The following is a 72,089-nucleotide window of genomic DNA, read 5'->3' as shown; positions in this document are numbered from 1 at the left end:
CAGGAGACACTCCCAGACGCCCAGAAAAGCTGTCACCATATGAAATTTTGTTTGGGTCTAGTCCCAGGTTAGGGGTATTCTTTCTCTCAGCAGCTCAGCAGCTGACTATGCAATATGATACTTTGTCTGCATATGACAGACACCATGACAGAAGATCAGCTCTCCACCCTCCTGTCAAGATCACACCTCACCACCTGCACGCTTGACCCGCTCCCATCCCACCTCATCCCTAACCTTTCCACGGTCTTCATCCCAACCCTAAAGCACCTCTTCAACCTCTCACTCACAACAGGTGTCTTTCCCTCATCCTTCAAGCATGCCAAGATCACACCCATCCTCAAAAAGCCCTCCCTCGACCCATCCTCTGTGTCTAGCTATCGCCCAATATCTCTTCTCCCTTATGCCTCCAAATTGCTGGAGCAACACGTCCATCTTGAACTGTCCTCCCACTTCTCCTCCTGCTCCCTCTTTGATCGGTTACAATCAGGCTTCCGTTCCCATCACTCAACTGAAACTGCCCTAACTAAAGTCACCAATGACCTACTAACTGCCAGGAGCAAGCGACACTACTCTGTCCTCCTTCTCCTGGACTTGTCTTCTGCCTTTGACACTGTAGATCACTCCCTTTTGCTACAAATCCTCCCATCCCTTGGCATCACAGACTTGGCCCTTTCCTGGATCTCGTCATATCTGACAGACCGAACATTCAGTGTCTCCCTCCCCCACACCACCTCCTCACTTCGCCCCTTGTCAGTCGGTGTTCCTCAAGGCTCTGTTCTAGGACCCCTACTCTTCTCCATCTACACTTTCGGCCTGGGACAGCTCATAGAATCCCACGGTATGCAGTACCATCTCTACGCTGACGACACGCAGATCTACCTCTCCGGACCTGACCTCTCCTCCTTGCTTACCAAAATCCCGCACTGTCTGTCTGCCATTTCAGCCTTCTTTTCTGCTCGCTTTCTACAACTGAACATGGACAAAACAGAATTCATCATCTTTCCCCCATCTCACTCTACCCCTCCACCAGACCTATCCATCAATGTCAATGGCTGCTCACTATCCCCAGTCCCACACGCCCGGTGCCTCGGGGTGATCCTCGACTCTGCCCTCTCTTTCAAGCCACATATCCAAGCCCTTGCCTCCTCCTGTCGTCTCAAACTCAAAAATATTTCCCGGATCCGTGCTTTCCTTGACCGCAACACTGCAAAAACGCTAGTGCATGCCCTTATCATCTCCCGCCTCGACTACTGCAACCTCCTACTCTCTGGACTCCCCTCTAGCACTCTGGCACCGCTCCAATCCATCCTACACTCTGCTGCCCGACTAATCCACCTGTCCCCCCGCTATTCCCCAGCCTCTCCCCTGTGTCAAGCCCTTCACTGGCTTCCTATCGCCCAGAGACTCCAGTTCAAAACCCTCACACTGACATACAAAGCCATCCACAACCTGTCTCCTCCATACATCTGTGACATGGTCTCCCGGTACCTACCTACACGCGACCTCCGATCCTCCCAAGACCTCCTTCTCTACTCCCCTCTCATCTCTTCTTCCCATAACCGCATCCAAGACTTCTCCCGTGCTTCCCCCATACTCTGGAACTCTCTACCCCAACACATCAGACTTGCGCCTACCATAGAAACATTCAAAAAGAACCTGAAGACTCATCTCTTCCGACAAGCCTACAGCCTGCAGTGATCCTCAACCTACTGAACAGCCGTACAGCCAGCTCTTCCCTCTCCTAGTGTATCCTCACCCACCCCCTGCAGACTGTGAGCCCTCGCGGGCAGGGTCCTCCCTCCTTATGTACTCGTGTGCCTTGTTATCTGCTCATGTTTAATGTATTTGTCTATATTTGCCCCGTATTCACATGTAAAGCGCCATGGAATAAATGGCGCTATAAAAATGTATAATAATAATAATAATAATAAATATGTAATTGAACTCACCAAGAAACTTGCTAATATCCATTCTCGAGTTTTTTCTTCATTGCCAGATCCAGATTCAGTGTCCGGTACGCTGTTGTGAATTCTGTTGTCGGGCTCCCTCCTGTGGTCATGAATGGTACTTTGGCTGGTTCTGTCCATGGACTTCCTCTGGTGGGTGTTTCTAAGTTTCACAGGTGACGAGGTTAATTCGTTAGCTGCTGCTCTATTTAACTCCACTTAGATCTTTGCTCCATGCCACCTGTCAATGTTCCAGTATTGGTCTGTTCACTCCTGGATCATTCTTGTGACCTGTCTTCCCATCAGAAGCTAAGTTCCAGCTTGTATTTCTTTGGTTTGCTATTTTTCTGTCCAGCTTGCTATTTAATTTGTTGTCTTGCTTGCTGGAAGCTCTGGGACGCAGAGGGAGCGCCTCCGCACCGTGAGTCGGTGCGGAGGGTCTTTGTGCACCCTCTGCGTGGTCTTTTTGTAGGTTTTTGTGCTGACCGCAAAGTAACCTTTCCTATGCTCGGTCTGTTCAGTAAGTCGGGCCTCACTTTGCTAAATCTATTTCATCTCTGTGTTTGTATTTTCATCTTTACTCACAGTCATTATATGTGGGGGGCTGCCTTTTCCTTTGGGGAATTTCTCTGAGGCAAGGTAGGCTTTATTTTTCTATCTTCAGGGCTAGCTAGTTTCTTAGGCTGTGCCGAGTTGCATAGGGAGCGTTAGGCGCAATCCACGGCTATTTCTAGTGTGTTTGATAGGTTTAGGGATTGCGGTCAGCAGAGTTCCCACGTCCCAGAGCTCGTCCTTATTATCAGTAACTATCAAGTCATTCCGTGTGCTCTTAACCACCAGGTCCATTATTGTCCTGACCACCAGGTCATAACAGTACGTACTCCTTGAAGCCAGGAGACTGGTTGTTGATGAAAAAAGTTTGTAAGGAGAACACCACTCGATCCCAGATTTGATGGTCCTTTCCAAGTGCCGCTGATGACACCAACCTCTGTGAAGTTGGAGGGAAGACCCACTTGGATCCACTCATCGCATTGCAAGAAAGCTACCCTACCAGAGGATGACACCCAAGCCAGAATGATGTTGTGGATGCTCTGCCTGACCAAATAGATGACCTACCTGATAAGGAATACCCACCACTCACTACACATGCTGTTGACTAAGAGACTGATTGCAACGAACCCCCGTTAAGGACAGATCTCCTGACCGTACATTTGCTAAAATTCTATACGGAGTGGGGTGTATGCGCTAGGCATGCGTCAGTTCACCGGCAGCACAAAAGAGTTGTAGCGCTTTGGGACAGGAGGCTAGGATTAGGGCAAGTGATATCTAAGGGGGGATTGTGATGGAAATATATATATATATCATGTAGATCTCACTTGCATGCATACTCCTTTATAATCATATATACTCATATAAATGCAAATATATCTATATACTCAGCTAGTTTATAATCAATTGCTCAACTTGACCAAATGAGCTAGGCCAGATGGTTCCTGGGTACTTTCCAGACACCCGAAAAGCGGAACAGCACCAGATGTATTAAGTGATGATCAGATGTCTCAACTTTGTCCTAGATGCAGATAACTACATTTTAGTTGCCTAATCAGCATTCATATGTGCATTAATAACAATATTCCATATATATTTAGGTAACCAATAACAGAGGAGCTAGACAATATGGTAATTAACTAACCACCTCCTTTCTTTATGCAATTATAAATCCATGTATGTACAATAAATCATCAGTATTGGTGGAATGTTATTGTCACAATGGTGTGCAGTCTCATTCCTTGAGGGCTCAAAATACTCAGTCTAAATGGGAACGGCCGCAGCACACACATTTATCCAAACCAAATTTCCATAACATCTGTACATTACTAGATGGTGTCCCGATTCTAACGCATTGGGCATTCTAGAATATGTATGTAGTTTATTTATGAAGTTTTCAGAATAATGCAATTGATACACATGATTCGGCTGGCCAGCCGCGACCAATTAGCAAAATGTGGTTCAAATTCCACGCCAATTCGCAGGCGGACTGTGCCTGTCGCTGATTGGTCATGCCTGGCCACGAACAATCAGTGAAGCCAGGGCCGGCTCCAGGTTTTTGAGGGGCTCGGGCGAAAGAGTCTCAGTGGGCCCCCCTCTTTAACACATACCACGATTCATGATGCACAGATACAGCAGAGAAATATAGCACAGCCAAGTAGCGTATAACACAGCCCACATAGTATACAACACAGCCCACATAGTATATAACACTGCCACGTAGTATATAGCATAGCCACGTAGTATATAGCACAGCCCACGAAGAAAATAGCACAGCAACGTAGTATATAACACAGCCCACATAGTATATAACACAACCCATGTAGTATATAGCACAACCACGTAGTATATAGCAGAGCCATGTAGTATATAGCACAGCCCACATAGTAAATAGCACAGCCACGTAGTATATAACACAGCCCATGTAGTAAATAGCACCGACACGTAGTATATAGCACAGCCCACGTAGTAAATAACACAGCCTACGTAGTATATAGCACAGACACGTAGTATATTGCCCAGCCACGTAGTATATTGCCCAGTCACGTAGTATATAGCACAGACACGTAGTATATAGCACAGACACGTAGTATATAGCACAGCCACATAGTATATTGCACAGCCACATAATATATTTCACAGCCACGTAGTATATAGCACAGCCACGTAATATATTGCACAGCCACTCAGTATATAACACTGCCCATGCAGTATATAACCCAGGCCACATAGTATAGAGCACAGCGATGTAGTATATTGCCCAGCCACGTAATATATACTACAGCCACGAAGTATATAGCACAGCCCACAGTATATAGCACAAAGATGTAGTATATAACACGGCCCACACAGTATCTAACACAGCCCACATAGTATATAGCAATGTTGGCACCATATCCCTGTTAAAAAAATAATTAAAATAAAAAATAGTTATATACTCACCCTTTGGCGGCCCCCGGATCCAGCCCAGGCGTTTACCGATGTTCCTCGCGACGCTCCAGTCCCAAGAGTGCATTGCGGTCTAGCGAGATGATGACATAGCGGTCTCCCGAGACTGCTACGTCATCATCTCGCGAGACTGCAATGCATGGACCGGACCATTGCGAGGAGCGGGAAAGGCGGCGGAAGGTGAGTATATAATGATTTTTTATTTTTTTTACTATTTTTAACATTAGATCTTTTTATTATTAATGATGCATAGGCAGCATCAATAGTAAAAAGTTGGTAACACAGGGTTAATAGCACGTTAACGGAGTGCGTTACACCACGGCATAACGCGGTCCGTTAACGCTGCCATTAACCCTGTGTGAGCGCTGACTGGAGGGGAGTATGGAGCGGCACTGACTGCAGGGGAGTGGGGAGTGGCCATTTCGCCGCCGGACTGTGCCCGTCGCTGATTGGTCATGGTCGTTTTGCCGCGCCCAATCAGCGACTTGGGAATTCCGTTACAGACAGACAGACAGAAAGACAGACAGACAGACAGACAGAAAGACGGAAGTGACCCTTAGACAATTATATAGTAGAATATAGTTATAGCCTCTAAATAAGTGAAAGGTTCTAACATTTCTGTACTATCCACCTTATTATAAGTGATTATGAATCCAATACAATAATAGTATAAATTATTATTGGAAGTTCTTATCATAGTACAGTACATTAAAACCTTTTACAGGTAGCTGCATAGGACATAAAAGCAAAAAACTGGAGTTCAGGCGAAGGCTGTAACTATAGCAACCGATAGTAAGGATTTGAAAGCTATGAAGATCATTTAGCATTGGGTTGCAGTAATTTGGTATGTCTGTCTAGTATTTCTATATTCAATTATAGCAAGAATGGACTTTTAATGCTCAAATGAACATTCGGCTTTGGGGGCTCTAATGTTATGGGAACCACAAATCTAAATTTCTCTTACACTAGAATTTGTCATATGTTGTTAATTATGGGGTTAAAATAATTTGAGAGGTTTGCACAAATGTTAAGTCATACAGAACAAATGTGTGTACTTTGTGTTGGAGCTGCAGGCTTATACTAGTCCGTGTTGAGCAGACAGCAGATGACTGTGTGATGCCTTCTTCACATGTCCATTTTTGTGTCCATATGAGGTCAGTTTTTAAAGGACTGATTGTATTCAATGGTGGTGTGCACGTCAGGTTTTTCACATGGACTGTGTGACCTTTTGAAAAACGCACAGTTATGTCAGATTTTTTTTGCGCAGCATGGACAAGATGCGTGCTACACATGTGCACACTGATGACACATGGATGACATCCATATGTCATCAGCGTGACACGTACCGGTGTAAAGAGAAGGACCAGCTGCCGTGTTCCCCCTGAAGACATCAATGCTACTGTGGTAAAGAATGTAAATAACGTTTTGTTCCTGATATGTTTCCTTGTTATACCAATTGTAATTCCCCTGTGGGCTGCAGTAATAACTAGTGGCCACAATATATCACTGTCTAGAATGTAGAAAAAAAGGGGATTGAAGAACAGCACAGTTGAAAATAGGGTGCAAAGCCTCACAGGCACATACCAGTCCTTGTAAATAAGATTAAAAAAAGAGTTGATGTCGCACACCATGTCAAAGTTGCAAAGTGCTCTTTAATAGCCCATGTGGCAACGTTTCGGTTCTAGGTCTGGACCTTTTTCAAGCAGAATGTAGGTGACGCTTGCCCAGTAACACAACAGGCATACAGTTAGAGGGTTAACAGCCAACCCAGTTTGAGAGGGGGAACTGAGTGTTAGTGGCTAGTCCAGGAAGTGACAGCAGGGGCGCCACTATCATGAGGCAAGTTGAGCCCTTTGCTTCAGGCGGCTGTCCTCACTGAAAGACAGGGGGTGGCACAGCGGCAGTCAGAACACGTGCTGCCGACTCTTCATAATCCCTGACATTTGCTGAGTGTCACTAGTGTGGTGCGCGCCCCTGCTCACAACCCACAACCTATTGGCTGCTCTGTGCGCACAGGACCTGTGATGAGGTCACAGGAGGGGAGGAGTCAGGGGTCACATGATCGGGACCTCCATGGATTGCAGGACTCTGCTGTGCTGGTTGCCATGGAAAGCTACCTTATGTGTGGGGTTAGGAGGGGTTTACAGTGTGGATGGACCAGAGCCGTGTGTATATGAGGTGTACGGAGCGAAGCTGAATGTGTACGAGGTGTACGGAGCGGAGCTGAATGTGTATGAGGTATACCGAGCGGAGCCGCGTGTGGATGAGGTGTACGGAGCGGAGCCGAGTGTGTGAGGTGTACGGAGCGGAGCCGTGTGTATATGAGGTGTATGGAGCGGAGCCGTGTGTATATGAGGTGTACGGAGCGAAGCTGAATGTGTACGAGGTGTACGGAGCGGAGCTGAATGTGTATGAGGTATACCGAGCAGAGCCGCGTGTGGATGAGGTGTACGAAGCGGAGCCGAGTGTGTGAGGTGTACGGAGCGGAGCCGTGTGTATATGAGGTGTATGGAGCGGAGCCGTGTGTATATGAGGTGTACGGAGCGAAGCTGAATGTGTACGAGGTGTACGGAGCAGAGCTGAATGTGTATGAGGTATACCGAGCGGAGCCGCGTGTGGATGAGGTATACGGAGCGGAGCCGAGTGTGTGAGGTGTACGGAGCTGAGCCACATGTGGATGAGGTGTACGGAGGGGAGCCGCGTGTGGATGAGGTGTACGGAGCGGAGCCACGTGTGGATGAGGTGTACGGAGCGGAGCCGCGTGTGGATGAGGTGTACGGAGCGGAGCCGCGTGTGGATGAGGTGTACGGAGCGGAGCCGAGTGTGTGAGGTGTACGGAGCTGAGCCACATGTGGATGAGGTGTACGGAGGGGAGCCGCGTGTGGATGAGGTGTACGGAGCGGAGCCACATGTGGATGAGGTGTACGGAGTGGAGCCGCATGTGTACGAGGTGTATGGAGTGGAGTCGCGTGTGTACGAGGTGTATGGAGTGGAGCAGCATGTGTACAAGGTGTACGGAGCAGAGCAGGGTGTGTACAAGGTGTACGGAGCAGAGCCGCATGTGTACGAGGTGTACAGAGCAGAGCCAGGTGTGTATTAGGTGTACGGAGCGGAGCTGGGTGTGTATTAGGTGTATGGAGCAGAGCTGCATGTGTATGAGGTGTACGGAGCAGAGCCACGTGTGTACGAGGTGAATGGAGCAGAGCGGCATGTGTACGAGGTGTATGGAGCGAAGCCGCATGTGTACGAGGTGTACGGAGTGGAGCCAGAGGGTGTATTAGGTGTATGGAGTGGAGCTGGGTGTGTATTAGGTGTACAGAGCTGAGCTGCATGTGTATGAGGTGTACGGAGCAGATCCGGGTGTGTATGAGGTGTATGGAGCGGAGCCACATGTGTACGGAGCGGAGCCGTATGTGCAAGGTGTGCGGAGCGCAGCCGTGTGTGTAGGAGTAACTATGTGTTATACGGTACGCAGTATCATGTGCGGCCATTATACAGTATTGAGCACTGTGTGTGGCCATTATACAGTATGGAGCATCATGTGTGGCCATTATACAGTATGGAGCATCATGTGTGGCCATTATACAGTATGGAGCATCATGTGGGGCCATTATACAGTATGGAGCATCATGTGTGGCCATTATACAGCATGGATCATCATGTGTAGCCATTATACAGTATGGAGCACTATGTGTGGCCAATATACAGTATGGAGCATCATGTACGGGCAATATACAGTATGGAGCACTATGTGTGACCAATATACAGTATGAAGCATTATGTGGGGCCATTATACAGTATGGAGCATCATGTGGGGCCATTATACAGTATGGAGCATCATGTACGGGCAATATACAGTATGGAGCACTATGTGTGGCCATGATACAGTATGGAGCATCATGTGGGGCCATTATACAGTATGGACCATCATATATGGCCATTATACAGTATGGAGCATCATGTGTGGCCATTATACAGTATGCAGCATCATGTGTGGCCATTATACTGCATGGAGCAATATATAGGGCTCATTATTCTGTATGGAGCACTGTGGTGCCCAGAATACTGTATAGAGGACTATACTGTCTGATTTATGACCTATTGTAGAATGTACAATAGTTATCACTCATGTAATGTATGGGGGGACTGTATATGAGATGGGAGCCCTATAGGGGGGGCTGTACTGTATATGTGTTTGGGGGGGGCGCCGTTTTGAAGTTCGCCTCAGGCAGCAGTGTGGCTAGGTCCACCCCTGTATTTAGGGACCTGCTTCCGTGACTCCACTTTCTTGTTTCTAAGAACCTAATTTACATACAGTATTTGTATGTTAATTTAGTCGAGATCTAACAGGTGCTTAAGTCTTAAGGCCCCGTCACACACAGCGAGATCGCTAGCGAGATCGCTGCTGAGTCACAAGTTTTGTGACGCAACAGCGATCTCAGTAGCGATCTCGCTATGTGTGACACGTACCAGCGATCAGGCCCCTGCTGTGAGATCGCTGGTCGTGTCGGAATGGCCTGGGCCATATTTTGATTGTTGAGGTCCCGCTGACATCGCTGAATCGGCGTGTGTGACGCCGATTCAGCGATGTCTTCGCTGGTAACCAGGGTAAACATCGGGTAACTAAGCGCAGGGCCGCGCTTAGTAACCCGATGTTTGCCCTGCTTACCATCGTTAAAGTAAAAAAACCAAACGCTACATACTTACCTACCGCTGTCTGTCCCCGGCGCTGTGCTTCTCTGTACTGGCTGTGAGCGCCAGTCAGCCGGAAAGCAGAGCGGTGACGTCACCGCTCTGCTTTCCGGCCGCTGTGCTCACAAGCCAGACCAGAGAAGCAGAGCGCTGGGGACAGACAGCGGTAGGTAAGTATGTAGCGTTTGTTTTTTTTACTTTAACGATGGTAACCAGGGTAAACATCGGGTTACTAAGCGCGGCCCTGCGCTTAGTTACCCGATGTTTACCCTGGTTACCGGGGACCTCGGGATCGTTGGTCGCTGGAGAGCTGTCTGTGTGACAGCTCTCCAGCGACCAAACAGCGACGCTGCAGCGATCCGGATCGTTGTCGGTATCGCTGCAGCGTCGCTATATGTGACGGGGCCTTTAGGCTCTAGTTCCTTGTCCAGGAAGGTTGTCTTACACAGAGCAGTGAATTTTCTGCCAACATGTGACCAGTTGAGTGTGTGAAGATGGATTTGCTTATTGCGTCTTAAGAGAGGAAGAGGACTTGAACTCTAGTGCCACCTAAGTCCTTAAAGTCAATATCGACCGTTTAACAAGTTTTGCCATGACTTAGGACACAAGCTAAACCAGAATCTCAATTTGCAGACATGCTGCTTCAGGGTGTTATCTCTCATCAGTGCAAAGTATGAGATCTGACTTGGCTGTATGAGAGACCTCTGATTGGTGTCTGAGTAGTAATGTCTCTCCTTGTGGAAAGTGACATGCCTAATATGCCAGTGTAAGGAGACTCATAAACATGCAATGCTCCTCTAATAAATTTTGCATATTAAATTTCCCAGTGGAGCATTGCATGGCCTATAAGTCTCCTTACAGTGGAATGAAGAGGACTAGAAACTCATATCAGTAACTGAGTTAGCCATCTTCTCTGTGTATAAAACAGCTGTGGCAGAAAAGTAAACTGGCTTAGCTGTAGAAATAAGCAGCCAACCAGCCCCCTAAACACATAAATCTAGTCATATGCCAAATCAGGAGATGTTATCCTGTGTCAGTCACCCATATACTGCATGTTCCTTTGGACTAATCTCTTAATGTACTAGGAAAAACGATGAAATTGTAATAAATTGTATTCCATCATGGTAACCATTTCTCCTGCATATTACATTATGTTATTTTAGATATTAGTAGAAAAAAACAACAACTTTTTTTTTCCCATTCAGTGATACATATTCCTGTTTGCGCTATTTTTATCCTCTCTGTTTTAAGACCTATAGTTATTCACAGGGATACAAAGAAAGAAAGTGCTATTCATTATTCCAATCCATCTTGATTTACACTGCCAAAGGCTGCAGATCATGATTACATAATTTATGCATCATTAAAATGTGAAGCACTCACGCTTGTCAAAGCAAATTTCAGACAAGTGACTTAACGGGCTTGTGAGTCATTTGCACCCTCTCTCTGCTGAAAAATGAGGTGTGGTTGTATTTAATAATCCCCCTCCCTTCTGTCAGAGCATTCAATTTACTAAAAATCAAGTAGGGTTGGGGATTGCGTAAGGTGCATGAAAGGCTAAATATGAAAATCGAGCGTTTGGAATGTTAGCAGTAAGATATGATTATCACTGGGTTAATAAGTAATGATTGTGGCCTCAATCAGACATATATCACAATAATGCATTATCTGATGATTGTCTCAGTTTTCCCACAGTGATTTTGTGAAAAAATATCATAGCTCATTTATATTCCCCATAATACCTTTTTCTCTACAACCAAGATGCTTATTAAAGGTAAATGTGAATCAGCTCACAAAAAGGGGAATTTAAAAGCTCTAAAGTTAGATACTAATTGAGTTGTCCTTTACTGGACTATTGGTGCCCAAACTTGGGTCCGACCCTAGTCTCATTAAAGTACTGGAGAATATGCTTTAAATGACTGACAAATGTAAGTCTTGCATGGTCCAAGGTGTTCTGTAGCACCGGTGAAAAGGATTTCTAGGTGTATGTGATGTTGTTGCTGTTGATGTCCCTCCCAGGTGGCATACCCTCATTTGACTCAGGAACCCCAGATATAAAACATTTTCAAGGAAGTATTCCCTCTATTTTTAAAAAATAAAGTAAACTTTAGTGTTGGAAATGCAGTCCCCCAGGGTCCTGGTCGTTGCAGTAATATCATTCTCCTCTAGGGGGGAGTGATGTTATGTTTGGAGGCAAAGAATGACAACCGAATCCAGGTAACACATACATGCAACACATTTCGCACTCCAAGCCACCAGGGGGAGCTATGCTCCTATTTATTAAGGCACTCTACACACTTGAGGCGCAGGATCCTGGTAGCCGGAACACCGAGGGAGCAACAGTCCTTTATGCCTTGCTCCAGAGACTGGCAGGACAGCTAATTTCACGTTACTGATCCGCCCCTACACCCAGGAGGCAAGGTGGCACCGCTTAGAGGCTGGGGCATGATAGAGTCCCTGTAAAACGCCTCAAGCTACCGGTCATACAGGTTTGTCCTATCTATCTGGGGGACAGAGAGGGAGCGACATAACATCGATAACATCTACAATATCTGTGAGGACCTTATGAGACGTTTAGCAGTAAGGTGCTACAACTCCAAGGCGCTAGAGGAAGGCTACTGATTTCTACCTGGACAAGGGAACTCTGCTTTTGCCTCCAAACCGGCCGGACTCTGCCTGCCCTGTGATCTGTGCTCTGGACTGTGGATGCTGAAGCCTTCAGTAAAAGGTAAAGAGACTGCAACCCTGTGTCCTCGTTCTTCACTGCGCCTCTCACCATCCACCATATACACATTGGGAAGCCCTGGGGACATACTTCACCTGTGGGAAGGTATACCATCTAGCTACCATAACATCACCCCAGCAGACCCCTTAAAGCAGCGTCGGTCACCCTGCCCGAATACCATAGGTGGCGTCAAGAACATTTCCCCTTTAAAGACCTTTCCCCTTTTACACGGACGTCTCAAGGGCCACGGACCGGGTCAGCCACCGTGACATCCTCCTGTGAACCGAAGAACCCGATACCGAGTACCCCACTGCTCTTGGGGGCACTCCAGAATGTTGTAACATATACACAGTAGGTAACTGGTATAAAGCATGGTTTTCATATCTTCTCTGTTTTACACAGACATATCTCTTTCATTTGACAGTGGATCAGATGTAATAGCATTTCAGCAATCAGCAATACTTGAATACTCCATTCTTTGACTCTGACCTTCACTGACCACAGCCCACTTCTGTATAGTACATGTGTCCCCTCCCTGGAAAGTCCAGTATTTCTTCACTAAGACTCCCAGGTCCGGCCTTCATGATGCCTCTATAGACCCACTTCTCCTGCGCTGTCTCAGGATCCTCAAAAGCCAACAGCTATGCCTCTTTTGGCTTCCGGCCCTACCAATTAAAGCTGAGCTATTCTTTCTTGTCTGTTCTGCCTGTTTTAAGATCCAGACTGACATTTTATCGAGGATAGTTACTTTACTTACTACCTCAGAAAAGCTTTTCTTTGAACACACCCCAGTATGCAGCCTAGACTGTCACACTCACTGGCTTCACTCTCTTCACTTCACCACTAACTGCTGACTCCTCTATCCAGGAAGTAACTCTCTTCTTACTTCCCAAAACTCCTTCCATCTGCAAGGCCCACTAACTGGAACTCCTACCCATGGCCTGCAATGCTACTTTCACTTTCCCCGCACATTTGCATTAAGTGGCATTAAACAAACATCAAACAGTTGCACCAAACACTAACATACAAAAATACAGTAGTTATCATATCATCATATAAAAAAATCACAATTGCAATGTTTTAATGACGTGTCAGATATATTCTCATTCCTTTACAGTCCCACCTTACATTCTTACTCCTTTACAAACTCACCTTCACTTACAAGTTCTCAGCCTCTATGTCTTAGATAATATTCAAGCATGATATCCTCTCCACTAAACCACTAGAAGTTACAGTGGGGGAAAAGAAACCTGCTTGTGGGCTGTGCACTGCTCGCATATCTCCGGGCACTGTGCTCGAAAAGGGCCAGCACACACTGTCCTAAGGAGTCCCCAGCGAATAGCTGGGAGACACTTATTACCTAAGGCACCTCCACCTGTTGGAACATGTTAGTTTAGCTCTACATGCTTGCTAGTAATCCCCAGGGCTCATATCCCAGTATACCAGCCCTGGAATTGACATCTGCAGTGTCTACCTGTGCTACAGTCATATCTTCCAGAGCACCTGTCTGTCTGTATACCACCCATGCCCAGCTGCCTGTCTATCAGCCTTGCCCATCTGCCTGCCTGTCGAGCAGCCATATCTGCCTGTTAACCTGTACTTGCCAATTCTACAATTCAATGCCAATCCTGCCTCCTGTCCCTCGAGGGTCAGCTTCCATCCACCAACAGGTCAGTCCTGGTGCAGCACCTGGTTTTACCTCGCTCCTCAGATCTCGGTATCGTAACAACCATTTTAGGATTTGTATACAAGCCATAAATTAATGAACTATAAACCTAAAAAAGGAATAATAAAAGTAATATAAGAAAAACTGTTACAGTTCTGTGCTGTTACAAGGCCACTGGAATCATATGAACCTATAGGATGGCCATCAATTTCATGGTGGGCTAAACTGAGGAACTGAGTCCAAAGTATTTCATGTGTTTTCACTCTATAACCTCCATGTGAGATGCCTGTTACCAGTGCAAAAGGCAGAAAGCCTAGTCAGACAGTCTGAGGTCAGTTGCATAGTTCAAGAACCTAAATGAGGTTTATGTATAAAAGGCAAAGAAGGAAATATTTTGTTAAGACGCCTCAGACAAGAAGGTTTTGCCTGAAGAGAAGACATTTGGCATGCATTGGACATTTAAGAAGCTTGGAGCCAAAAGGCACATGTGAACCTACGCAGGAAAGTGGGACTAAAGGGGTACTAGACCCAGCTCATGGTAGGAAGCATACAAGTGGGCACAGCCCAGAAAAGAGAGGAGAGTTGGTATTAGAAAATCAAATTCAAGGTGAGCCAGTGGGGTTTTACGTGTGAATCTCTCCATTATCCTTTGAAAAAGATGACAACTGAGAATGGACAAAGAAGATCCCTATTCTGTCAAGTCTGTCTGCAGGTACCTGGAACAAGAAGTCATTGTTACATTGTCTACAATGGCAGCCTTTGCCCAAGGAATAGAGTGGCTCTGTTTCTGAAAAAGTAGCCATGCTAATTTTGTTCTGATTCATTCCATCAGACACTTTTGGGGATGGGGCTCAGCAGAGTGTGCAGCCTACCATTTCTGTCACCTATCGTATGCAGAGCAGTGGGGGAATTATCCTTTTACAGTCAGTTGTTTTTACAACCAGAAACAATTTTTTTATGAACCTTTAACATCCTTTTTAGAATATACAAGCTTAATTGCTTAAGACTTCTTAATTGTTGAACTTTCTAAATGTAAAAGGGAAAAGTTAAGCGTGACAGAACCTGCCTGACATACATATTAAAACCGCCAAGTTGGTGTACATGAAATTACTTCAAACCAATTTTCATAAATTAAACCTTTAAGCAGCTCATGATTTTAAATGGAAAGAAAAGCATTGCTGAGTCATGGCAAGTATCATCTAACAAGATGTTGATCTTGAAGATAAATACACTGATATGCAAAAATCACCTGTCTGGTATGTGTCATTCGTCTAGAATGTTTTAATTATGGTCTATTTATACCATCAAACTTTGTGGGTTTTTTTTGCTTGATTTACTGCGGTTTTTCAAGGACAAAGCACTTTTTTTTAGCTCTGAATAGACATGCAGGCTCCATTTTGCCCTAAAAAACAAGTATGTGTTTGTACCACTGCGACAGCTATTAAAGGAGTTGTCAAAGACTCAGATACTGATAAACTATCCTTATAATAGGTCTTTAATAAAGTTGGTGGAAATTTATTTGCACATCCCATTCTATTGGCCGTGATGGTGGTCTATGGCCACTAGAATGGGAGAAAAAATATGGATCACCCCCCCAAGGGCAGTGGGGTACTCGGTATTGGGTCCTTGGGTTCACAGGGGGATGTCATGGTGGCTGACCCGGCCCGTGGCCCTGGGATGTCCGTGTAAAAGGGAAAGGTCTTTAAGGGGAATGTTCGTGACGCCACCTGTGGTATTTGGTCAGGGTGACCGACGCTGCTTTAAGGGGTCCGCTGGGGTGATGTTATGGCAGCTAGATGGTATACCTTCCCACAGGTGAAGTGTATCCCCAGGGCTTCCCGGTGTGTAGATGGTGAATGATGAATGGCGCAGTGAAGAACGAGGACACAAGGTTGCAGTCTCTTTACCTTTTCTAAAGACTTCAGCATCCACAGTCCAGGGCACCAGATCACAGGGCAGGCAGAGCCCGGCCGGCTTGGAGGCAAGTCCAGAGTTCACTTGTCCAGGTGGAAATCAGTAGCCTTCCTTTGCATTGCAGTGGTGTAGTCCCTTACTGCCTATGACTTCACATAAGGGTCTCACAGATGCGACGTTTCCCTCTCTGTGCCACATATAGCATAGGACAATACCCATATGACTGGTAACTTAAGCCTGTTTATAGGGTCTCTTAGATAACCCGGCTCTGTAGGTGTCACTGTGTTATGGACCTGGTGGTTAGGAGCCCCCGGCACGACCTGATAGTTAAACTCACACAGGACAAGCTCTGGGATGTGGGAGCTCTGCTGACCGCAAGCCCTAATCCTATCACAACAACTAGAAATAGCCGTGGAGCGTTCCTGACACTCCCTAGACGCCTCTTCACAGCCTAAGAGCTAGCTAGCCCTAGAGATAGAAAATATAGCCTACCTTGCCTCAGAGAAATTCCCCAAAGGAAAAGGCAGCCCCCCACATATATTGACTGTGAGTAAAGATGAAAGTCACAAATGCAGAAATGAAACAGGTTTCAGCAAAGGGAGGCCAGACTTACTAAACAGACAGAGGATAGGAAAGGTATCTTTGCGGTCAGCACAAAAACTACAAAAGACCACGCAGAGTGTGCAAAAAGACCTCCGCACCGACTCACGGTGCGGATGTGCCACTCTGCATCCCAGAGCTTCCAGCTAGCAAGACAAAATCATGCTAACCAGCTGGACAAGGAAACAATTAACAAATAATAACTATCAGGAACTTAGCTTCTGCTGGAGAAGACAGGTCACCAGAAAGATCCAAGAGCGAACTGAACCAGTGCAGGAACATTGACAGCTGGCATGGAGTAACGATCTGAGTGGAGTTAAATAGAGCAGCCAACCAAAGGATAAACCACGTCACCTGTGTAAGGAACCTCAGAAGCAGCAGCTTCACTCACAGCCACCAAAGGGAGTCCATGGACAGAACTCGCCGAAGTACCATTCACGACCACAGGAGGGAGTTCGACAACAGAATTCACAACATTACCCCCCCTTGAGGAGGGGTCACCGAACCCTGACCAGAGCCCCCAGGCCGATCAGGATGAGCCAAATGAAAGGCACGAACTAGATCGGCAGCATGAACATCAGAGGCAAAAACCCAGGAATTATCTTCCTGACCATAACCCTTCCACTTGACCAGGTACTGGAGTTTCCGTCTCGAAACACGAGAATCCAAAATCTTCTCCACCACATACTCCAACTCCCCCTCGACCAACACCGGGGCAGGAGGATCAACGGAGGGAACCATAGGCGCCACGTATCTCCGCAACAACGACCTATGAAACACATTATGGATGGCAAAAGAAGCTGGAAGGTCCAAACGAAATGACACAGGATTAAGAACTTCAGTAATCTTATATGGCCCAATGAAACAAGGCTTAAACTTAGGAGAGGAAACCTTCATAGGAACATGACGAGATGACAACCAAACCAAATCCCCAACACTAGGTCGGGGAATAACACAGCGCCGGCGGTTAGCGAAACGTTGAGCCTTCTCCTGGGACAATGTCAAATTGTCCACCACATGAGTCCAAATCTGCTGCAACCTGTCCACCACCGTATCCACACCAGGACAGTCCGAAGGCTCAACCTGCCCTGAAGAGAAACGAGGATGGAAACCAGAATTACAGAAAAAAGGAGAAACTAAAGTAGCCGAGCTGGCCCGATTATTAAGGGTGAACTCAGCCAAAGGCAAGAAGGACACCCAATCATCCTGATCAGCAGAAACAAAGCATCTCAGATATGTTTCCAAAGTCTGATTAGTTCGTTCGGTTTGGCCATTAGTCTGAGGATGGAAAGCCGAAGAAAAAGACAAATCAATGCCCATCTTAGCACAAAAGGACCGCCAAAACCTCGAAACAAACTGGGAACCTCTATCCGAGACGATGTTCTCTGGAATGCCATGCAAACGAACCACATGCTGGAAAAACAATGGCACCAAATCAGAGGAGGAAGGCAATTTAGACAAGGGTACCAAATGGACCATCTTAGAGAAGCGATCACAAACCACCCAAATGACCGACATCCTTTGAGAAACAGGGAGATCAGAAATAAAATCCATGGAAATATGCGTCCAGGGCCTCTTCGGGACCGGCAAGGGCAAAAGAAACCCACTGGCAACCCCAGCCGGACACAGACATAGATTTCCAATCCAACACTGGATTATGGACCTGTAGCCATGGCAACCCCAAAACGACCACATCATGCAGATTATGCAACACCAAAAAGCGAAACCCTCCTGATGTGCAGGAGCCATGCACATGGTCAATTGAGTCCAGTACTGAGGCTTATTCTTGGCCAAGGGCGTAGCATGAATTCCTCTCAATGGAATAGGATACTGCAAGGGCTCCAAGAAAAAACCACAGCGCCTGGCAAACTCCAAGTCCATCAAATTAAGGCAGCGCCTGAATCCACAAATGCCATAACAGAATAGGACGACAGAGAGCAAATCAGAGTAACGGACAAAAGAAATTTAGACTGTACCGTTCCAATGGTGGCAGACCTAGCGAACCGCTTAGTGCGCTTGGGACAATCGGAGATAGCATGAGTGGATTCACCACAGTAAAAACACAGCCCATTCCGACGTCTGTGTTCTTGCCGTTCAGCTCTGGTCAAAGTCCTATCACACTGCATAGGCTCAGGCCTATGCTCAGAGAATACCGCCAGATGGTGCACAGCTTTGCGCTCACGCAAGCGCCGATCGATCTGAATGGACAAGGACAGACTCATTCAGTCCAGCAGGCGTGAGAAATCCCACCATGACATCCTTAAGGGCTTCAGAAAGACCCTTTCTGAAAATTGCCGCCAGGGCACACTCATTCCACTGAGTAAGCACAGACCACTTTCTAAACTTCTGACAGTACACCTCCGCTTCATCCTGACCCTGACATAAAGCCAGCAAGATTTTCTCTGCCTGATCCACTGAATTTGGTTCATCATAAAGCAATCCAAGCGCCAGAAAAAACGCATCAACATCACGCAATGCAGGATCTCCTGGCGCAAGGGAAAATGCCCAGTCTTGAGGGTCACCACGCAACAAAGAAATAATGATTTTTACTTGTTGAACGGGGTCACCAGAGGAGCGGGGTTTCAAAGCTAGAAACAGTTTACAATTATTTTTGAAATTCAAGAACCTAGATCTATCCCCAGAAAATAAATCAGGAATAGGAATTCTAGGCTCTAACATAAGATTCTGAACCACAATAATCTTGAATGTTTTGTACCCTTGCAGTGAGATGATCCACACAAGAGGACAGACCTTGAATGTCCATATCTACACCTGTGTCCTGAACCACCCAAAGGTTTAGGGGAAAAGAAAGACAAAACACAGTGCAAAGAAAAAAAAATGGTCTCAGAACTTCTCTTATCCCTCTATTGAGATGCATTACTACTTTGGGCCAGCTGTACTGTTATGGACCTGGTGGTTAGGAGCCCCCGGCACGACCTGATAGTTAAACTCACACAGGACAAGCTCTGGGATGTGGGAGCTCTGCTGACCGCAAGCCCTAATCCTATCACAACAACTAGAAATAGCCGTGGAGCGTTCCTGACACTCCCTAGACGCCTCTTCACAGCCTAAGAGCTAGCTAGCCCTAGAGATAGAAAATATAGCCTACCTTGCCTCAGAGAAATTCCCCAAAGGAAAAGGCAGCCCCCCACATATATTGACTGTGAGTAAAGATGAAAGTCACAAACGCAGAAATGAAACAGGTTTCAGCAAAGGGAGGCCAGACTTACTAAACAGACAGAGGATAGGAAAGGTATCTTTGCGGTCAGCGCAAAAACTACAAAAGACCACGCAGAGTGTGCAAAAAGACCTCCGCACCGACTCACGGTGCGGAGGTGCCACTCTGCATCCCAGAGCTTCCAGCTAGCAAGACAAAATCATGATAACCAGCTGGACAAGGAAACAATGAACAAATAATAACTATCAGGAACTTAGCTTCTGCTGGAGAAGACAGGTCACCAGAAAGATCCAAGAGCGAACTGAACCAATGCAGGAACATTGACAGCTGGCATGGAGTAACGATCTGAGTGGAGTTAAATAGAGCAGCCAACCAAAGGATAAACCACGTCACCTGTGTAAGGAACCTCAGAAGCAGCAGTTTCACTCACAGCCACCAGAGGGAGTCCATGGACAGAACTCGCCGAAGTACCATTCACGACCACAGGAGGGAGTTCGACAACAGAATTCACAACACACTGTGCCTCCTGGGTGTATGTGCAGACAGGTAACCTGCAATTAGCTGTCCTGCCGATCTCTGAAATAAGGCATAGAGGTGTTGAGGGAGGATCTAAAGTGATCCTTCACGGTTGACTCAGTGATTTCCAAATTAATCTACAGGGCATTGCCGGCAACTGAAAATGACCAGACGGAGACGTGTGTCTCTGTTTGGGAGGATTGAGCAGATCTCTGGCTCCCGTTTATTGTGTATCACTTTTCATAATCATAGAAATTATACTTCAACCAATCAGCATAAGAACACGCTCACAGTTCTTAACCTATAAGAATACAGGAAAAACTTAACCCATGAGGATACAGAAAAACCAGAAACCACATATATGGTCGTGTCTTCTTGGCATAGGAAAAGCATATCAACAGGTGCCTCAGAGTCTTGTATAGCGATACACACCCGAGTCCCTTACCTGGTTCAAGAGAACACTTTGGCCTTATAGCAGAACATAAACAATAGCCTAGTTGAATAACAGACTTGTGAACAACAAGATAAAGTTACTTCATGGCAGCTATAATCTTTTACCTAATTAAATAACAGAATTTATCTTTATGCAACAAGAAAATGGAGTCAAAAGCACAAAATGGAGAATATTTCTTAATTTGTTCCTTCACAGAGATCCTCACTCCCTCGGTGTGGGATGCACAGGGACAAATAGGGCTATGTGTATAAGGGTCAGATGTGGACTGCCCTTGTAAGGGCGGGAGTTTTGGGATCAGGGCCATACTAGCCTATACAGGGCGTATTAGGTCTAAACGTGATCCACTCCCTCCATGGAGCCTGGTTGTCTGGGAATTAAGAGGAGATGATCGGTACCTGCACGGCTGATGGGTGAGATCTTTCCTTTTTTCCTGACCTTTTGGTGTAGTTGATAACACATGCAATCAGGCTAAGAAGTCTACATAGAGACGATGTTTTTACCCCTCTAACAAGAGCATCGTGTATGATGCCGGGATTGATAAATTCACGGTCTATTTACTAATTTTTTGATTGGGCATCCTATCTAATCAGAATTGGTTATTGAGTAACTTTTAGGGAATCTGATCTATAAGAGGTACTATATCCCTATGATATGTTGGTCCGGATGGACGCTTTAGTTGATAAAGTGAGATTTTATTGTGCACTATATAACGTCTTTATTTTTTTGGGGGTAGTTTTTAAAAAAATATATTATTAAAAGTTATATTTTATATTAGTTTCTCTTAGCTGCATATTGTTTAAGGAGAGAGAAATTGGGCTTTGACCCAACTTTACTGGTATTGTTTTCCTTGGTGTTACGGCTACTGGGATTCTGCGCCTCAGAAGGAGACAGCTTGAGCGGGGCTGGTCCCCTTCTGGTATCCTCTCTTTTGCTTCGACTTCCTTCACGCTCGCTGCAATACAATTCTGCCTTTCAATGTCTCTTTCTGGGAGCTGCAGCTCTGAGGGCATGCACAGCTCCTTTAACCTTCCATCCTCCTCAGACTCTGGTCTATAACTGACAAACTTTCCCTACAGACTACGAGTTATATATACATGGGGAGTGACCTAATAAATAGGAGCAGGAGCTCCCCCTGGTGGCCTGGAGTGTGAAATGTGTTGCATGTTTGTGATACGTGGATGCAGTTATCCTTCTTTGCCTCCAAACGTAGCATCGCTCTCCCCAAGAGGAAAGCAATACCACTGCGATAACCAGGACCCTGGGGCGCCGCAAATACCTCCTCTTATTATCTGAAGACATCAGTGACACTTCTTTTGATTAGCTGGCCTGGCATAACAATTATGTTGCTATTCAAAAGGTGAGCTCTAGAAGCTGACATGCATGAGGTGGTTCTCCCTATGCCATTCCAGTGGCCACAGACCACTGTCATGGCCAATGGAATGAGACTTGTGAATAATGATGAGCAAATTTGTTCTGAAAACAATTGCCAAACTTAAATTTGGCATGAATATGGCACATTTGGATGATCGGCAACATGAGTAAAATTTTATAAAATCAGGAAAAAATCTGTAACATTCGGTAAAAAGTGCAGGAAAATATTTGCGCTGCCACAGGTGTTTTCAGCACTTTGCAATGATAATGGTAGTGCACCATGAGCGTGGGGCACGTGTTTGATGAGGGGAGGGGGGTGTGCAGAGCTCAGAGGCGCAGCGTGCTTGTAAACAGTTATTTTTTTCCCCTAAATTAATGTGTGCACATTGCAGCTAGCCAATCAGGGCGCAGCAAACATCCACAATGTCCTGACACAATGGCTTGTATCATTGGCTGCTGAAATCACATGTCCCTCTCCATGTAAAGAGCAGACATCTTGTTTTAGTGCCAATTTGACACTGTAACAGCACAGAGACGCTGCTCCTGATGCTGGAAGTGTTAGCAGCTAGATTTTAGCTAGTTAGCTAAGCAGTTGTTTCTTACTCAGATAGTTTAGCTAGGTAGTGTCCTGTGTGGCGGTGAAACCTTACAGCAATTTTTTTTGCCATTACTGAGATCCACAGACAATGATAGCAGGGCACATGTGCTCGTTGTGCACATGCACAAGTATTGCATTCTAAAACTTATTTTTTCACTAGCTAAATGTGAAACAGCATGCCATATCCCACCTTGTTATTTAGTGCTGTGGTGACATAGTTCTTTGATTTAAGCTGTTGTATGTTAGGGGTCGAGTTCCCGCCTCTGCACAGGGGGAATCTCGGGCCGTCTCCGCTGCGGTCTCTCATTCTTCTCCTGCCGCAGTGGAGTCTGCTCAGCGGAGATGTCTGTCCCAGCGTCTCGGCCAGTCTAACTCTGTGCAAAGGGTTACTGCTGCTTTTCCAGCTTCTGCCATTGAAGCCAGTGCTGGGCAGCGGCAAACTGACGCTTTTGGGACTAAGTCCTGCTTTTTCCCTTCTGAGCATGCCCAGGGTAAGATCTCTCATTGGAGATCGAGGGTCACATGCTCAGACACTGCAGCAAAACCCATTGGTTCTGCAGGAAGGTCCTAAAGTTGCTCAGACTCTGTGGAAGCTTCTCATTGGTCCTTCTGGGAAGGCCCTGTACTTGCTGCAGCTATAAAGTATCAATCCATGTATGTGCTTTGCGCCAGTGTGGTTATGTGTGAATGTATTCAGGGACCCGGCTGAAATAAGCCCCTAGAATACCGGCACCTCCGGTGAGGTGATTGCCTGTATGCATAACCACTGACTGCTATCAGTTCGGCAGTAAGCTTGTGCTCCTGTGAGGCTAACAGGGCGCAGTGCTTTCCTTTCACGGCTACTCTGTGAAGTAACACACCTAGTCTATACCGCCAAACAGTGCCACCATTAGCTAGCAGCAGGTTCCTCCTGCACGGTGGACTCCGGGCTGTGAATGCACCAATTATAATAAACATATATATTTACCTGGTGCGTTCCGCTAGCCCTAACATTGTGCATAAAGAAATATTTTTTGGGGCAGTTGCTACCGTGATTCACCATGCCATAACTCACCTTGTTATTTAGTTGTGAAATTCCACAGTGTGTATAGCTCATGCAAATTAAAAAATATATAATTTTTTTCTGTTGCCAAATGTGATACAGCCCGTCATATCCCACGTTGTCACTTTGTGGCGGTGAGATGAACCTGTCTGCAGACCTAATGCACATTAAAAACAATAATTGTAATTTTTTTGGGTTGCAAAATGTGATAAAGCCCGCCATGTCCTACGTTGTCATTTTGTGGTGGTGATATGAAGCTGACTACAGACCTAATGCACATTAAAAAAATAAAATTATAATTTTTTCTGTTGCAAAACGTGATACAGCCTACCATATCCCATATTGTCATTTTGTGGCAGTGATATCAAGCTGTCTGAAGACCTAACATACATTAAAAAAACAAAATTATGATTTTTTTCTCTTGCAGAATTTGATACAACCAGCTGTATCTTACGTAGTCATTTTGTGGTGGTGATATAAAGCTGTCTGCAGACCTAATGCACATTTAAAAAAAACTATACATTTCGGCAGCGGACTAATACCTTCCACTGGTGGATTTAAATTGATTTGTTTACCACTTTACCAGTAATCTGTTGCAGTGTGCTGTATAACCATAGCACTCCTTAAATTGACCACATACATATTTTTTCCAAAAAACGTCATATTGTGGCGGTCATATGAAGCTGTCTGAAGACCTAACATACATTAAAAAAACAAATATTATTTTTTTCTTTTGCAAAATGTGATACAGTCGGACGTATCACACGATGTGATTTTATTGCTTTGATGTGAAGCTGTCTGCAGACCTAATGCACGCACATTTAAAAACAAAAATTATAATTTTTTCTATTGTAAAACATGATACAGCCTGCTGTATCCCACATTGTCGTTTTGTGGCGATGATATGAAACTGTCTGCAGACCTAATGCACATTAGAAAAACAAAATTATTATTTTTGTGTTGCAAAACATGATACAGCCCGCAGTATCCTATGGTGTCATTTTTTCGTAGGTGATATGAAGCTGTCTGCAGACCTCACACACATTACAAAAAGTTATAATTTTTTCTGTTGCAAAATGTGACACCGCCCGTCGTATCCCACATTGTAACTTTATGGCGGTGATATGAAGCTGCCTGTTACCTAACGCATGTTAAAAAAATTCTATTTTTTTCTGTTGCAAAACGTGATGCAGCCCGCCTTATCCCACATTGTCATTTTGTGGCGGTGATATGAAACTGTCTGCAGACCTAATACACATAAAAAACAAAATGATAATTTTTTCTGTTGTACAATGTGATACAGCTTGCTGTATCCCATGTTGTAATTTCGTGGTGGTGATATAAAGCAATTTACAGACCTAATGCACATTTTTAACCCCTTTCTGACATTAGACGTACTATCCCGTCGAGGTGGGGTGGGCCCCTATGACCACCGACGGGATAGTACGTCATATGCGATCGGCAACGCTCACAGGGGGAGCGCTCACAGGGGGAGCGCCGCCGATCGCGGCCGGGTGTCAGCTGTTTATCGTAGCTGACATCCGGCACTATGTGCCAGGAGCGGTCACGGACCACCCCCTGCACATTAACCCCTGGCACACCGCGATCAAAGATGATCGCGATGTGCCGGCAGTATAGGGAAGCTTCCCACAGGGAGGGGGCTCCCTGCGGGCTTCCCTGAGCCCCCCGCAGCAACGCGATGTGATCGCGTTGCTGCGAGGGTCTTACCTCCCTCCCTGCCTGCTCCAGCCCCGGATCCAAGATGGCTGCGGATCTGGGTCCTGCAGGGAGGGAGGTGGCTTCACAGAGCCTGCTCAGGGCAGGCACTGTGAAGCCTGCAGTGCTGCATGTCAGATCGGTGATCTGACAGAGTGCTGTGCAAACTGTCAGATCACCGATCTGTGATGTCCCCCCCTGGGACAAAATTAAAAATTAAAAAAAAAAAATTTCCAAATGTGTAAAAAAATAAAAAAAAATATTCCTAAATAATGAAAAAAAAATATTATTCCCATAAATACATTTCTTCATCTAAATAAAAAAAACAAAACAATAAAAGTACATATATTTAGTATCGCCGCGTCCGTAACGACCCAACCCATAAAACTGGCCCACTAGTTAACCCCTTCAGTAAACACCGTAAGAAAAAAAAAAAAACGAGGCAAAAAACAACGCTTTATTATCATACCGCCGAACAAAAAGTGGAAGAACACGCGATCAAAAAGACAGATATAAATAACCATGGTACCGCTGAAAACGATATCTTGTCCCGCAAAAAACGAGCCACCATACACCATCATCAGCAAAAAATAAAAAAGTTATAGTCCTGAGAATAAAACAATGCAAAAATAATTATTTTTTCTGTAAAATAGTTTTTATTGTATAAAAGCACCAAAACATAAAAAAATGATATAAATGAGGTGACGCTGTAATCGTACTGACCAGAAGAATAAAAGTGCTTTGTCAATTTTACCAAACGCGGAACGGTATAAACGCCTCCCCCAAAAGAAATTCATGAATAGCTGGTTTTTGGTCATTCTTCCTCACAAAAATCGGAATAAAAAGCGTTCAAAAAATGTCACGTGCCCGAAAATGTTACCAATAAAAACGTCAACTCGTCCCGCAAAAAACAAGACCTCACATGACTCTGTGGACCAAAATATGGAAAAATTATAGCTCTCAAAATGTGGTAATGCAAAAAATATTTTTTGCAATAAAAAGCGTCTTTCAGTGTGTGACGGCTGCCAATCATAAAAATCCGCTAAAAAACTCGCTATAAAAGTAAATCAAACCCCCCTTCATCACCCCCTTAGTTAGGGAAAAATTAAAAAAATGTATTTATTTCCATTTTCCCATTAGGGCTAGGGCTAGGGTTAGGGCTAGGGTTAGGGTTAGGGTTAGGGCTAGAGTTAGGGCTAAGGTTAGGGCTAGGGTTAGGGTTAGGGTTAGGGCTAGGGTTAGGGCTAGGGTTAGGGCTAGGGTTAGGGCTAGGGTTAGGGCTAGGGCTAGGGTTAGGGTTAGGGCTAGGGTTAGGGTTAGGGTTAGGGCTAGGGTTAGGGTTAGGGCTAGGGCTAGGGTTAGGGTTAGGGTTGGGGCTACAGTTAGGGTTGGGGCTAAAGTTAGGGTTAGGGTTTAGATTACATTTACAGTTGGGAATAGGGTTGGGATTAGGGTTAGGGGTGTGTCAGGGTTAGAGGTGTGGTTAGGGTTACTGTTTGAATTAGGGTTAGGGGTGTGTTTGGATTAGGGTTTCAGTTATAATTGGGGGTTTCCACTGTTTAGACACATCAGGGGCTCTCCAAACACGACATGGCGTCCGATCTCAATTCCAGCCAATTCTGCGTTGAAAAAGTAAAACAGTGCTCCTTCCCTTCCGAGCTCTCCCGTGTGCCCAAACAGGGGTTTACCCCAGCATATGGGGTATCAGCGTACTCAGGACAAATTGGACAACTTTTGGGGTCCAATTTCTCCTGTTACCTTTGGGAAAATACAAAACTGGGGGCAAAAAATAATTTTTGTGGGAAAAAAAAAAGATTTTTTATTTTCACGGCTCTGCGTTATAAACTGTAGTGAAACACTTGGGGGTTCAAAGCTCTAACAACACATCTAGATGAGTTCTTTAGGGAGTCTAGTTTCCAAAATGGTGTCACTTGTGGGGGGTTTCTACTGTTTAGGTACATTAGGGGCTCTGCAAACGTAATGTGACACCTGAAGACCATTCCATCTAAGTCTGCATTCCAAATGGAGCTCCTTCCCTTCCGAGCCCTCCCATGCGCCCAAACAGTGGTTCCCCCCCACTTATGGGGTATCAGCGCACTCAAGACAAATTGGACAACAAATTTTGGGGTCCAATTTCTCCTGTTACCCTCGGGAAAATACAAAACTGGGGGCTAAAAAATAATTTTTGTGGGAAAAAATTTTTGTTTTATTTTTACGGCTCTGCATTATAAACTTCTGTGAAGCCATTGGTGGGTCAAAGCGCTCACCACACATCTAGATAAGTTCCTTAGGGGGTCTACTTTCCAAAATGGTGTCACTTGTGGGGGGTTTCTACTGTTTAGGTACATTAGGGGCTCTGCAAACGCAATGTGACACCTGCAGACCATTCCATCTAAGTCTGCATTCCAAATGGCGCTCCTTCCCTTCTGAGCCCTCCCATGCGCCCAAACAGTGGTTCCCCCCACATATTGTGTATAATCGCACTCAGGACAAATTGGGCAACAAATTTTGGGGTCCAATTTCTCCTGTTATCCTCGGGAAAATACAAAACTGGGGGCTAAAAAAATAATTTTTGTGGGAAAAAATTTTTGTTTTATTTTTATGGCTCTGCATTATAAACTTCTGTGATGCCCTTCGTGGGTCAAAGCGCTCAAAACACATCAAGATAAGTTCCTTAGGGGGTCTACTTTCCAAAATAATGTCACTTGTGGGGGGTTTCAATGTTTAGGCACATCAGTGGCTCTCCAAACGCAACATGGCGTCCCATCTCAATTCCTGTCAATTTTGCATTGAAAAGTCAAATGGCGCTCCTTCCCTTCCGAGCTCTCCTATGCGCCCAAACAGTGGTTTACCCCCACATATGGGGTATCAGCATACTCAGGACAAATTGTACAACAACTTTTGGGGTCCAATTTCTTCTCTTACCCTTGGGAAAATAAAAAATTGGGGGCGAAAAGATAATTTTTGTGAAAAAATATGATTTTTTATTTTTACGGTTCTGCATTATAAACTTCTGTGAAGCACTTGGTGGGTCAAAGTGCTCACCACACCTCTAGATAAGTTCCTTAGGGGGTCTACTTTCCAAAATGGTGTCACTTGTGGGGGGTTTCAATGTTTAGGCACATCAGGGGCTCTCCAAACGCAACATGGTGTCCCATCTCGATTCCAGTCAATTTTGCATTGAAAAGTCAAATGGCGCTCCTTCGCTTCCGAGCTCTGTCATGCGCCCAAACAGTGGTTTACCCCCACATATGGGGTATCGGTGTACTCAGGACAAATTGTACAACAACTTTTGGGGTCCATTTTCTCCTGTTACCCTTGGTAAAATAAAACAAATTGGAGCTGAAGTAAATTTTTTGTGAAAAAAAGTTAAATGTTCATTTTTATTTAAACATTCCAAAAATTCCTGTGAAGCACCAGAAGGGTTAATAAACTTCTTGAATATGGTTTTGAGCACCATGAGGGGTGCAGTTTTTAGAATGGTGTCACACTTGGGTATTTTCTATCATATAGACCCCTCAAAATGACTTCAAATGAGATGTGGTCCCTAAAAAAAAATGGTGTTGTAAAAATGAGAAATTGCTGGTCAACTTTTAACCCTTATAACTCCCTAACAAAAAAATTTTGGTTCCAAAATTGTGCTGATGTAAAGTAGACATGTGGAAGATATTACTTATTAAGTATTTTGTGTGACATATCTCTGTGATTTAATTGCATAAAAATTCAAATTTGGAAAATTGCAAAATTTTTATAATTTTCGCCAAATTTCCTTTTTTTTCACAAATAAACACAGGTACTATCAAAGAATTTTTACCACTATCATGAAGTACAATATGTCACGAGAAAACAATGTCAGAACCACTGGGATCCGTTGAAGCGTTCCAGAGTTATAACCTCATAAAGGGACGGTGGTCAGAATTGTAAAAATTGGCCCGGTCATTAACGTGCAAACCACCATTGGGGGTAAAGGGGTTAAAAAATTGGTGTCATTTTCTCATAGGTGATATGAAGCTGTCTGCAGACCTAATGCACTTTAAAAAAAAAACAAAATTATATTTTTTTCTGTTGTAAAACGTGATAAAGCCCGCCATATCCCACATTATCATTTTTTGGCGGTGATATGAAGCTGTCTGCAGACTTCACGCACATTAAAATATTTTTTTATCTGTTGCTAAATGTTGGATGGCCCACTATATTAAACTTTTTCATTTAGTGGCCTTGAAATTATTCTGTGTGCAGAGCTGTTGCACATTAGTTTATTTTTTATTTTTTAGAAACGTGATACAGCAGCTGAGATCTGAGTTTGAAACTGTTTTGAGCCTATCTTCTAGATTAATTACATATTTGGCAACCAATTTCTCACGGGCATCTTTTATGCCTAGCTTGAGATGCGCATCTGTTACACCTATCTTCTGACGACTATCATACGCACTCAGGTAATTGGTGTTGGGTAAATTACTAATCATTGTAGGCTGGATCATGGATCTCATACCTCCCATAGCTGCTCTGTTATTGATCCTGTTGTACGTTCCCTTTCCCGCCATCGTCATGCCTCTTTTCCTAATCAGTGCATCTAACGACACGTTGGCCATATTTGTCATGTAAATCTGCACCTTACCAGCACCAACTGTAGGAAAGATTGTTTTGAGCATCTAGTCAATGTCTGCTCCTAACATAATACAGTAGGGAACATCTCACATAGAAATTGTTTGTAACAGCTAGTCAATGTTATACAGGCCTCATCGACAGGCCCCCCAAAATTCTTCTGTTACTAACATAATACAATAGGGGACATTTCACATAGAAATTGTTTGTATCATCTAGTCAATAGTGTTGAGCGATACCGTCCGATACTTGAAAGTATCGGTATCGGATAGTATCGGCCGATACCCGAAAAATATCGGATATCGCCGATACCGATATCCGATACCAATACAAGTCAATGGGACATCAAGTATCGGAAGGTATTCTCATGGTTCCCAGGGTCTGAAGGAGAGGAAACTCTCCTTCAGGCCCTGGGATCCATAGGGATGTGTAAAATAAAGAATTAAAATAAAAAATATTGATATGCTCACCTCTCCGGCGGCCCCTGGACATCACGCTGCTAACCGGGAGGCTTCTTTGTTTAAAATGCGCGCCTTTAGGACCTGCGAATGACGTCCCGGCTTCTGATTGGTCGCGTGCCGCCCATGTGACCGGCACGCGACCAATCAGAAGCCGCAACGGAAATGTGGAAATGTGAACAATCCTGCTTGTGTATCCATCTGCTGGGTTAGGTGTAGTGGAAGACCTGTCGGTTCCTATTATAATATTTCTTCTGTATTAAAATTGATGCGACTTTGTTAATGTCTGCTACTAATTTTTGGAAATGTCAACACTCCGTGTTAGGTGTCCACCTGCTGGGTTGGATATAGTGAAAGACCTGTCGGTCCCTATTATAATATTTCTACTGTGGTAAAATTTATGCCACTTTGTTAGTGTCTGCCACTAATTTTTGGAAATGTAAACACTCGTACTTGGATGTCCATCTGCTGGGTTGGGTGTAGTGGAAGATTTGTCAGTCGCTATTATAATATTTCTACTGTGGAAAACTTGATCCAACTTTGTTGTTGTTTTAAATGTGAGGACTCCTGGTTGGGTGTCCATTTGCTAGGTTGTGTGTAGTGGAAGACCTGTCGGTCCCTATTAGACTATTTTTACTGTGGTGAAATTGATGTCACTTTGTTGATGTCTGCTAATACATTTTTGAAAATGTGTAGACTCCTGTTTGGGTCACCTTCATGTGTGTTGCCTGTAGCAGTAAGCCTCCGATACTGGCAGTCATCCACTCTCTTTGAGTCAACTATGTATTTTTGACAATAGTAATCTATGAAACTGATATGTGTGCCACCTGCGTGTTACTTACCATCAGTTTCAATTTTTTTTATCACTTATATAGCGCCAATAATTCAACATTCGCTTTACAGACATTTACAGACATTAATGGCACTGTCACCATTGGGAATCACAAATCTAAATTTACTATCTGTATGTCTTTGTAGTGTGGGTAGAAAATAATTACTGGGAGTAAACCCTCACAAACACGGGTAGAACATACAAACTATTTGCAGATGCTGTCCTTGGTAGGGCTCGAACACAGGACTACAGAGCTACAAGGCTGCTAATGTTTTTGCGTTGACAACTGAACGTTTCAGTAGTTGGAAGGATATCACTGCGATGCAAAATGTGTGTCTCACTTCTGTCTTGGGAAAAACGACTGTCAAGATTGTCTTCCAGCATGTTTTGATACTGCAGCATGGGTGCGTCCCTTTCCAGGGGGGGAAGCAACTGGCAAAATTTACATTTGTAAAGACTTGGTGTCATTTGCTTTAGTTCTCCTTCCTCTAGTGAGTACTAGTTTATTTCTCCAACCCAAGTTGTTTAGTAGTTTAGTTCTCCAACCCCTGTTGTTTATTAGTTTAGTTCTCCATGTTCTGGTGTTAATTTGTTATGTTCTGCAATCTTAGCTGTTTAGTAGTTTAGTTATCCATTCCCTGTTGTCTATTAGTTTAGTTCTCCATGTTCTGTGTTAAATTTGCTATGTTCTGCTATCAAGCTGTTAAGCAGTTTAGTTCTCCAACCCGTGTCCTCTATTAGTCTAGTTATCCATCTTATGGTGTGTAGTGGTTTAATTCTCCATCCCCAAGCGCCCTGAAAGCCTTGGGGATTGCAAGACTTGTGTAGCAGCCCCTTCCCCGACTACCCCCACAGCCACCAGAGTCACCCAGTGCCCAGTCATCAAGAGGTAGCTCCACTGTCCATGCTTGCGTGTCCAGGTGTCAGTGTTAAAATGCACCCTGGCAAGCATAGAATTTTTCAGGGAATGGGTGATGTTGTCTGCAATTTCCTGCTGTAATGCAGGCACAGCTTTCTTAGACAAGTAATGGTGACTGGGCAACTGGTACTGGGGGACTGCGACGACCTTCAGCTTTCTGAAACCATCTGTATCCACAAGGCGGAAAGGCTGCAATTCTGTGGCCAAAAGATTGGAGTGGCTATGCAATAATCACAGAGATCACAGGCCATGAATGATGCAGAAAAAAGCACTGTGATCTTTGTAGAGAATAGCTCTCAGCTGGCCCCTATCATCCAGACAATGACACGATTGGGCGATGATAATCAAAGGAGGCCGCAGGCTGTTCACAATAATTAGTTCTCTGAAAAAGTAATAGTGAGCACATGGCTTATCCACCTCTGGATTAGAATACATGGAATATGTGTATATCCCACCGTACGATCATTGATAACTCCACGATAACTCTACACTCCTCGCTGCGAACAACAGTCTTGTTTTTAAACCAAAAAATAAATACAGGTCGATTGGACACCATTCTTTGTTTGAGATTCACACTATCAGGGTGTTACATCCCTTCTCCCTCAGAGTAGCAGTCATATACCATCCCCCAGACTCACCCACCCACTTCCAACACTTTTATGCATTGCTGCCACTCTTCATGTCCTCAGAATTGCCAACCTTTATCCTGGGAGACTTCAACAATCCCACCTCCCCAACTGCATCTACAGTATCTTCTATCTCTAGCCACTTCTCGAGGTCTCTCACAACTTTCATCCTCTGAGACACAAAAAGAGAGTAAGGGTACCGTCACACAGTGAAATTTTGATCGCTACGACGGCACGATTCGTGACGTTCGAGCGATATATCCGTGACGTTCGAGCGATATCGCAATGTCTGACACGCTCCTGCGATCAGGGACCCCGCTGAGAATCGTACGTCGTAGCAGATCGTTTGAAACTTTCTTTCGTCGTCTAGTGTCCCGCTGTGGCGGCATGATCGCATGGTGTAACATATATCGTATACGATGTGCGCATAGTAACCAACGGCTTCTACATCGCACATACGTCATGAAATTATCGCTCCAGCGTCGTACATTGCAAAGTGTGACAGCAGTCTACGACGCTGGAGCGATATTGTTACGACGCTGGAGCGTCACGGATCGTACCGTTGTAGCGATCAAAATTTCACTGTGTGACGGTACCCTAACACCCCTGATCTGGTCTTTGTCCGGCTCCGTTCAATCTCCTACCATGATAACATACCTCTTACCCTTTGTCCGCCATGAAATTAGGAGTATAACCACAACTAAGACATTTTTAGGCGTTCCCTGAAAACACATCTGTTTAGAGAGGCCTATTACATTCCCTAATCAAAGTCCTTTTTATATATATAGCCTATATTCTACTTCTCTGAACATAATCAAATCACCATCAAACTCAAGTGTACACAAAAGGCTCATGCAGCCTTTATCTATCTCCCATTTCCTCAAGATGGTTGGACCATCATTGTAAATAAACACCTGTAATTTGTGTCACCCCCAACTCATTGTAGATTGTAAGCTCTGAAGAGCAGGGTCATTTTTATTTTTTCTTAAATTATTTGATTATCTTAAACTTAGTAGCTTTTGACTGATTTATATGAACTACTGACTTGTAAAGCTATGCGTAATACGTTTGCAATATATAAATAAGGCCGGTGTCACACTTGTGAGTCTCTCGCATCAATACCCGGCACTACATGCAGCCGCACACTCTGGGTATTGATGCGAGGGACTCGCGCATGTTTCTCGCATCACACTCGCAAGTGTGACCTCGGCCTAAAGATTATTATTATTAGTAGATTGAAGATAATGAAGTTCAAGCTCTTAGCTTTGTCATGTGTAGGAGGAAAGAATCTTTTATGTGAGCACAACTGCACAAATGAGGGCTCCCCTATGCTTCCAAACTATTGCAACAACATGTCCATTTTGAATTGTCCTCCTTCCACCTCCTTTTGCTTCCTCTGTCACCGCTTACAATCTGGCTTCAGGTAGCACAATTCCACTGAAACTGCCCTGACTAATGTCAACAACAACCTACTAACTGCCAAATGAAAGCCACACGAGTTTGTCCTCCTCCTTCTCCTGGACCTGGCATCTGCCTTTGACACAGTGGACCATGCCCTCTTACTACAGACTTTCAGATCTGTTGGCATTACAGACTTGGCCCTTTTTTGGATTTCCTCATACCTAACAGATAGGACATTCAGTGTCTCCCACTCACACACCACATCCTCATCTCACCCCCTATGAATAGGTGTCTCCCAAAGTTCAGTTGTAGGCTTGGGCACTATGCTTAGGGCAAGTGCACGCTCCCTCTTAAAGGGACCACCCACATCAACTAAAGGTATTCACAGCCTATAGCTGGGTGACACCTTCTATTTAAGGCTTCTCCTCCAATATGGAGGTGCATTAGGTCTGTTGTTAGTTTGCCTTGCATGCTTGCTAGTTGTCAGGTTACCCAGATCCGCCCATCTGCTAGTCTACCCTGTACCCATATGCTTGTACCTGTCTATGCCCATCTGCTCATACCTATCTGTGCTCTTCTGTTCATCAGCCAGTCCAGATCGCACCTGCCATGCCCATCTGTCTAACACCCAGTCCAGCATGCACCTGCCAGTTCTTTTCTGTTCCTCAGCCTGTCCCATCTGCACCCATGATTCCAGTGTGCCTATAGTGCCTGCCTGCATTCTTCATCCCTCCTTCAGGCCATAGCAGCTGTAGGGGGTCAGCTGCCACCTTCTGTAGGTCAGACCTGGAGTAGCGCCTGGTGCCATCTCCTTGTCCCTCCTTGGATTGCAGTTTTCGCCTGCTGCCACTTATCCGTGTTGGGATTTGGTAGGCCACCTAGATACACCCCTCCAGGCTTACTAATAGATATGGCACAGTGGTTTCACCACCTTGCCCGTTTTTCAGTCTACATCTGCTGGGTTAGCTGTAGTGGAAGAGGTGTCAGTCCCCACTATACTAGTTCTACTCTATTGCAATTGATGCTACTTTGTTGGTGTCTGCCACTAATTTTTGTAAATGTGTAGACACCTGGCTGGGTCTCCTTCATGCATGTTGCCTGCACCAGTAGGCCCTCCTAGACCATCAGGGCGCCATTTCTTTTGAGTCAACTACCTATGTTACTATCCTTAGATTTTTCTGACAATAGAAGTCTACGAAGCTGATATTTGTGCAACCTCAGTGTGGCTGAGCATGAAAGCAGGTTTAGCCTACATCGATCTCTGACCCACCTCGTCTTAATTTGACGTTCAATTCCAAGCTGTAAATGCAGGCCACACCTCGATACCTCATGTCATTGCTGCAGTGCCATGCTACAATTTGTACTGTGGATGAATTAAGGCCACTTTCCCGGTGTCTGCCCCTCATTTGATGTGTTTTGGCAGCTTTTGGGCCTGTTTTAAAGTGTTATGCATGCATTTGTTTTTGCCTCACATTGGCTATGTTCGGCAAATATTCGACGAATAAATTGGAGAATATTGCAAATTCGGCGATCGTAATCCGAACCGAACATTGAAATATTTGCTCATCTCTACTTGTGAATGGATTCGCACCAATTCTAGCCATTAATATCAGATCCGATGGGTTACGACATCTGACACCATCACTGATCAGCTGATTGCGGCTCCCATGGCCAGCTCTGTTCTGAATAAATTAAGAAAAAAAAATACTTACCTCCTGAACCCACTCTGCTCTGACATTATCATAACCCTTTTAATGTTAAGTACTTTGAATTTCTGAGATTTTTTATGTCACTGATCTTACAGTCAATTTATATCAAAGAGATGAATATCTTGAGTATAATCTTGAATATGGTACATGAATCTTTTAGTACTTAGACAATCTTTTCTGAACCAGGAAGTTAATTGCTTTACATGATCTTGCTCTTGACTGTGCATGGAATTTAGCAAACACTGTATGGTCGTTTTTTAGCTTATAAAAATTTTAAAACCAAATTTTTGTTGCCATTTTGGAAACAAAAAAAGTGGGTTTGGCTTAAAAGGAAAGCTTAGCCATCCTCTGTGATACAAAGAGATACAATGTTGCCATAAATTATAGCAGTAATCTGCTCCATGATGTAGCTTCTGTAGATTGATTTCTATTTCTGGTGCATAAAAATCCCAAAGATATGAGTTGTTCACCGCTGACCCCTTACTTCCACAGGCTTTTGATCAAGACTGATGTTTGTTGCCTTTCTTTTTCTTGTTGAGTTCTGTTAGGCCTCTTTCACACTTCTGTCGTGGGGCCTCCGTTGCAATCCGTCGTTTTGGGCAAAAAACGGATCCTGCAAATGTGCTCGCAGGATGCGTTTTTTGCCCATAGACTTTTATTAGCGATGGATCGCGACGGATGGCCACACGTCGCGTCCGTCGTGTTTTGGCGGACCATCGTCACGAAAAAACGTTCAACATAACTTTTTTTGCGCGCCGTGTCCGCCATTTTCGACTGCGCATGCGCGGCCGAAACTCCGCCCCTCCCCCGGACTGCAGAATGGGCAGCGGATTCAGTTTTTCAACGCATTGTGCAGTAATTTCCAGGCCCGGATTTAGGGGTGGGCCCAAGGGGCCCGGGCCCTGGGCCATCCACCAAGTGGGGGCCTCCCACCAATATAGGGATAAATATCTCAAAACATGTACAATACACGTCTCTTTGCTGTGAACCATTTCTAATGATAAGGAACATTTAACAAAAGAGAAACTATTGAAAGTGTAGGGACCTGGCTATGGTCCTACATCTCAGTGGCTGGCGCAGAGCGGCAGAGTCATGGCACCTGACCTGCGTCAGCATCCACTGACCTGGCTAGCCTAGCCAGACTTCCTTGGTACCCTCCCTGTACCTAATGCTTAGCTTATGGCATGCGGCAGCCTTCTCCAATCCCAACAGAAGCTTCTAGGCGCTACCTATTCAGCTACATGATCGCTCCCTCGGGTTAGAGCAGATGAGAGTTTGTTCAGCTGCCTTCGAGGAAGGAGGTGGAGCCACGATGTCGGTGCGAGAAGAGGACTCTCCACCGCAGAGCACGGCAGGACTTCACTCTGGATCTTCAGTCACTGAAGATCCAGAGGTGAAGTGGTTCAATATTCACAGTGTCGCGGTGGGTGAGTATGATCACTGTCTGTGTGTGTCTATGTGTGTCTGTCTGTCTGTGTATCTTTCTTGCAGCTCCTGTCTTACATAGTACCATACTGTATATACAAGTCCACACTATATCCTGCATTAGTGTGTCTGTGTATACTGTATGTATATAGTGTGGACCTGTTTACAGTATATTGCTGTGTATACACTTTATACAGCCCCTCAGCCTCTATTTTATATACAGCCAGCACAGCAACAGCCTCTGATATATACAGCCTGGCAGCAGCCCCTCACATATATACAGCCAACAGCAGCTTCTAATATATACAGCCCAGCAACAGCCCCTCATATATATATATATGGGCTCTATATGTATGAGAGGCTTCTGCTGGGCTCTATATGTATGAGAGGCTTCTGCTGGGCTGTGTATGTATGAGAGGCTTCTGCTGGGCTGTATATATACTGTATATATACAGTATATATACAGCCCAGCAGAAGCCTCTCATACATATACAGCCCAGCAGAAGCCTCTCATACATATAGAGCCCAGCAGAAGCCTCTCATACATATAGAGCCCATATATATATATGAGGGGCTGTTGCTGGGCTGTATATATTAGAAGCTGCTGTTGGCTGTATATATGTGAGGGGCTGCTGCCAGGCTGTATATATCAGAGGCTGTTGCTGTGCTGGCTGTATATAAAATAGAGGCTGAGGGCTGTGTATGTATGAGAGGCTTCTGCTGGGCTGTATATATACTGTATATATATACAGTATATATACTGTATATATATACAGTATATATACAGCCCAGCAGAAACCTCTCATACATATACAGCCCAGCAGAAGCCTCTCATACATATAGAGCCCAGCAGAAGCCTCTGACATATAGAGCCCAGCAGAAGCCCCTCATATATATACAGCCCAGCAGAAGCCTCTCATACATATACAGCCCAGCAGAAGCCTCTCATACATATACAGCCCAGCAGAAGCCTCTCATACATATAGAGCCCAGCAGAAGCCTCTCATACATATAGAGCCCAGCAGAAGCCTCTGACATATAGAGCCCAGCAGAAGCCCCTCATATATATACAGCCCAGCAGAAGCCTCTCATACATATACAGCCCAGCAGAAGCCTCTCATACATATAGAGCCCAGCAGAAGCCTCTGACATATAGAGCCCAGCAGAAGCCCCTCATATATATACAGCCCAGCAGAAGCCTCTCATACATATACAGCCCAGCAGAAGCCTCTCATACATATACAGCCCAGCAGAAGCCTCTCATACATATAGAGCCCAGCAGAAGCCTCTCATACATATAGAGCCCAGCAGAAGCCTCTGACATATAGAGCCCAGCAGAAGCCCCTCATATATATACAGCCCAGCAGAAGCCTCTCATACATATACAGCCCAGCAGAAGCCTCTCATACATATACAGCCCAGCAGAAGCCCCTCATATATATATATACAGCCCAGCAGAAGCCTCTCATACATATCCAGCCCAGCAGAAGTCTCTCATACATATCCAGCCTAGCAGAAGCCCCTCAAATATATACAGCCCAGCAGAAGCCTCTCATACATATACGGCCCAGCAGAAGCCTCTCATACATATACAGTCCAGCAGAAGCCTCTCATACATATACAGCCCAGCAGAAGCCCCTCATATATACAGTTAAGTCCATATATATTTGGACAGAGACAACATTTTTCTAATTTTGGTTATAGACATTACCACAATGAATTTTAAACAATACAATTCAGATGCAGTTGAAGTTTAGACTTTCAGCTTTCATTTGAGGGTATCCACATAAAAATTGGATGAAGGGTTTAGAAGTTTCAGCTCCTTAACATGTGCCACCCTGTTTTTAAAGGGACCAAAAGTAATTGGACATTTGACTCCAGGGCTATTTCATGGACAGGTGTGGGCAATCCCTTCGTTATATCATCCTCAATTAAGCAGATAAAAGGCCTGGAGTTGATTTGAGGTGTGGTCCTTGCATTTGGAAGGTTTTGCTGTGAAGTAAACATGTGGTCAAAGGAGCTCTCCATGCAGGTGAAACAAGCCATCCATAAGCTGTGAAAACAGAAAAAAAACATCCGAGAAATTGCTACAATATTAGGAGTGGTGAAATCTACAGTTTGGTACATCCTGAGAAAGAAAGAAAGCACTGGTGAACTCATCAATGCAAAAAGACCTGGGCGCCCACGGAAGACAACAGTGGTGGATGATCGCAGAATAATCTCCGTGGTGAAGAGAAACCCCTTCACAACAGCCAACCAAGTGAACAACACTCTCCAGGAGGTCGGCGTATCAATATCCAAATCTACCATAAAGAGAAGACTGCATGAAAGTAAATACAGAGGGTTCACTGCACGATGCAAGCCACTCATAAGCATCAAGAAGAAAAAGGCTAGACTGGACTTTGCTAAAAAAAACACCTAAAAAAGCCAGCACAGTTCTGGAAGAACATTCTTTGGACAGATGAAACCAAGATCAACCTCTACCAGAATGATGGAAAGAGAAAAGTATGGCGAAGGCGTGGTACAGCTCATGATCCAAGGCATACCACATCATCTGTAAAACACGGCGGAGGCAGTGTGATGGCTTGGGCATGCGTGGCTGTCAGTGGCACTGGGTCACTAGTATTTATTGATGATGTGACACAGGACAGAAGCAGCTGAATTAATTCTGAGGTATTCAGAGCCATACTGGGTGCTCAGATCCAGCCAAATGCAGCCAAACTGATTGGTCGTCATTTCATACTACAGATGGACAATGACCCAAAACATAAAGCCAAAGCAACCCAGAAGTTTATTAAAGCAAAGAAGTGGAATATTCTTGAATGGCCAAGTCAGTCACCTGATCTCAACGAAATTTAGCATGCATTTCATTTGTTAAAGACTAAACTTCAGACAGAAAGGCCCACAAACAAACAGCAACTGAAAACCACCGCAGTGAAGGCCTGGCAGAGCATTGAAAATGAGGAAACACAGCGTCTGGTGATGTCCATGAGTTCAAGACTTCAGGCAGTCTTTGCCAACAAAGGGTTTTCAACCAAGTACTAGAAATGAACATTTTACTTAAAATTATTTAATCTGTCCAATTACTTTTGGTCCCTGTAAAAACAGGGTGGCACATGTTAAGGAGCTGAACCTCCTAAACCCTTCATCCAATTTTAGTGTGGATACCCTCAAATGAAAGCTGAAAGTCTGAACTTCAACTGCATTTGAATTGTTTTGTTTAAAACTCATTGTGGTAATGTCTATAACCAAAATTAGGAAAATGTTGACTCTGTCCAAATATATATGGACTTAACTGTATACAGCCCAGCAGAAGCCTCTCATACATATACAGCCCAACAGAAGCCTTTCATACATATACAGCCCAGCAGAAGCCCTTCATATATATACGGCTCAGCAGAAGCCTCTCATACATATACAGCCCAGTAGAAGCTTCTCATACATATACAGCCCAGCAGAACCCCCTCATATATATATACGGCTCAGCAGAAGCCTGTCATACATATACAGCCCAGCAGAAGCCTCTCATACATATATAGCACAGCAGAAGACTCTGACATATAGAGCCCAGCAGAAACCTCTGACATATAGAGCCCAGCAGAAGCCCCTCATATATATACAGCCCAGCAGAAGCCTCTCATACATATAGAGCCCAGTAGAAGCCTCTCATACATATACAGCCCAGCAGGTAGCCCCTCATATATATATATACTGCTCAGCAGAAGCCTCTCATACATATACAGCCCAGCAGAAGCCTCTCCTACATATACAGCCAAGCAGAAGCCTCTCATACATATACAACCAGCACAGCAACAGCCTCTAATATATACAGGTAAACAGCCTCTGATATATACAGCCCAGCAGAAGCCCCTCATATATATACAGCCCAGCAGAAGCCCCTCATATAAATACAGCCCAGCAGAAGCCTCTCATACATATTCAGCCCAGCAGAAGCCTCTCATACATATAGTTACATAGTTACATAGTTATTAAGGTTGAAGGAAGACTATATGTCCATCTAGTTCAACCCATAGCCTAACCTAACATGCCCTAACATGTTGATCCAGAGGAAGGGAAAAAAAACCCCATGTGGCAAAGAGTAAGCTCCACATTGGGGAAAAAAATTCCTTCCCGACTCCACATACGGCAAGCAGACTAGTTCCCTGGATCAACGCCCTATCAAGGAATCTAGTGTATATACCCTGTAACATTATACTTTTCCAGAAAGGTATCCAGTCCCCTCTTAAATTTAAGTAATGAATCACTCATTACAACATCATACGGCAGAGAGTTCCATAGTCTCACTGCTCTTACAGTAAAGAATCCGCGTCTGTTATTATGCTTAAACCTTTTTTCCTCCAACCGCAGAGGATGCCCCCTTGTCCCTGTTTCAGGTCTATGATTAAAAAGATCATCAGAAAGGTCTTTGTACTGTCCCCTGATATATTTATACATTAAAATAAGATCACCCCTTAGTCTTCCTTTTTCCAAACTAAATAGCCCCAAGTGTAATAACCTATCTTGGTATTGCAGACCCCCCAGTCCTCTAATAACCTTGGTCGCTCTTCTCTGCACCCGCTCCAGTTCAGCTATGTCTTTCTTAAACACCGGAGACCAGAACTGTGCACAGTATTCTAAGTGTGGTCGAACTAGTGACTTGTATAGAGGTAAAATTATGTTCTCCTCATGAGCATCTATGCCTCTTTTAATGCATCCCATTATTTTATTTGCCTTTGTAGCCGCTGCCTGACACTGGCCACTGAATTTAAGTTTGTCATCCACCCATACACCCAGGTCTTTTTCATTGATGGTTTTGCCCAGAGTTTTAGAATTAAGCACATAATTATACATCTTATTACTTCTACCCAAGTGCATGACCTTACATTTATCCCCATTAAAGCTCATTTGCCATTTATCAGCCCAAGCTTCTAGTTTACATAAATCATCCTGTAATATAAAATTGTCCTCCTCTGTATTGATTACCCTGCAGAGTTTAGTGTCATCTGCAAATATTGAAATTCTACTCTGAATGCCCCCTACAAGGTCATTAATAAATATGTTAAAAAGTAGAGGGCCCAATACTGACCCCTGTGGTACCCCACTGCTAACCGCTACCCAGTCCGAGTGTGCTCCATTAATAACCACCCTTTGTTTCCTATCCCTGAGCCAGCTCTCAACCCACTTGCACATATTTTCCCCTATCCCCATTATTCTCATTTTATGTATCAACTTTTTGTGTGGCACCGTATCAAAAGCTTTTGAAAAGTCCATATACACTAGTAACATAGTAACATAGTAACATAGTTAGTAAGGCCGAAAAAAGACATTTGTCCATCCAGTTCAGCCTATATTCCATCATAATAAATACCCAGATCTACGTCCTTCTACAGAACCTAATAATTGTATGATACAATATTGTTCTGCTCCAGGAAGACATCCAGGCCTCTCTTGAACCCCTCGACTGAGTTCGCCATCACCACCTCCTCAGGCAAGCAATTCCAGATTCTCACTGCCCTAACAGTAAAGAATCCTCTTCTATGTTGGTGGAAAAACCTTCTCTCCTCCAGACGCAAAGAATGCCCCCTTGTGCCCGTCACCTTCCTTGGTATAAACAGATCCTCAGCGAGATATTTGTATTGTCCCCTTATATACTTATACATGGTTATTAGATCGCCCCTCAGTCGTCTTTTTTCTAGACTAAATAATCCTAATTTCGCTAATCTATCTGGGTATTGTAGTTCTCCCATCCCCTTTATTAATTTTGTTGCCCTCCTTTGTACTCTCTCTAGTTCCATTATATCCTTCCTGAGCACCGGTGCCCAAAACTGGACACAGTACTCCATGTGCGGTCTAACTAGGGATTTGTACAGAGGCAGTATAATGCTCTCATCATGTGTATCCAGACCTCTTTTAATGCACCCCATGATCCTGTTTGCCTTGGCAGCTGCTGCCTGGCACTGGCTGCTCCAGGTAAGTTTATCATTAACTAGGATCCCCAAGTCCTTCTCCCTGTCAGATTTACCCAGTGGTTTCCCGTTCAGTGTGTAATGGTGATATTGATTCCCTCTTCCCATGTGTATAACCTTACATTTATCATTGTTAAACCTCATCTGCCACCTTTCAGCCCAAGTTTCCAACTTATCCAGATCCATCTGTAGCAGAATACTATCTTCTCTTGTATTAACTGCTTTACATAGTTTTGTATCATCTGCAAATATCGATATTTTACTGTGTAAACCTTCTACCAGATCATTAATGAATATGTTGAAGAGAACAGGTCCCAATACTGACCCATGCGGTACCCCACTGGTCACAGCGACCCAGTTAGAGACTATACCATTTATAACCACCCTCTGCTTTCTATCACTAAGCCAGTTACTAACCCATTTACACACATTTTCCCCCAGACCAAGCATTCTCATTTTGTGTACCAACCTCTTGTGCGGCACGGTATCAAACGCTTTGGAAAAATCGAGATATACCACGTCCAATGACTCACCGTGGTCCAGTCTATAGCTTACCTCTTCATAAAAACTGATTAGATTGGTTTGACAGGAGCGATTTCTCATAAACCCATGCTGATATGGAGTTAAACAGTTATTCTCATTGAGATAATCCAGAATAACATCCCTCAGAAACCCTTCAAATATTTTACCAACAATAGAGGTTAGACTTACTGGCCTATAATTTCCAGGTTCACTTTTAGAGCCCTTTTTGAATATTGGCACCACATTTGCTATGCGCCAGTCCTGCGGAACAGACCCTGTCGCTATAGAGTCACTAAAAATAAGAAATAATGGTTTATCTATTACATTACTTAGTTCTCTTAGTACTCGTGGGTGTATGCCATCCGGACCCGGAGATTTATCTATTTTAATCTTATTTAGCCGGTTTCGCACCTCTTCTTGGGTTAGATTGGTGACCCTTAATATAGGGTTTTCATTGTTTCTTGGGATTTCACCTAGCATTTCATTTTCCACCGTGAATACCGTGGAGAAGAAGGTGTTTAATATGTTAGCTTTTTCCTCGTCATCTACAACCATTCTTTCCTCACTATTTTTTAAGGGGCCTACATTTTCAGTTTTTATTCTTTTACTATTGATATAGTTGAAGAACAGTTTGGGATTAGTTTTACTCTCCTTAGCAATGTGCTTCTCTGTTTCCTTTTTGGCAGCTTTAATTAGTTTTTTAGATAAAGTATTTTTCTCCCTATAGTTTTTTAGAGCTTCAATGGTGCCATCCTGCTTTAGTAGTGCAAATGCTTTCTTTTTACTTTAGCCACATTGGGTTTTTCCTATTTCTAGTCCTTTTATTCCCACAAGGTATAAACCGCTTACACTGCCTATTTAGGATGTTCTTAAACATTTCCCATTTATTATCTGTATTCTTATTTCTGAGGATATTGTCCCAGTCTACCAGATTAAGGGCATCTCTAAGCTGTTCAAACTTTGCCTTCCTAAAGTTCAATGTTTTTGTGACTCCCTGACAAGTCCCCCTAGTGAAAGACAGGTGAAACTGCACAATATTGTGGTCGCTATTTCCTAAATGCCCAACCACCTGCAGATTTGTTATTCTGTCAGGTCTATTAGATAGTATTAGGTCTAAAAGTGCTGCTCCTCTGGTTGGATTCTGCACCAATTGTGAAAGATAATTTTTCTTGGTTATTAGCAGAAACCTGTTGCCTTTATGGGTTTCACAGGTTTCTGTTTCCCAGTTAATATCCGGGTAGTTAAAGTCCCCCATAACCAGGACCTCATTATGGGTTGCAGCTTCATCTATCTGCTTTAGAAGTAGACTTTCCATGCTTTCTGTTATATTTGGGGGTTTTTAACAGACCCCAATGAGAATTTTGTTACCATTTTTCCCTCCATGAATTTCAACCCATATGGACTCGACATCCTCATTCCCTTCGCTAATATCCTCCCTTAAAGTGGACTTTAGACAAGACTTTACATAGAGACAAACCCCTCCTCCTCTCCGATTTTTACGATCCTTTCTAAACAGACTGTAACCCTGTAAGTTAACTGCCCAGTCATAGCTTTCATCTAACCATGTCTCGGTTATTCCCACTATGTCAAAGTTACCTGTAGATATTTCTGCTTCTAGTTCTTCCATCTTGTTTGTCAGGCTTCTGGCGTTTGCGAGCATGCAGTTTAGAGGATTTTGTTTTGTTCCAATCTCCTCACTGTGGATTGTTTTAGAAATGTTCTTACCTCCCTTCTGAGTATGTTTTCCTGGGTCGTCTTTGTTCGAGTCTAATGTTTTTCTTCCCGTCCCCTCTTCTTCTAGTTTAACGCCCTCCTGATGAGTGTAGCGAGTCTTCTGGCGAATGTGTGTTTCCCAGGTTTGTTGAGGTGTAGTCCGTCTCTGGCGAGGAGTCCATCATACCAGTAATTCACACCGTGGTCCAGGAATCCAAATCCTTGTTGTCTGCACCATCGTCTTAGCCAGTTGTTTGCATCAAGGATCCTGTTCCATCTCCTGGTGCCATGCCCGTCTACTGGAAGGATAGAAGAAAAAACTACCTGTGCATCCAGTTCCTTTACTTTCTTCCCCAACTCTTCAAAGTCCTTGCAGATTGTCGGTAGGTCCTTCCTTGCCGTGTCATTGGTGCCAACATGTATCAGAAGAAATGGGTGGACGTCCTTGGAGCTGAAGAGCTTTGGTATCCTATCGGTCACATCCTTGATCATCGCACCTGGAAGGCAGCATACTTCTCTTGCAGTTATGTCCGGTCTGCAGATGGCTGCTTCGGTGCCTCTCAGTAGTGAGTCTCCCACCACCACCACTCTTCGTTGCTTCTTGGCTGTACTTTTTGCTGTCACTTGTTGCTGTGTGCCCTTTTCTTTTTTGCTTGCTGGTATTGCTTCATTCTTAGGTGTGCCATCTTCATCCTCTACAAAGATTTGATATCGGTTCTTCAGTTGTGTGGTTGGTGATTTCTCCATGGTCTTCTTGCTTCTTTTGGTCACATGCTTCCACTCATCTGCTTTTGGAGGTTCTCTGACACTTTTTGCACCTTCTGTGACCAGTAGAGATGCTTCTGTTCTGTCTAGAAAGTCTTCATTCTCTTTGATGAGTTTCAAAGTTGCTATTCTTTCTTCCAGACCCCGCACCTTTTCTTCTAAAAGGGCCACTAGTCTACACTTCTGACAGGTGAAATTGGATTCTTCTTCTGGTCGATCTGTGAACATGTAGCACATGCTGCAGCTCACCATGTAGGTTGTCACATCTGCCATGTTGCTCCTAGATCCTGCTGACTTGCTGTGTGTTTTCCTTCTTGTGTAATCTACTCAGCCAAGCTCTCTTGCAATAATGTCCTACAGGCAAAAATTTGCGCGCCGTAAGGCGCACGGTTTGGTGATGCTTTCGAAGCAGCTGGTCTCGGCTGTACCCAACGATCTTCTAGCTTAGGGAGACTTCGCTTCTCCCAGAAGGCACCTGGAATATGCAAATTAGCCTCCTGAAGCTTGAATCCCTGGTTCAACTACACTACACTACATCCACTGGGTTCCCTTGGTCCAATCCGGAACTTACCTCTTCATAGAAACTGATCAAATTAGTCTGACATGAACGGTCCCTAGTAAACCCGTGCTGATACTGGGTCATGAGGTTATTCCTCTTCAGATACTCCAGTATAGCGTCCCTTAGAATGCCCTCCAGGATTTTACCCACAGTAGAGGTTAAGCTTACTGGCCTATAATTTCCGAGTTCAGTTTTTGTTCCCTTTTTGAATATTGGCACCACATTTGCTATACGCCAGTCCTGCGGCACAGACCCTGTTATTATGGAGTCTTTAAAGATTAAAAATAATGGTCTATCAATGACTGTACTTAATTCCTGCAGTACTCGAGGGTGTATCCCATCCGGGCCCGGAGATTTGTCAATTTTAGTGATTTTTAGACGCCGCCGCACTTCCTGCTGGGTTAAGCAGGTGACATTTAATTGGGAATTTTTATCACTAGACATTTTGTCTGCCATGGGATTTTCTTGTGTAAATACTGATGAAAAAAAGTCATTTAGCATATTGGCTTTTTCCTCATCCTCATCCACGATCTCACCCAGACTATTTTTAAGGGGGCCAACACTATCATTTTTTAGTTTCTTACTATTTATGTAGTTAAAGAATATTTTAGGATTATTTTTACTCTCTCTGGCAATGAGTCTCTCTGTCTCAATCTTTGCTGCCTTGATTTGCTTTTTACAGAATTTATTTAATTTTCTGTATTTATTTAATGCCTCCTCACTACCTACTTCCTTTAATTCTCTAAATGCTTTCTTTTTGTCACTTATTGCGCCCCTTACAGCTCTATTTAGCCATATTGGTTTCCTCCTATTTCTAGTATGTTTATTCCCATACGGTATATACTGTGCACAGGTCCTATCCAGGATGCTAATAAACGTCTCCCATTTTCTTTGTGTATTTTTGTGTCTCAGGATATCGTCCCAGTTAATTGCACCAAGATCCTCTCTCATCCGTTGGAAATTTGCCCTCCTGAAGTTTAGTGTCCTTGTAACCCCTCTACTACACATCTTTTTAAAGGATACATGAAAACTTATTATTTTGTGATCGCTATTTCCCAAGTGACCCCCAACCCTTATATTTGATATGCGGTCTGGCCTGTTGGTTAATATTAGGTCTAGCAGTGCCCCCCTTCTTGTTGGGTCCTGAACCAGTTGTGAAAGGTAATTGTCTCTCATAATTGTCAAAAACTGATTACCTTTGCTGGAACTGCAGGTTTCTATTCCCCAATCTATTTCAGGGTAGTTGAAGTCCCCCATAATAATGACTTCTCCTTGAGTCGCAGCTTCATCTATTTGCTTTACGAGGATATTCTCCATTGCTTCCATTACTTTTGGAGATTTATAACAAACCCCTATCAGTAATTTATTATTTTTTCCCCCTCCCCTTATCTCCACCCACATGGATTCTACATTTTCATTAAATTCACCTATATTATCGCGCAGGATGGGTTTTAAGGATGATTTTACATATAGACACACCCCTCCCCCTCGCTTATCTGTACGGTCATTTCTGAACAGGCTATAGCCTTGCAAGTTAACAGCCCAGTCATGGCTCTCATCCAGCCACATTTCAGATATCCCCACCATGTCATAATTATGCTCCAACAACATTAGTTCTAATTTGTCCATTTTGTTGGCGAGGCTTCTGGCATTAGTATACATGCACTTTATGTTCCTCTCTGTACTTCTATTTCTTAAATTATTAACTGTTCTGACCCCACCCCCCATGCCACCGCCACCCCCAACTTCCTTATTTGTGCCCAGGTCTCTGTCTGCACTATCTTCCCCTCCTATAAAATGAATACCCTCCCCCCCAATTCCTAGTTTAAACACTCCTCCAACCTTCTAGCCATTCTCTCCCCCAGCACAGCTGCACCCTCCCCATTGAGGTGCAGCCCGTCCCTAGCGTAGAGCCTGTAGCCAACTGAGAAGTCGGCCCAGTTCTGAAGGAACCCAAACCCCTCTTTCCTACACCAATTCTTGAGCCACTTATTAACCTCCCTAATCTCCCGTTGCCTCTCTGGCGTGGCACGTGGTACCGGCAGTATTTCGGAAAATACCACGTTGGAGGTCCTTGCTTTCAGCTTGCAGCCTAATTCCCTGAAATCATCTTTAAGGACCTTCCACCTACCTCTAACTTTGTCATTAGTGCCAATGTGCACTATGACCGCTGGGTCCTCACCAGCCCCTCCCAATAATCTGTCCACCCGATCAGTGATGTGTCGGACTCGAGCGCCAGGTAGGCAGCACACCGTTCGTCGATCCCTGTCTTTGTGACAGATTGCCCTATCTGTTCCCCTAATAATTGAATCGCCCACTACCAGCACCTGTCTGGCCTGCCCTGCTCTCCTATTTCCCTCCTTACTGGAGCAGTCACTCCTCCAGCTTTCAGAGGACATGCCTGGCTGCAGCAGTGCTACCCCTGTACTGGCACCCCCCTCATCTGCCAACTTAGCAAACTTATTGGGGTGTTCCAGATCAGGACTAGCCTCCCTGGCACTCTTCCCTCTACCCCGCTTCCTAACTGTCACCCAGCTTGCTACTTCATTGTCCTGCAGCTCCATCCTACCATCCCCCCCTCATCTATCCCATTGAGCGTCTGCTCCGTGAGCAGAAGACTCCTCTCCATATTGTCTATGGATCTCAGTGTTGCCAGCTGCACATTTAGGCCGGAGTCACACTTACCGTATAAAAAATCTGTCCGATTTTAACGGCTGAAAATCGCACAAATGTTCCCGAACAGTGATCCGTATGTGATCTGTGTGCAATGCGAGGATGTGATTTCCTCGCATCTAGTAACAGTGTGACATCCGTATGCAATGCGATGTTAACGTGAACTTTTACGTACAGCAGTTCTCTCTATGTAAAAGCTCATGTTAAAATCGCATTGCATACGGATGCCATACAGATGTCACACTGATGGTCCGTGTGGTGTGCGAGTTTTTCTTGCACCCATAGACTTGCATTGGCGAGTCTCGGCCGATATACGGTGCAAATCGCAGCATGCTGCGATTTCACTCGGATCCTGAATACGGCCGAGAAAATAACGGATGATGGGAGCTGCCCCATAGGTTAACATTGGGCCGAGTGCTATGCGATTTTTTATCGCATAGCAGTCGTCCGTATTACGGTCTAGTGTGACTCCGGCCTTAGAGTCAGAATCTGGGTTTCCATATGCACAACGTGCTCACATCTCGCACAGCAGTATGCACCCTCGATCGGCTGCTCAAGGACTGCATACATGTGGCAAGATGTGCACTGGATGGCATTAACAATCGTGGAGCACATTTCCTAATGGGGATTGCACCAGACAGAAAAGATAAATAATAATAAAAAATAAATACAAAGTATTAATAAAAAAAACAGACAGCAATTCCTCCCTTGGAAACTCCCTGAATCCAAAGTCACTGAATCACAAGTCACACTTACCGCCGTCCACACTTACGCTCAGCTCACACTCAGCTCGCTCACACTCGCTCTGCTGAAGATTTATAGATTTTTTTTTTCTAGTTCCCCTCAACAGCAATCAACCTTGCTGTTCAAATGCACTTCCAGCAGAAGCATAGAGCCCAGCAGAAGCCTCTGACATATAGAGCCCAGCAGCAGTCTTTGATATAGATAGCCCAAATTTCTACAATATACATACAAACATATGTACAGATTTTAATCTTTAACGCCCTTTCAGGACTTCAAGGGTTGACAGGGTAAGATATACTGCGTTAATTGGACTTTAGTGACATCATTAGTGGTTTTGCAGCACAAAAATCAAGGAAAGTGCCCGGATTGTAAAAAATGAATGATTTTACTTGAATTACTCTGTGTAAATGATTTTTGTAAATAAACTTGCGTTCGTTTCATTTTGTGTTTTTGCATTACATATTGCAGCACCTTGAAAAATTGGCCTCCTCCCAAAATGGGCCCCGGGCCACCCACCTCCTAAATCCGGCCCTGGTAATACCCGTACCGATGCAAGTGTGAAAGAGGCCTTAGGGTCACACTGCATATACAGTACTGTATGGCAAAGGCAGTGTATCATTTCAATGTGAAGCTAGGAACATGTTTAAAGGGAATCTGCCATGTGCATCACTAACACTTTTTTATAACTAAAAAAACGGTGGTCTAATCATGTGCAAAAAGCACTTTATACAGTTAGATCGTACCTGCTCTTATAATCACAGGGGTGTGCTTCATTTCATTCAGTCACTGTTGTCATCTCAATGCAATTTGAATGTAGTTACTGGGGTTGCGCAGACATCACTCAAATCCTCTTTGAAAAATCTTGCACTTGCTCAGTGTCGATCGGGGAGCTGCGCATGCGCCGTGATGCGCAGGTGCAGGAAGTCACAGCGCATGTGCGACTCTATGATCAACACTGCGCAAGCGCAGGATTTTTGAAGAAGCATTTGAGTGATGTCGATGCAATCCCAGGAACATCATTTAAATTGCGTGGACGGCGACAACCATAACTGAATGAAATGAATGAAAATGAAGCACACCCCTATGACTAAACGAGCAGGTATGATCTAACTATGGCTACTTTCACACTTCCGTCGGTACGGGGCCGTCGCAAACCGTGGGCCCGACGTACTGACAGACGTGCTAAATTTAGCAAAACGTGGGCAGCGGATGCAGTTTTACAACGCATCCGCTGCCCATTGTGATGAGCGGGGAGAAGGGGGCGGAGACGTGTGGCCATCCGTCGCAATCCGTCATCCATTAAAGTGTAGGGCAAAAAAACGCATCCTGCGGGTACATTTGCAGGATCCGTTTTTTTGCCATAACGACAGATTGCAACAGAGTCAAAATGTGACTTAGGGGGCAGTTTACATGCTAAAAAGGACATGACAGGTTCCCTTTAATTAATGATTCAACTTTTTTTTGTAGTTATAGAGAATGGATTGATATCAGAATTACCAAATGTATCAATTACATTTAGTTTTGGTGCAACATAGTTTTATTATATTGGTGATTTTTTTCCAATTTTTCATTAAAATTTTGGAGTTTTTCATACTCACCATAAAAGACTGTTCTGTAGAGAACAAGTCTCAACAGTCATCTTATTATCATCACATGCAGGGTTACATTAAAACCTGCAGATGTGAGAGATTTATTGCAGAAAGTTCTGCCCTACTCACCTTCAGTGAGTACGGTAAGTATTCATACCCCTTTACATTTTTCATTCTTTGTTTCATTGCAGCCATTGGTAAATGCAAAAAAGTTCATTTTCTTCTCATTAACCCCTTCAAGACGCAGCCCTTTTTCGTTTTTGTGTTTTCGTTTTTCACTCCCTCGTTCCCAGATCCATAACTTTTTTATTTTTATGTCCATATGGCCACATGAGGGCTTAGTTTTTGCGGGACGAGTTGTACTTTTGAACGACACCATTGATTTTACCATGTTTTGTACTAGAAAACGGGAAAAAAATTCCAAATGTAGTGAAATTGCAAAAAAAAGTGCAATCCGACACTTGTTTTTTGTTTGGCTTTTTTTGCCAGAATCAATTAATGCTAAAACTGACCTGCCATTGTGATTCTCCACATCATTACTAGTTCATAGACTCCAAACATGTCTAGGTTGTTTTTTAACTAAGTGTTGAAAAAAAATTCCAAACTTTGGTAAAAAAAAAATTGCGCCACTTTCCGATACTCGTAGCGTCTCCAGTTTTCGGGATCTTGGGTCAGGTGAGGGCTTATTTTTTGCGTGCCAAGCTGATGTTTTTAATCATACCATTTTTGTGCAGATACATTCTTTTGATCGCCCGTTATTGCATTTTAATGCAATGTCGCGGAGACCAAAAAAACCCGTAATTCTGGCATTTTTAATTTTTTTTCTCGCTACGCCATTTAGCGATAAGGTTAATCCTTTTTTTAATTGATAGATCGGGCGATTCTGAATGCGCCAATGCCAAATATGTGTAAGTTTGATTTTTTTTTATTGTTTTATTTTGAATGGGGCGAAAGGGGGGTGATTTAAACTTTTATATTTTTTTTATTTTTTTCATATTTTTTAAAACTTTTTTTTAACTTTTGCCATGCTTCAGAAGCTGGCACAAAGGGATCGGCTCAGCTACATAAGAGCGATCATCAGACCGCTCCTATGCAGCAGAATTACAGGCTTGCTATGAGCGCCGACCACAGGGTGGCGCTCACAGCAAGCCAGCATCAACAACCATAGAGGTGTCAAGGAGAACTCAGGTTGTCATGCCGACACATCGCTGTCCCCCGATCGTGTGACGGGGTCGGCGATGCGCGCATTTCCGGCCCGATGGCCGGAAGCGGTAGTTAAATGCCACTGTCAGCGTTTTACAGCAGCATTTAACTAGTTAATAGCAGCGGGTGGATCGGGATTCCACCTGCCGCTATTGCACGCACATGTCAGCTGTACAAAACAGCTGACATGTTGCGACTTTGATGTGGGCTCAGCGCCGAAGCCCACATCAAAGGGGGAGACACGACATGCGCTGTACTAGTACGGCGCATGTCGTGAAGGGGTTATTTACACTCTGCACCCCATCTTGATTGAAAAAAACAGAAATATATAAATATTTGCATATTTATTCAAAAAGAAAAACTGAAATATCACATGGTCATAAGTATTCAGACTCTTTGCTCAGACACTCATATTTAAGTCACATGCTGTCCATTTCCTTGTGATCCTCCTCCAGCTGTGTTTAATTAAACTGATAGGACTTGATTTGGAAAGGCGCACACCTGTCCATATAAGACCTCACAGCTCACAGTGCATGTCAGACCAAATGAGAATCATGAGTTTAAAGGGAACCTGTCACCTGAATTTTGGCGGGCCCTTTTTTCGGTCCGATGGGCGGTGTTTTCGGGTCTTTTATTCACCCCTTTCCTGCTGGCCACACGCTAGCCGCAATATTGTCTTGAAGTTGATTCGCTTTCCTCCGTAGAACACGCGTGCGCAAGGCAATCTTGTATTTAGCTGTGTTCCGGGACATAGTGCACCGGCGCATGCGCACTAATGCTTTTCGGCTTTGCCCGCAGTTGGGCAAAGCATACTGCGCGTGTGCGTGACCAAGGAGCTCAGAGATAGAATTGTGGCAAGGCACAGACCTGGCCAATGTTACAACAGAATTTGTGCAGTACTCAAGGTTCATAAGAGCACAGTGGCCTCCATAATCCTTAAATGGAAGACATTTGGAATCCCCAGAATTCTTCCTAGACTTGGCGTCCAGCCAAACTGAGCAATTGTGGGAGAAGAGCCTTGGTAAGGGAGGTAAAGAAGAACCCCAAGATCACTGTGGCTGAGCTCCAGAGAAGCAGTACGGAGATGGGACAAAGTTCCACAAAGTCAGCTATCACTGCAGCCCTCCACCATTCAGGCCTTTATGGCAGAGTGGCCCGACGGAAGCCTCTCCTCAGTGCAAAACATATGAAAGCCTGCATAGAGTTTTCTAAAAAAAACACATGAAGAACTCCCAGACTATGAGAAATAAGATTCTCTGGTCTGATGAGATGAAGATAGACCTTTTTGGTGATAATTCTAAGTGGTATGTGGGGAGAAAACCAGGCACTGCTCATCACCTGCCCAATACAATTCCAACAGTGAAACATGGTGGTGGCAGCATTATGGTATGGGGGTGTTTTTCAGCTGCAGGGACAGGACGACTGGTTGTCATTGAAGGAAACATGAATGTGGCCAAGTACAGAGATATCCTGGGTGAAAACCTCTTCCAGAGTGCTCTGAACCTCAGACTTGGCCACAGGTTCACCTTCCAACAAGACAATGACTCTAAGCACACAGCTATAATAACAAATGAGTGGCTTCAGAACAACTCTGTGACCATTCTTTACTGGCCCAGCCAGAGACCTGACCTAAACCCAATTGAGAATCTCTGGAAAGTCCTGAAAATGGCTGTACACTAACGTTCACCATCCAACCTGACGGAACTGGAGAGGATCTGCAAGGAAGAGTGGCAGAGGATCCCCAAATCCAGGTGTGAAAAACTTGTTGCATCATTCCCAAGAAGACTCATGGCTGTACTAGCTCAAAAGGGTGCTTCTACTCAATACTGAGCAAAGGGTCTGAATACTTATGACCATGTGATATTTCAGTTTTTCTTTTATAATAAATTTGCAAAAATTACTACATTTCTGTTTTTTTTTCAGTCAAGATGGGGTACAGAGTGTACATTAATGAGAAAAAAATGAACTTTTTAAAATTTACCAAATGGCTGCAATGAAACAAATAGTGAAGAATTTAAAGGGGTGTGAATACTTTCCGTACCCACTGTATATAGGGCTTGCACAAAGCGAAGAAATAACACCATTTAGAATGAATGAAACTGATTTTTAGTTGCAGAAATTTCTGCAACAAATATTGGAATACCACTAGTGTTGAGCATTCCGATACCGCAAGTATCGGGTATCGGCCGATACTTGCGGTATCGGAATTCCGATACCGAGATCCGATACTTTTGTGGTATCGGGTATCGGTATCGGTATCGGATCCATAGTGAGGTGTAAAATAAAGAATTAAAATAAAAAATATTGATATATTCACCTCTCCGGCGGCCCCTGGACTCAGCGCGGGTAACCGGCAGGCTTCTTTGTTTAAAATGAGCGCGTTTAGGACCTGAGAATGACGTCGCGGCTTCTGTTATGAACAGGTGATTCAGAACCACAATGGACCTAGTGGTTAAGAGCACACAAAGTGACCTGAAAGTTACTAAAATAGGACGAGCTCTGAGACGTGGGAACTCTGCTCACCGCAATCCCTAATCCTATCATACCACACTAGAGGTAGCCGTGGATTGCGCCTAACGCTCCCTATGCAACTCGGCACAGCCTGAGAAACTAGCTAGCCCTGAAGACAGAAAAATAAGCCTACCTTGCCTCAGAGAAATTCCCCAAAGGAAAAGGCAGCCCCCCACATATAATGACTGTGAGTTAAGATGAAAATACAAACACAGAGATGAAATAGATTTTAGCAAAGTGAGGCCTGACTTACTGAATAGACCGAGGATAGGAAAGATAGCTTTGCGGTCAACACAAAAACCTACAAACAACCACGCAGAGGGGGCAAAAAGACCCTCCGCACCGACTAACGGTACGGAGGTGCTTCCACTGCGTCTCAGAGCTTCCAGCAAGCAAGAAAAACCAATATAGCAAGCTGGACAGAAAATATAGCAAACAAAAGTAACACAAGCAAAACTTAGCTTATGCAGGGCAGACAGGCCACAAGAACGATCCAGGAGAAAGCAAGACCAATACTGGAACATTGACTGGAGGCCAGGAACAAAGAACTAGGTGGAGTTAAATAGAGCAGCACCTAACGACTTAACCTCGTCACCTGAGGAAGGAAACTCAGAAGCCGCAGCCCCACTCACATCCACCAGCGGAAGCTCATAGACAGAACCAGCCGAAGTACCACTCATGACCACAGGAGGGAGCTTGACCACAGAATTCACAACAGTACCCCCCCTTGAGGAGGGGTCACCGAACCCTCACCAGAGCCCCCAGGCCGACCAGAATGAGCCAAATGAAAGGCACGAACCAGATCGGCAGCATGAACATCAGAGACAAAGACCCAGGAATTATCTTCCTGACAATAACCCTTCGACTTAACCAGGTACTGAAGTTTCCGTCTCGAAATACGAGAATCCAAAATCTTCTCCACTATATACTCCAACTCCCCCTCAACCAAAACCGGGGCAGGAGGATCAATGGATGGAACCACAGGTGCCACGTATCTCCGCAACAATGACCTATGGAATACATTATGGATGGAAAAAGAAGCTGGAAGGGTCAAACGAAAAGACACAGGATTAAGAACCTCAGAAATCCTATACGGACCAATGAAACGAGGCTTAAACTTAGGAGAGGAAACTTTCATAGGAATATAACGAGACGACAACCAAACCAAATCCCCAACACGAAGTCGGGGACCCACACAGCGCCTGCGGTTAGCGAAACGTTGAGCCTTCTCCTGAGACAATGTCAAATTGTCCACCACATGAGTCCAAATCTGCTGCCACCTATCCACCACAGTATCCACACCAGGACAGTCAGAAGACTCAACCTGCCCTGAAGAGAAACGAGGATGGAAACCAGAATTGCAGAAAAACGGCGAAACCAAAGTAGCCGAGCTGGCCCGATTATTAAGGGCGAACTCAGCCAAAGGCAAAAAGGACACCCAATCATCCTGATCGGCAGAAACAAAACATCTCAGATATGTTTCCAAGGTCTGATTGGTTCGTTCAGTCTGGCCATTTGTCTGAGGATGGAAAGCCGAGGAAAAAGACAAATCAATGCCCATCCTAGCACAAAAGGCTCGCCAAAACCTCGAAACAAACTGGGAACCTCTGTCAGAAACGATGTTCTCCGGAATGCCATGTAAACGAACCACATGCTGGAAGAACAATGGCACCAAATCAGAGGAGGAAGGCAATTTAGACAAGGGTACCAAATGGACCATCTTCGAGAAGCGATCACAAACAACCCAAATGACCGACATTTTTTGAGAGACGGGGAGATCCGAAATAAAATCCATAGAGATATGTGTCCAGGGCCTCTTCGGGACTGGCAAGGGCAAGAGCAACCCACTGGCACGAGAACAGCAGGGCTTAGCCCGAGCACAAATCCCACAGGACTGCACAAACGAACGCACATCCCGCGACAGAGACGGCCATCAAAAGGATCTAGCCACCAAATCTCTGGTACCAAAGATTCCAGGATGACCAGCCAACACCGAACAATGAACCTCAGAGATAACTCTACTCGTCCATTTATCAGGGACAAACAGTTTCTCCGCTGGGCAACGGTCAGGTCTATTAGCCTGAAATTTTTGCAGCACCCGCCGCAAATCAGGGGAGATGTCAAACAAAATTACCCCCTCTTTGATAATACCCGCCGGCTCAGACAAACCCGGAGAGTCGGGCACAAAACTCCTAGACAGGCATCCGCCTTCACATTTTTAGAGCCCGGAAGGTACGAAACCACAAAGTCAAAACGGGAGAAAAACAGCGACCAACGAGCCTGTCTAGGATTCAACCATTTGGCAGACTCGAGATAAGTCAAGTTCTTGTGATCAGTCAAGACCACCACGCGATGCTTAGCTCCTTCAAGCCAATGACGCCACTCCTCGAATGCCCACTTCATGGCCAGCAACTCTCGATTGCCAACATCATAATTACGCTCCGCAGGCGAAAACTTCCTGGAAAAGAAGGCGCATGGTTTCATCACCGAGCCATCAGAACTTCTTTGCGACAAAACAGCCCCTGCTCCAATCTCAGAAGCATCAACCTCGACCTGGAACGGGAGCGAAACATCTGGTTGACACAACACAGTGGCAGAAGAAAAACGACGCTTCAACTCTTGAAAAGCTTCCACAGCAGCAGAAGACCAATTGACCACATCAGCACCCTTCTTGGTTAAATCAGTCAACGGTTTAGCAATACTAGAAAAATTATTTATGAAGCGACGATAAAAATTAGCAAAGCCCAGGAACTTTTGCAGACTCTTCAGAGATGTCGGCTGAGTCCAATCATAAATGGCCTGAACTTTAACCGGGTCCATCTCGATAGTAGAAGGGGAAAAAATGAAACCCAAAAATGAAACCTTCTGAACACCAAAGAGACATTTTGACCCCTTCATAAACAAGGAATTCGCACGCAGGACCTGGAACACTATTCCGACCTGCTTCACGTGAGACTCCCAATCATCCGAGAAGACCAAAATATCATCCAAGTATACACAATCAGGAATTTATCCAGGTACTCTCGGAAGATGTCATGCATAAAGCACTGAAACACAGATGGAGCATTAGAAAGCCCGAATGGCATAACCAGGTACTCAAAATGGCCCTCGGGCGTATTAAATGCTGTTTTCCATTCATCACCCTGTTCAATGCGCACAAGATTATACGCACCACGAAGATCTATCTTGGTGAACCAACTGGCCCCCTTAATCCGAGCAAACAAATCAGACAGCAGCGGCAAGGGGTACTGAAATTTGACCGTGATTTTATTTAGAAGGCGGTAATCAATACAAGGTCTCAGCGAACCATCCTTCTTGGCCACAAAAAAGAACCCCGCTCCCAATGGCGACGATGACGGGCGAATATGACCCTTCTCCAAAGATTCCTTTATGTAACTCCGCATAGCGGCGTGCTCAGGCACAGACAAATTAAACAGTCGACCTTTAGGAAACTTACTACCAGGAATCAAATCGATAGCACAATCACAATCCCTATGCGGAGGTAGGGCACTGGACTTGGGCTCATCAAATACATCCCGGTAATCCGACAAGAACTCTGGGACCTCAGAAGGGGTGGATGATGAAATAGACAGAAATGGAACATCACCATGTACCCCCTGACAACCCCAGCTGGACACAGACATTGATTTCCAATCCAATACTGGGTTATGGACTTGTAGCCATGGCAACCCCAACACGACCACATCATGCAGATTATGCAACACCAAAAAGCGAATATCCTCCTGATGCGCAGGAGCCATGCACATGGTCAGCTGGGTCCAGTACTGAGGCTTATTCTTGGCCAAAGGCGTAGCATCAATTCCTCTCAATGGAATAGGATACTGCAAGGGCTCCAAGAAAAACCCACAGCGCCTAGCATACTCCAAGTCCATCAAATTCAGGGCAGCGCCTGAATCCACAAATGCCATGACAGAATAGGATGACAAAGAGCAGATCAAAGTAACGGACAAAAGAAATTTAGACTGTACCGTACCAATGGTGGCAGACCTAGTGAACCGCTTAGTGCGCTTAGGACAATCGGAGATAGCATGAGTGGAATCACCACAGTAAAAACACAGCCCATTCCGTCGTCTGTGTTCTTGCCGTTCAGCTCTGGTCAAAGTCCTATTGCATTGCATAGGCTCAGGTTTATGCTCAGATAATACCGCCAAATGGTGCACAGTTTTACACTCACGTAAGCGTCGATCGATCTGAATGGCCAAAGACATAGACTCATTCAGACCAACAGGCATAGGAAATCCTACCATGACATCCTTAAGGGCTTCAGAGAGACCCTGTCTGAAAATTGCTGCCAGAGCACATTCATTCCATTGAGTGAGCATAGACCACTTCCTAAATTTCTGACAATATATCTCTACCTCATCCTGACCCTGACACAAAGCCAGCAAGATTTTATCTGCCTGATCCACTGAATTAGGTTCATCATAAAGCAACCCGAGCGCCAGAAAAAACGCATCAATATCACATAATGCAGGATCTTCTGGCGCAAGGGAAAATGCCCAGTCTTGAGGGTCGCCACGTAATAAAGAAATAATGATCTTTACTTGTTGAACTGGGTCACCAGAGGAGCGGGGTTCCAAAGCCAGAAATAGTTTACAATTATTTTTGAAGTTCAGAAACTTAGCTCTATCTCCAGAAAATAACTCAGGAATAGGAATTTTAGGTTCTAACATAGGATTCTGAACCACTAAATCTTGAATGTTCTGAACACTTATAGCGAGATTATCCATCAAAGAGGACAAACCTTGAATGTCCATGTCTACACCTGTGTTCTGAACCACCCTGATGTAAAGGGGAAAAGAAAGACAAAACACAGTGCAAAGAAAAAAAAATGGTCTCAGAACTTCTCTTTTCCCTCTATTGAGAAACATTAGTACTTTGGGCCTCCAGTACTGTTATGAACAGGTGATTCAGAACCACAATTGACCTAGTGGTTAAGAGCACACAAAGTGACCTGAAAGTTACTAACATAGGACGAGCTCTGAGACGTGGGAACTCTGCTCACCGCAATCCCTAATCCTATCATACCACACTAGAGGTAGCCGTGGATTGCGCCTAACGCTCCCTATGCAACTCGGCACAGCCTGAGAAACTAGCTAGCCCTGAAGACAGAAAAATAAGCCTACCTTGCCTCAGAGAAATTCCCCAAAGGAAAAGGCAGCCCCCCCACATATAATGACTGTGAGTTAAGATGAAAATACAAACACAGAGATGAAATTGATTTTAGCAAAGTGAGGCCCGACTTACTGAATAGACCGAGGATAGGAAAGATAGCTTTGCGGTCAACACAAAAACCTACAAACAACCACGCAGAGGGGGCAAAAAGACCCTCCGCACCGACTAACGGTACGGAGGTGCTTCCACTGCGTCTCAGAGCTTCCAGCAAGCAAGAAAAACCAATATAGCAAGCTGGACAGAAAATATAGCAAACAAAAGTAACACAAGCAAAACTTAGCTTATGCAGGGCAGACAGGCCACAAGAATGATCCAGGAGAAAGCAAGACCAATACTGGAACATTGACTGGAGGCCAGGAACAAAGAACTAGGTGGAGTTAAATAGAGCAGCACCTAACGACTTAACCTCGTCACCTGAGGAAGGAAACTCAGAAGCCGCAGCCCCACCCACATCCACCAGCGGAAGCTCATAGACAGAACCAGCTGAAGTACCACTCATGACCACAGGAGGGAGCTTGACCACAGAATTCACAACAGGCTTCTGATTGGTCGCGTGCCGCCCATGTTACCGCCACGCGACCAATCAGAAGCCGCGACGTCATTCTCAGGCACTAAACTCCTCATTCTAGGAATTTAGGACCTGAGGAATGACGTCGCGGCTTCTGATTGGTCGCGTGGCGGTCACATGGGCGGCACGCGACCAATCAGAAGCCGCGACGTCATTCTCAGGTCCTAAACGCGCTCATTTTAAACAAAGAAGCCTGCCGGTTACCCGTGCTGAGTCCAGGGGCCGCCGGAGAGGTGAATATATCAATATTTTTTATTTTAATTCTTCATTTTACACCTCACTATGGATCCCAGGGCCTGAAGGAGAGTTTCCTCTCCTTCAGACCCTGGGAACCATCAGGATACATTCCGATACTTGATGTCCCATTGACTTGTATTGGTATCGGATATCGGTATCGGCGATATCCGATACTTTTCGGGTATCGGCCGATACTACCTGATACCGATACTTTCAAGTATCGGACGGTATCGCTCAACACTAAATACCACCTCTTGATATTAAGCTACAGGTGGATAGCAATCAAACCATTGCAAATATGTGATGTCACACTCACTTCCTTACTTCTCCCTGTACATGGACCTTAAGTAAGCACTGCCATCAATGTTTTTAGCATATTTATATATATATTGCAATAGTCATATTTCCGTATATAGCACTGTGTACTTGCAATTGCTCATTTTGCTTTTCTACCCAGTAAATGTTTTTGTTTTCCATAAGAATTTGAATTGTAGCTATAACGATGACTCATGCAGGGAAGAGGGACTTCATTTTTCCACATAGAGGTTAGAAACATTCTGCTGGTCAGTTTTTAATTATGTGATGTCATAGACCTAATGGAAAACAAAAGATTTAAAGGGGTTGTCCACTACTTTCAATTAACCCCCCCAATGTATCCCCCCGGGACCCCTAATGAATTTTGTAAATACCTTCTGTTGCCGCTTTCGCCTGTGAGTGGCGCTATGCCTGCGGCTGAGTCGGGGTCACATGACCCCCAGGCTGCAGCCGCCGCTATTTTCTGCTGACGTCACGTCAATTTCCATACTCTGGAAATTGACGTGAAATCAGCAGCAGGCATGACCCAGCCTCCACAGAAAGCGGTCACTCATCAAGAGTGACTGGGCTGTGGGCACTGCTGGGGGCTGCAGGGCTGTGCTGGGGGTGAGCAGGGCTAGGCAGGGATGTGCACGCTGTGCTGGGATGGGCGAAGCTGTGCTGGGATGTGCGGGCGCGGGGGGTCTGCGTGGCTACGCCGGGATGTGCGGTCGCCGGGCGGTGCAGCTGCGCCAGAATGTGCAGGCGCCGAGATGTGCGGGCGCCGGGCGGTGCGGCTGCGCTGGGATGTGCGGGCGCCGGGCGGTGCTGGGGTCTGCGGGTGTGTGCGGTGGGTCCGCTGGCTGTGCTGGGGTCTGCTTCGGGCGGGGGGGTCATTGGTGCGTGTGTCTCTGTGTGCAGGCATCGTCCGATGGGACTACAAGTCCCATCGGGCTATGCCTGCTACAATGACAGTGAGTAACACATAAGCTAATGATGGGACAGTAGTACTCCCATCATCCGGCTTATGTGTTGAATTAAAAACAAACAAACACATACACGTATACAGTGCATACAACATACATACATTACACACATACAGTACATACAACATACATACAGACATACAACATACACCATGCGACGTGCGACATGTGACATGCAACATGCGACATGCAACCTTCGACATGTGATATGAAACATGCTAAGTGCGTCATGTGACATGCAACATGCAGCATGCGACATGTGACATGCAGCATGGGACATGTGACATGCAACATGTGACATTCAACATACAACGTGCAACATGCGACGTGCAACATGCGATATGCAGCACATGCAGCATGCAACATGTGACATGCAACATGCGACATGCAGCATGCGACATGCAGCATGCAACATGTGACATGCAACATGCGACGTGCAACATGCGACATGCAACATACGACATGCAACATGCCACATACAGTACATACATACAACATACATATAGACATACAAAACATATAACATAGAGTACATACTCACCATCACTTGTCACTTTGATCCCCAAAGCCAGTGTCACCTGTAAAAAATATTAAAATAACAAACAAACACGATACTCCCTGATCCGCAGAAATCCACGAGTGTCCCACGACGATCTCCCGTGGAGAGCAGCAGCATCAGCTGATGTGACCGCTCTCCAGGAGCTCCAGGAATACAATGATGGAAGGTATCCTTCCACAATGTATTCCCATAATGTATTCCTACGCCCCTGTGAGAAAATAGTCCCTAGTTTCACTTCTGGCACTGCTGTGTGAGATAGTTCCCACGCTGCAATGGTACAAAGTGAGACCAGTGAACTAAGGTAACCTCTCAGTGATGCACTGCAGGAGCCATTGTCTCCTGTCAGTGTGTCACTGGAGGTCCTATAGAGCAGTGACATCACCCAATGTCACTGTTCTATAGGGGAGATCATCGTGGGACACTCGCTATTAATTGGACTACGGCGGAAAGTGAGTATATGGTTTATTATTTTTAATTTTTTGCAGGCGATCGACTATGGTAAGTATGGTTAAATTAAGAATATTAAAATACTTTTTTTCTGGCTGTGTCTATTTTTTTAACTCTTTCACTACTCTAGGATTAATAATGGATAGGTGTCTTATTGATGCCTCTCCATTATTAAGCCGGCTTAATGTCACCTTACAATAGCAAGGTGACATTGACCCCTTATTACCCCATATCCCACCGCTACTCAGGAGTGGGAAGAGAGAGGCTAAGTGCCGGAATTGCAGATGCGCCTTTTCTGGCGCGGCTGCGGGCTGGTATTTGTAGCCGGGGGAAGGGGGGGGGCAATATCCATGGCCCCTCTCTGGGCTATGAATATCAGCCCGCATCTGTCTGCGTAGCTATTCTGGCTATAAAATATAGGGGGACTCTACGTAATTTTTTTAGGGGGTCCCCCTACTTAGTCAGCTGCAGGCTGATACTCATAGCCTAGAGAGGGGCCATGGGTATTAACCCCTTCCCAGGCTACAAATATTGACCCCGGCCGTCGGCTTTCCCCCTCTGGCGAAGAAAATTGCGCGGGAGCCCACACCATTTTTTTTTTAATTTTTTTATTTTTTTTTAGCTGAAACATATTGTTCATTAACCCCTTTCTGCCAGCTGACGGAATAGTACGTCAGCTGGCAGTATCCCCCGCTTTGAGGTGGGCTCCGGCGGTGAGCCCACTTCAAAGCCGCCACATGTCAGCTGTTTTCAATTTAAAAAAATCGAAAGCAAAAATTATGTGTTTTCTGTCGTCGCGACATTGCATTAAGATGCATTAACGGGCGATCAAAAGAACATATCTGCACACAAGAGGTATCATTAAAAAAGTCGACTCAGCACGCAAATAATTAGCCCTCACCCAACCCAATACTGTATCTCAGAAAATATAGACGCTATAGGTATCAGAAAATGGCACAATTATTTTATTATTTTGTTAGCAAAGTTTGGCATTTTTTTTCACCACTTAGATAAAAAATAACCTTGACATGTTTGGTGTCTATGAACTCGTAATGACCTGGAGAATCATAATGGCACAAAATTTGCATCTCCTGGCAGAAAACGCAGCTGCATTTTTGATGCATTTTTGCGCGTTTTTTGCATGGTTTTGATGCGTTTTTTAATGTAGTTTTTGTGCGATTTTAATGCGGTTTTGATTCAGTTATTAGCGCAGTTTTGATAGGCTTTGAATTCACCTTTTGGTGCATTTTTGATGCATTTTTGATGCAGTCTTTTGGCGGTATTAATGCGGTTTTGGTGCGTTTTTTGCGCGGTTTTGATGTAGTTTTTAGTGCGGTTTTGATTCCCTTTTTGGTGCAGTTTTTGTGCGTTTTTGATTCATTTCTTGGTGCAGTTTTGATGCATTTTTGATGCAGTGTTTGGTGCGATTTTTGCACGGTTTTTATGCGTTTTTTAATGCTTTTTTGTATGCATTTTTGAAAGCTAAATAAAGATGTATTATTGAACAAAAAAAAGATTTGTGATGTCATTATTGTCCAACATCCTCTTTTACATTTGTCCAACCCACACTCCATTACACACACAGATAGACAGATAGATAGATGGATGAGATGGATAGATAGATCTACATATAGCGAGTAGAAAAAGGGAACAGCACAGAAATACTTATCTTCAGGTGCAGGGCCCCAAGACAATCAGTCTAGCGATCATCCACAATTACAAGTATCCAAAAACGAGGCAGCACTCCATAGTTCAATATAAAAACGTGCAGGGTTTAATTTACCCACATATTCTGGCAACGTTTCAGCTCACAATGAGCTTTTCTCAAGCTTGAGAAAAGCTCATTGTGAGCTGAAACGTTGCCAGAATATGTGGGTAAATTAAACCCTGCACGTTTTTATATTGAACTATGGAGTGCTGCCTCGTTTTTGGATACTTAGATCTACATATAGATAGATCTATAGATGCATACATCTATTCATATATATATCTATAGATATTACTGGATAGATATATCTATGGATAGATATATCTATTGATAGATGTATGGATAGTGTAGGGTGCGCGTCCACTGTCCGGATTACATCCGGATTAGCTGCAGATTGGATGCTGCGTACTTGTAGTCCCATCGGATGATGCCGGCACACACACCCCCAAAGACCCCCCGCACAGACCCGCACACACCCTGACAGCTCCGCACACACCCTGACAGCCCCACACACCCTGACAGCCCCGCACACACCCTGACAGCCCCGCACACACACTGACAGTCCCGCACACACCCAAATAGTCCCGCACACACATACACGCACACAGTCACTGCCCAGACACTTCTCTCCTCCCGAACTGCAGCGTTTCTCGGACCCACATCCGCAGCAAAACTGCAGATCTTTTTTACATCTGCAGTTTTGCTGCGGATGTGCCCGCAAGTCTAAGGGTGCAGAAACGCTGCAGTTCGGCACAAAAGAAGTGATATGCTGCGGAAAAAAAGCTGCTTTTCGGTGCGGCCTTTTCCGCAGCATGTGCACAGCAAGTCTGCGGCTCCCATTGACTTACATTGGTTGTGCACCACACTGCGGATTTGATGCAATTCCATGCGGCAAAAAATGCTGCAGATCTGCAATCAAATCCGCAATGTGTGCACACAGTCTTAGCATTTAGTGAACCTAGCAAAAAAGCCAAGCAAAAAACAAAAGAACGATTGCACTTTTTTTGCAATTTCATCGCACTTTGAATTTTTTTCACATTTTCTGTTACATGACATGGTAAAACCAATGGTGTCGTTCAAAAGTAGAACTTGTCCCGCAAAAGACAAGCCTTCACATGGCCATATTGACGGAAAAATTATGGCTCTAGAAAGAAGGGGAGCGATAAACGAAAAAAGCTCCAGGAGTGAAGGGGTTTAAGAACATGGATATGGACATATCTATGGAAATAGATAGATAGATATAGAGATATATCTGTATGTATCTATCTATCTATCCCATATCTATCTATTTCATATCTATCTATCTATCTATCTATCTATCCCATATCTATCTATCTATCTATCTATCTATCTATCTATCTATCTATCTATCTATCTATCTATCTATCTATCCCATATCTATCTATCCATCTATCTATCCCATATCTATCTATCTATTATCTGTCTATCTATCTATCTATCTATCTATCTATCTATCCCATATCTATCTATCTATCTAATATCTATTTATCTATATATCTATCCCATATCTATCTATCTATCTATCTATCTATCTATCTATCTATCTATCTATCTATCTATCTATCTATCTATCTATCTATCTATCTCTGTGTGTAATGGAGTGTGGGTTGGACAAATGTAAAAGAAGAGGTTAGACAGAAATGACATCACAAATCTTTTTGAAGAGAGAGGAGGGAGGGGTTTGGGTGTGTTTTGGAGTGGGTGTGCTAGGTTCGGGCTTGTAGGCTTGTGCAAAGCATCATGGAACTTGTAGTATTAGAGCACAATAAGTCAGGAGAAAGGAAGCTGTCGATTAACCCCATGAGAGCTGGATCCAGCACTAAAGATGTGCTGCTATGATAAAAGGTAATATTGCTAAAATAAACACAGTGGATGTTTTCAGTGGCACATAATAGCAAGATTTATGAAAAAAAAAGTTATAGTAGTGGACAACTTCTTTAACTGGGTAGAAAGGGCATAATGAGCTATTGTAAGTACACAGTGCTATATAATATGATGATTACAATATATTAAGAGGATATACACTTTAATGCGAGTGCTTCATTAATGCATGGACCTGTTTTGGTGCTCTTCTTGTAAAAAAAATAGTTTATGGATGACGAATGCCACTGGACCAAAAGCAACTGTTATGAATATTATGAGAAGCAACCACTATAACTGTGACTTGTATAATTTTCATATTTTAAGTAAAATATGAAATGTAGTGGATGGTTTTAATTTTTCTTCCAGGGAATTTTATGTTTCTCCTGCTGCTTTTCTATGCTTCTCTGCAAATAACAACTTAAAGTTGTTGGCTCAAACTGCCAAAATATCAACCTACGCTTTCATGTATCTCCTATCTTTCTACTTATCTGCATCCGCCTCTCATCTGCTTGAAACTGTGACTTGGATGGTTATTGCAATGTAATAAAGCCATTGAGCCTTTCATTATTTCTTTACTTTAGTGCCTTATCCAGGATAGGTAGAGCGTACTTTGCTGGCACCCCCACATGGTTCCCCCGCTCTCTCCATGTGGGGACACCGACATACTCACAGCCCTGCTGTCATGCCTCAGGATTCGATTTGGCAGTCTTGTGTTGGTCTGCCGGCATCTCTATCCACTGAGCCACTGGAGATCTGGTTGCTGGTTGCTCTTTGTTTGTTCATCCACTCCTTTCTTACAGCAGGTGTTTTCCATTTGCTATTTGGCCTATCCTATCGCTCTGCAGGGGCTAATATTTAAACCTCACTGCTTCCTCTGTTCCCTGCTGGTTAAGGTACCGTTAGACTAAGCGACGCTGCAGCGATATAGACAACGAGCCGATCGCTGCAGCGTCGCTGTTTAGGTCGCTAGGAGACGTCAAACACGGCAACAGCTGAACGATGCAGGAGCGATCCAGTGACGTACTTATCGTTCTCGCTGGTTGTTCGCTCCATGAAAAAACATTGCTGGCATTGTTGCTTTTGCTGTCAAACATGACGAATCACGCCGACCTGACGACTAAATAAAGTTACGGACTTCTAGCTACGACCAGCGATGTCACAGCGGGATCCTGATCGCTGCTGCGTGTCAAACACAACGAGATCGCTATCCAGGACGCTGCAACGTCACGGATCGCTGTCGTTCTCGTTCTAAAGTTGCTCAGTGTGAAGGTACCTTTATAGTTTACAAGTAACCAGTTTGGTGGTGAAGGAGTAGTCCATATTTATGACTGTTATTTGGTGTTATCACTAGTAGTTACCTGTAAGGATTTGGTTGTGTGTGGATTTCGTTATCCTCTCCCATTTGGTTGGTCATTCCTATTTTTACCTTGTTCTCTACTTTGTTGTTTCTTGAGCGTATTTGTATGATTGCAGTTTCCTTTCATTCTGCTGTCTCTCTGGTTTGTGCTATCCATTTCACATCTGTCGCATACATCCCTGGGTGGGGTAAGGAATACTTTCAGTTTGCATTCACGAGCATAGTAAGGTTGGTGACTCAGGCATTTCTACCTTTAAGATTACCCCTGGGAGAGGATAGTGGGAGTCCCAGCTCCAGGGATAGTTTCTGGCACCCTCTCCATTACTTCAGACCAGCTCATTGTGACACCCGGCCATGGCAGGATCCAGGCACTCCACTACCTCCTTCTCCTGTGTACGCCACACAAGCTACCAGCATCACGCTTAGAGCATGTGCAGCGCCCCAGAGATCTGGTCGTTGCAGTATGACACTCTGCTACTAAGGGGAGTGATGGTGTGTCTGATGGCACTGAAGGAGTTCTTCTGACCAGGTATCACCAGAACACTTTACACTTCACACTCCGGCCACTAGGGGGAGCAAAAGGCTTTATTTATTGGGCCACTCTTCACACTGGTAAAACTAGGGGTTGGGGAGGAAGTTAGTCAGAAGCTGACTGGGTTGGATTCAGGCAACATCCCGTGGCAGGGGGTGTTGCAGGGAGAAGACACAGGGGGGGTCCCTGTCAGGCGTGGGAACCTGGCAGGTGCCTATCGAACAGAACAGAACGTAACGGACCCGCGCCTGCACTACCTTGCGGCGCTAGCCTAAGAAAGAGACAAGAAGGGAAGGATATTGTGGAACAGTGTAAACGAGAACAAGCACAAAGGAGTACCAGTAAGAGTCGTGCCGTGAGACCGAGGCAACATCCTACTGAGGCGCGTAGCCGGTGGTCAGAACACCGCGGGAGTAACTGACTCTAGGCCTTACTTCGAACTCTGCAGGACAGTTAATTATAGGTTGGCTGTCTACCTTAAATTTCCTAAGAAGACATAGGGGGCAACAGTGGGAGAGGGGCGTCTCTAGGGTCCCGGAAGACCTCCAGGCCTTCCTGTCATACGGGTGCATCCTAGCCAAAACATACTGGGGGACGAGAGACTAGCAACATCTGGAACTAAAGAGAGAGAGAGCTGTAGAGAACGACGAACGAGAACAGCAGTTGTGAGGACTATTCCGAATGCTCAGCAGGGTAGGACTACAACACACAGGCGCTAGTGGTAGGCAACAATTTCCATCTGCGAAGGAAACTCTGGAAGTGCCCATCGGACCGGCCGGTCTCAGATAGCCCTGTTAAACGTGCTCTGGATTGAGGATCCTGAAGTCTACAGTAAAGAGGTAAAGAGACTGCAACCTTGTGTCCTCGTTATTGACTACACCTCACACTATCACCATCCACCTTACTGGGAAGCCCTGGGGACATACTTCACCTGTGGGAAGGTATACCATCCAGCTGCCATTCCATCACCCCAGCAGACCCCACAGCAGCGTCGATCACTCTGACCGAACACCACAGGTGGCGTCACGAACCCCTGACAGACTGCACCACCTTTATTGGACGCCCCTTAGCAGGGTCGCAGACCGGGTCTAGCCTGTTATGAAAGGCAATTCAGTACCACAATGGACATAGCGGTCAGAGCACATACAGTGATCTGACAATAACCCAAAATCATAGAACGAGCTCTGAGACGTGGGAACTCTGCAGACCGCAATCCCTAATCCTCTCCAAACAACACTAGAGGCAGCCGTGGATTGCGCCTAACTCTGCCTATGCAACTCGGCACAGCCTGAGAAACTAACTAGACTGAAGATAGAAAATAAGCCTACCTTGCCTCAGAGAAACACCCCAAAGGAAAAGGCAGCCCCCCACATATAATGACTGTGAGTTAAGATGAAAAGACAAACGTAGGGATGAAACAGATTCAGCAAAGTGAGGCCCGACTTTCTTAACAGAGCGAGGATAGGAAAGATAACTTTGCGGTCTACACAAAACCCTAAAGAAAACCACGCAAAGGGGGCAAAAAGACCCTCCGTACTGAACTAACGGCACGGAGGTACACCCTTTGCGTCCCAGAGCTTCCAGCAAAACAATTAGACAAGCTGGACAGAAAAAATAGCAAACAAATAGCAAAGAAAAACTTAGCTATGCAGAGCAGCAGGCCACAGGAATGATCCAGAGAAAAAACAAGTCCAACACTGGAACATTGACAGGAAGCCAGGATCAAAGCATTAGGTGGAGTTAAGTAGAGAAGCACCTAACGACCTCACCAGATCACCTGAGGGAGGAAACTCAGAAGCCGCAGTACCACTTTCCTCCACAAACGGAAGCTCCCAGAGAGAATCAGCCGAAGTACCACTTGTGACCACAGGAGGGAGCTCTGCCACAGAATTCACAACAGTACCCCCCCCTTGAGGAGGGGTCACCGAACCCTCACCAGAGCCCCCAGGCCGACCAGGATGAGCCACATGAAAGGCACGAACAAGATCGGGAGCATGGACATCAGAGGCAAAAACCCAGGAATTATCTTCCTGAGCATAACCCTTCCATTTAACCAGATACTGGAGTTTCCGTCTTGAAACATGAGAATCCAAAATCTTCTCCACAATATACTCCAATTCCCCCTCCACCAAAACCGGGGCAGGAGGGTCAACAGATGGAACCATAGGTGCCACGTATCTCCGCAACAATGACCTATGGAATACGTTATGTATGGAAAAAGAATCTGGGAGGGTCAGACGAAAAGACACAGGATTAAGAACCTCAGAAATCCTATACGGACCAATGAAACGAGGTTTAAACTTAGGAGAGGAAACCTTCATAGGAATATGACGAGAAGACAACCAAACCAGATCCCCAACACGAAGTCGGGGACCCACACGGCGTCTGCGATTAGCGAAACGTTGAGACTTCTCCTGGGACAAGGTCAAATTGTCCACTACATGAGTCCAAATCTGCTGCAACCTGTCCACCACAGTATCCACACCAGGACAGTCCGAAGACTCAACCTGTCCTGAAGAGAAACGAGGATGGAACCCAGAATTGCAGAAAAATGGCGAAACCAAGGTAGCCGAGCTGGCCCGATTATTAAGGGCGAACTCAGCCAAAGGTAAAAAGGACACCCAGTCATCCTGATCGGCAGAAACAAAGCATCTCAGATAAGTTTCCAAGGTCTGATTGGTTCGTT

The sequence above is a fragment of the Ranitomeya imitator genome, chromosome 3 (genome assembly GCF_032444005.1).
Source record: "Ranitomeya imitator isolate aRanImi1 chromosome 3, aRanImi1.pri, whole genome shotgun sequence".
Classification (NCBI taxonomy): Eukaryota; Metazoa; Chordata; class Amphibia; order Anura; family Dendrobatidae; genus Ranitomeya; species Ranitomeya imitator.
Note: the sequence above shows the minus strand (reverse complement) of the source record.